This window comes from Nicotiana attenuata, unplaced genomic scaffold, assembly GCF_001879085.1.
Source record: "Nicotiana attenuata strain UT unplaced genomic scaffold, NIATTr2, whole genome shotgun sequence".
Taxonomy (NCBI): domain Eukaryota; kingdom Viridiplantae; phylum Streptophyta; class Magnoliopsida; order Solanales; family Solanaceae; genus Nicotiana; species Nicotiana attenuata.
In genome coordinates this window covers 360,245-432,333 of record NW_017670731.1, presented here as the reverse complement: position 1 = coordinate 432,333, position 72,089 = coordinate 360,245, and the positions used below count along the sequence as shown (strand labels likewise).

The 72,089-nt window shown below is 37.3% G+C and overlaps 4 protein-coding genes and 1 long non-coding RNA gene across 10 annotated transcripts; 3 read left to right on the top strand and 2 right to left on the bottom strand.

Moving 5' to 3' along the window:
* The first annotated feature begins 12,375 nt into the window (after nucleotides 1-12,375).
* LOC109242760 (transcription factor MYB1R1-like) lies at nucleotides 12,376-12,822 on the top strand. Its single transcript, XM_019409605.1, has one exon. The coding sequence runs from the start codon at nucleotides 12,376-12,378 to the stop codon at nucleotides 12,820-12,822; it is 447 nt and encodes a 148-aa protein (XP_019265150.1).
* A 3,335-nt stretch (nucleotides 12,823-16,157) lies between these two features.
* Nucleotides 16,158-17,069, top strand: LOC109242770. Its single transcript, XM_019409623.1, has one exon. The coding sequence runs from the start codon at nucleotides 16,242-16,244 to the stop codon at nucleotides 16,923-16,925; it is 684 nt and encodes a 227-aa protein (XP_019265168.1). The 5' UTR covers nucleotides 16,158-16,241; the 3' UTR covers nucleotides 16,926-17,069.
* A 97-nt stretch (nucleotides 17,070-17,166) lies between these two features.
* Nucleotides 17,167-23,293, bottom strand: LOC109242768 (pentatricopeptide repeat-containing protein At1g79540). 6 transcript variants are annotated; one of them, XM_019409619.1, is made up of 5 exons: nucleotides 20,554-23,293; nucleotides 18,204-18,356; nucleotides 17,883-18,000; nucleotides 17,513-17,701; nucleotides 17,167-17,408 (listed from the first exon to the last, which is right to left on the bottom strand). In XM_019409619.1, exon 1 carries the CDS (start codon nucleotides 23,148-23,150, stop codon nucleotides 20,781-20,783), a length of 2,370 nt encoding a protein of 789 aa, XP_019265164.1. In that variant the 5' UTR covers nucleotides 23,151-23,293; the 3' UTR covers nucleotides 17,167-17,408; nucleotides 17,513-17,701; nucleotides 17,883-18,000; nucleotides 18,204-18,356; nucleotides 20,554-20,780. The 6 variants fall into 6 exon arrangements, with proteins under 6 accessions (XP_019265164.1, XP_019265166.1, XP_019265162.1 ...); XM_019409621.1 differs by having other exon boundaries at nucleotides 17,513-17,603; XM_019409617.1 differs by having other exon boundaries at nucleotides 17,513-18,000; nucleotides 18,100-18,356.
* Nucleotides 23,294-31,434: 8,141 nt separating this feature from the next.
* Nucleotides 31,435-48,826, bottom strand: LOC109242767 (transmembrane protein 50 homolog). The gene is made up of 4 exons (XM_019409615.1): nucleotides 48,521-48,826; nucleotides 48,168-48,255; nucleotides 32,308-32,460; nucleotides 31,435-31,773 (listed from the first exon to the last, which is right to left on the bottom strand). The coding sequence occupies exons 1-4, from the start codon at nucleotides 48,651-48,653 to the stop codon at nucleotides 31,737-31,739; spliced, it is 411 nt and encodes a 136-aa protein (XP_019265160.1). The 5' UTR covers nucleotides 48,654-48,826; the 3' UTR covers nucleotides 31,435-31,736.
* Nucleotides 48,827-51,081: 2,255 nt separating this feature from the next.
* LOC109242766 lies at nucleotides 51,082-56,230 on the top strand. Its single transcript, XR_002070435.1, has 3 exons — nucleotides 51,082-51,524; nucleotides 55,501-55,621; nucleotides 55,699-56,230. It is a non-coding gene; the product is annotated as an uncharacterized LOC109242766 (long non-coding RNA).
* The last annotated feature ends 15,859 nt before the right edge of the window (nucleotides 56,231-72,089 follow it).

Genomic DNA, 72,089 nt, shown 5'->3' with positions numbered 1-72,089 from the left:
TCCTTCTAAAGGCCTAAGCTTAATGGTCTTAGGCAAGCCTGCAAAAAGACAACAACAACAACAACAACAACGACCCAATGTAGTCCTACAAGTGGGGTCCGGAGAGGGTAGTGTGTACGCAGACCCTTAACTCTACCCCGATGGGATAGAGAGGCTGTTTTCGAAAGACCCGTGACTCAAGAAGATGAAAAGACGTAAAGACAAAAAATGAGACAATATATCAGTACCATCATGAAAATAATAACAACAACACAAGAACCAGCGAATAGATGAAAGGCAGATATAATGACCAGTAAATAAGGCCCGACACTATGAAGATGGAAGAGTAGTGTAAACACAACACTGACCACTAGCAGTCTAAGACGAAATCATATCAGCCTAGCCTCACCCTAGTAGACTAAATATGCTCAACTACCTCCTAACCCAAAACCCTAATGCTCGACCTCCACAGCTTCCTATCGAGTGCCATGTCCTCGAAGATCTAAAGTCTCGCCATATCCCGCCTGATCACCTCTCTCAATACATCTTAGGTCGCCCTCTACCTCTCCTTGTACCCACCAACACCAACCGCTCGCACCTCCTTATCGGGGCATCCAATCTCCTCCTCTAAACGTGCCCGAACCATCTGAGTCTCGCTTCCCGCATCTTGTCATCAATAGGAGCCACGCCCACCTTTTCCCAAATATCTTCATTCCTAATCTTATCCATCCTAGTGTGCCCGCACATCCATCTCAACATCCATATTTCTACTACTTTCATCTTCTGGGTATGTAAATTCTTAACTGGCCAACACTCAGCCCCATACAACATGGCCGGCCTAACCACCGCCTGATAAAACTTACCTTTGAGTAGCAGAGGCATTTTCTTATCACACAGGACTCCAGATGCTAACCTCCATTGCATCCACCCCACCCTTATACGGTGTGTGACATCCCGTCGATCTCCCCATCCACATGGATAACTGACCCAAGGTACTTGAAACTGCCTCTCTTGGAAATGACTGCGATCCAAGCCTCACGTTCATGTAGGAGTGTGCATTCGATTTATCGATTCGATTTTGATCCTTATCGATAATTACTTATCGATTATCGATTTGTACATATGCTTATCGTTATCGTTTCAATAAGGTTTCAATTTTTTCGATTTTGATTTATCAATTCTTGGGACTTATCGATTCGATTATCGATTACACAATAAGAAAATTTGCGGGATTCCACGGAAAGTATATCGCTATAAACACGCCTAACTAATATGGACAAAAAGAAGCTAAAATAAGATGAACACCGTTTATAACATAAAAATTATGTCAACACGCACATGCAACGGAACTAAAGTAAAGGATCAAATGTATAACACCAACACTTCAACGGTATAAAAAAAACAAAACAAAATACATCATCACGGCTAATTTTGTTTTCCATTAATTTGAACTTCATTCCCTTGAGCTTTAAATATGATCATTCCTTTAATGTGGTAGAGGAAATAATAGGGTTAGGGACTTAGGGTAAAGGAAAGGGTATTATAGAATAAGGGTAAAAAAAATTAAAATATTTTTTTTTTAGTATATCTTATCGGTTTATCGATAAACCGATAACCGAACAGGACAAAATCAAAATCAAAATCGATAACTCGATAAGGAAAATTTTGAAACCGAAATCGAAATCGAAATTGATAAATCAATAAACTGATTTCGATAAACTGATAAAAAATAATCGATTCAATTTATCATAAATCGATTCGAGTGCACACCCCTACGTTCATGCCCACTTCCCTCGGCTCGGCACTGAACTTGCACTCAAGATACTCCGTCTTCGTCCTGCTCAACTTGAAACCCTTTGACTCAAGGGCCTGTCTCCAAACATCCAGCCTCTCGTTAACGCCAAAAGAGAGGAAATTAGAATATGATGCAAAAAAAAGAAGAGGAGTCTAATATTACCTATTCGGGAGGAAGATCTTACCATGAGAACGGGCCTCCCATCGGCCCTTCGAGAAATGCCATGTGCATTCAGAATGAAGCATCTACGAACGAATGCCCTCGATCCACTCCTTGAACCGAGGGATGGTGTTTAGGACTCGAGCAACAGGTGCACCATCACCAACATTAGTAAGGAAAAAGGGGATGAACATAGATTAACATTTAAAGGGAGGCTGTACTTACGAGATGCATTCCACTTCTCAGGGAATTGCATGAACTCGGGGGGGATCAAGTCTTCGGTCTTCAACCAAATGAACCGTCCCTGCCATCCCCAGTCCTGGTCTTCATCGATACTCGAGATTGGGGCTTTGCTGGCCCGGCGTAGGAGCTTTGTTAGTCCTTCTTGGAAGATTCAGGGAATGTATAGGCAGAGTAGGTGATTGATGGTAAACCGACGGGATTCGATCGTATTCACGAAGTATCGAAGGAGGATCACGATCCTCCACAGCGATGGATGGATCTGACCGAGGCACACTTTGTACCTCTTACAAAAGTCCAGGATAACCGGGTCCACCGGGCCCAGTGTGAAGGAATAAGTGTAAATACTTAGATACCACTCCATATGGGTAGTAATGGCGTCCTCGGGCCCAGGGACTACGAAGTCCTTGCCTACCCAGTTGCAGTCCTTTCAGACTGCGGGAAGGACATCTTCGATAATAGAGCATATATAACTTGATACTCCCTTACCCCGACCCTGCACCGATGAGGGATTTTTTACCTTAAAGTCATCTGCGATCGAGCACCCCCGGGGGATAAACATTTTCAAGGGAGGCTTGGCAGTTGGTTCATCGAGAGGAGCAGATCTCTCGAGGACGACCGCATCGGGAGTGGTCTTCTCGATTTCAGCGGTCGATTGGGAAGAAGAAGAGGCAAATTTTTGGGTAACAAATTTGGAAGTTTTAGCCATTGTTATCTAGAAAAAGCTTGAAAAATATGAAGAAAGATTGAGAGATGAAATGTCAAGTGCGCTGATTTGGGTAGAAAATAAGTACTTGCAACTTACTAAGAATTCTTGAAGAACAAAGGTAAAAATATGAGAGTAAGAGGAAAGGTAGTGATAGCCTGAAAACTCGAAGGTAGAAGCTTGGTCAAAAGTAAAAAAAATGAACGAAGGATGAAGGTATTTATAGAGGGTTCACGTCGCTTCGCTTTCAAGGATGATCTGTCGGTGGCTGACACATGTTCGAAGTCGCAACGACGCGACTGACCGGACGTTTCATATTGTTTGACATTTCTATCACGACGTATTGAAGAAGGAATCGAAGTTCATATGTCGTTTCTCTTTGCTTCGGTAAACCTACTCTCTTAGAAACGAGGGGACTATCTATATACGGGTGAAATTGAGCCTGTTGGACACCTCGGTTCTTGATAAAACAAATGGAGCGGATCGTGGTCGTAAGGAATCAGAATCGAGGCAAGGAGCCCAAGTATCAAAATTCGGGCGAAACACCTGCCCTCGGAAGCATCGGGGCCACGTCCCCCAGGATCGATTCGAATCCCAAAGTTTCGGAGGGTTCTACCAGACAATCACACACGGCTATCAAAGGGCCGTGATATCCGTGCCCAACTGGATGTCACGGCGTAGTTCTCGGCTCGTATCAGCAAGGATCAGTGATTAGCAAGAAGAAGGATATTTACCCTTTTTAGAATTGTACTTAGGGTAAAACTCCTCTACTATATAAAGGGGAGTCTAACTATTTATAAAGTACATTGTAACATGCATATCAAGGCAATATACTCTTATTTTTACTATTATTCAAAGTTCTTACTTATGTTCATCAGTTCTTCATTAGTGTGAGCCCGGGATCGGAGACAGGCATTTCATTCAGCTGTTACTGAGTCTAGGGTTACTCCCCTTAACTAGTTTGGCAATTTATTACGTCCTTTATCTGTTAACGTTATTTATCATTTGTATCGAACTAATCCGCGTATCCTTAAAACCACCTATAAATTTAATTGTTATCCGTTTTTTAGGGAAAACAACATATAAATTAATAACTATGAAAAAGGCAAAATACATAAGTTGGCACCTGAACTATACACCAAATCCATGTTACACACTTTCTAAGGACATATATCATATTACAGACACAACCTTTAAAAATTGTGCCTGATACACACTACTTTTGCCAGATGCCAGGCGCCACAAAAAAATGAGCGCGTCAAACAATGCATTATCTGTCCAAATCCTTATATAAGCACACGTGTCTAAATCTTATTTATCCCCTTATTTTTGTTAATTTAATAATTAAATGAAAAGAAAAATATATCCAGGCCCTTCTTCCCCATTTGGAGCCCCTGTCGTTCTCGGAATCCAACGACAACCGCAGCCTCCTCCCTTTTGCATCTCCTTTAAGAAGATGCCAGCCATAACTCGTAATACCGGCAACGACCTCAAGCAACGAGCTCAGATCTTCTCCGCGTGGGTGGAGCTGTCAGATCTTTCCGGCAAGCTGGTGTTCTTCGTTCAAATCTGGTCTCGTTTGGTTGAAAAAAGACAAACGACGGCGGCATCCATTTTTCGGCCAATATTACAGTGGCAAACCCATTGGTAACAATGGTGATTCCACGGGAAACAAAACAAACAAAACCTAGAAACTAAAAAATGGTAAAAATTTTATAGAGTTAGGAGAAATAGTTTAGTAAAGGAACGAAGATGATGAAGAAAGTGGGTCTTTAAAGAAAAAAGAATTTAAGTATGGTGGCTTTCTTCTGAGGGAGAAAGAGACGAGGAAAGAGAAATTGGTTTAAGTGTTTAATCTTTTTTAAAAAAAATTATTTACACGTATCATGACATTATTGGTGCGTGACACTACGCTTATTCTCAAAAATTGGTCAAGAAAAAAGTGGTGTATACTAGACACAAATTTAAAAGATTACGTGTGTAATATAATATATGTTCTCAAAAAGTGTGTAACAGAGATTTGGAATATAGTTTAGGTGCCAACTTATGTAATTTGCGTATGAAAAAAGATAGAATCTAACAAGTAGAATAAAATTTGTCAAAAACAAAAGGAAACTATTGTTCGTACCATTAACTTCATTAATAACAATCAAAACTCAAAAACATATTTGCAAAAATCAAAAATAAAAGTGGGGGAGGGGGAACTCAAATATTCAATGCACTTAATATTAAAATATTTTTTTAAATAGCGGTAAACTTTATACAAATTTATGAAACAACTTTTCTATATTATACTATTAATGGGTCTACCATAATTTAGAATAAAGTATATTAGAAATATAGATAAAGCACTTACGGTGAAGAAAAAGAATTGAGAGGTCATAATTAAAAAATTACGTAGAGCGGGTATTGACAATTAAAAGGGACAAAATGGTATTGCTTGAAATAGGAAGGAGAAAATATCTACAATTTGAGGTTAGACTAAAAAAAAATTAATATTTATAAGTTGAAGGAGAAAATAATTCACCATATTATGCCCGATTAACACTCTAAACCGTTGGATTTTAAAAGAAGAAAATGGAGTACATACCGTCCTCTATATACCACGTTGGACAATTTTGCCATACAATATTCCACCTTATTAATGGAGTATTGGATTTTCTAGTGCTCGATTTTCTACTTTTAGCATGGTTTGTTAGCCTTTTCATGGGGCAATGTTATGTACATAGGTGGTCCACTGATATTCAATGTGTTGAGATTATTTATTATTTTTCATTCTTTTCCCCTTGTATTAGTATTGAGTAGTCATAGTTGATTCTTGAGCAATTGTACAGATACTATAAATACATTACCCCTGTATTTTCATTTCTTTTTTTTGTAAGTTGAAGAAATAAAACAAAATATGCTCCTTCTTTCTAGAAGGTTCATTTTCGTGTAACTGCTTCTCTCTCTCTCTCTCTCTCTAACAGTCCGCCATTAGAGCTCGAATTGAGCTCATCTTTCTCTGTCCTCGATTATATTCAAGTTTTCACATGGTATCAGAGCCGGATGATGATTTAAAGTCTCCTCCCGTTCCAATTTTCCATTTCTCTGCTCCTGGGTTCAGAGATTCACTCGTTTTTTTTGGAATTAGGGTGTCTGTGTGAAAATCAATCAATTAGTCAGTCATTCCTAGTAGTTCATCTTCCTCGATAGCCAACTCGAATCATGGCCGGAGAAAACGAAGCTACGGTGACCCCGGCGGCAAACAAAAATCTAGATTTGACAAGTCCATTATACATGCATCCATCGGAAAGCGCTGGATCCATGCTAGTTCCAATAGTTTTTGACGGAACTGGCAATAGATCATGGAGGCGAGGAATCCTCAGGGCACTCTCCGTGAAAATCAAATTAGGGTTCATTACCGGAAAATGTGAAAAGCCGGGCTCTGATTCGGCAGATCTAGATCAATGGGAGCGTTGCGACGATATGGTGACCTCATGGATCCTAAACTCACTGTCTAAGGATCTAGCGGACAGCTTGCAATACATCAATGATGCCAAAGAACTTTGGCAAGAACTAGAGGATAGATACGACCAAACTAATGGGGCAAAATTGTATCAACTACAAAAGGAGATCAACGATCTGAGCCAAGGAAGTCTGGATATCACTGGATACTATACAAAAATGAAGAAGCTTTGGGAAGAACTTAATACCCTGAATGTTCATGCCAAATGTGCTTGCAAATGCACCTGTGGAGCAAAAGAGAATATGCACAAAGCGGAACAAGATAGAAGACTAATTCAATTTCTCATGGGATTAATGAAGTGTATACTGTTGTGAGAGGAAGTATCCTGATGATGAACCCTCTCCCAACAATATCCCAGGCCTTCTCAATCCTCATTCAAGAGGAGAAACAGAGGGAAGTTAAGCCAAATAACAATTTCTCAATGGAATATGCTGCCTTAAACGTGAGTGGCTCAGGAAATGGCAATTTCAAAACTAGCTACAATCAACAGGGAAACAACAACACATTTAGTGGATATAAGGGAAACCAGCTTAACAACAGACCTAGGCCATTCTGTGACTACTGCTAAAGGCCAGGGCACATTAAGGACAAGTGCTACAAACTTCATGGATTCCCACAGAGCTCCAGGTTCAACAGGGGAAGAAGAGTTGCTGGAAATGTTTTTGGACCATCAAATGAAGCTAACACAGTAAGGGATGATGGCAATGGCTCTCAGGAACAGGAACAGAATCGACACATGCATAGCCTGACTAAAGAACAATATGGCCAACTGCTCAGCATTCTGGAAAATTTTCAAGGAGGAGCAGAGAAATCCACAAATAATTTCATCAATGGAGGAGCTATGAAATTTGCAGGTATATCAGCATGCTCTACTCATCTTGATACTAATGATCATTTATGTGATAGTTCTAGTTCAAATGCTGACACTTGGATCCTTGATTCTGGGGCCACAAATCACATGACACATAATAAATCAATTCTAACCAATGTTAAAACCTTAGTATATCCATACTTAGTCACACTACCAAATGGTTACAAGGTCAAGGTGACACTGATTGGTGATGTAATTCTAAGCCCAAAATTCATTCTCAAAAATGTCCTTTTTGTCCCCAGTTTTAAGTTCAATCTGATATCAGTCCACTCATTGACTGTTCAACTTGATTGTATTATAGTATTCACCAAGTACATCTGTATTCTTCTACAGGGCCCTTCACCGAAGAGGCCACCGGAGATTGGTAAAGCCAAGACTGGTCTATATCTTCACAGTTCAAGAAACTGCATTACTGGTTCAACTCTCTCTAATCCTTCTAGTGCTTCCTTTCCATGTGTTACTAATAATGAGAGTAACATAGATTCTGTAACTAAAACATCTAGTTCACTTCCTTCTACTCAACTAGTCAGTACTAATAAGGTAGTTCCTATTGCTCCTGTTAATTCCACCATGGCTATCCCACCTTACAGTAGTAGTACAACTAGTTCAACTGTAAACAGTTCCAAAAATAAAAGTGAGTCTTTCTTGTATGATAATACATCTACTACAGAATCTTTACTTGATCTTTTGTGGCATAACAGATTAGGACATATACCTTTTGTCAAAATGAAAGGGATTCCTTCTATACCTGTTACCTTTGCACCTAAACAGCCCTTTCTTTGTCCTATATGTCCAATGGCAAGGCAAACCAGATTGTCTTTTCCAGAAAGAACAACATTAACTAATAAACCTTTTGAACTACTACACATTGACTTATGGGGCCCATACCATATTCTAACACACAACAAATACAAATATTTTATCACCCTTGTGGATGACTACAGCAGGTCCACATGGACCCACTTGTTAAGTTGTAAGAGCAATGCTATACACACCATTAAGGCCTTCTTTGCCATGGTAGAGCAGCAATTCAATACTAGTGTCAAAACTATAAGAACAGACAATGGCCTTGAGTTCAATAATCAAGAGACCACTTTATTCTTACAATCAAAGGGAATTATACATCAAAGAACCTGTCCATACACACCACAACAAAATGGTGTAGTGGAAAGAAAATATAAATATTTGTTAGAAACAGCCAGGGCCCTACTCTACCAATCCAAGTTGCCCATGCAATATTGGGGAGAATGTATTCTGACCTCTACATATCTGATAGACAAACTGCCCTCTTCATCACTCAAATCAAAATGTCCTTTTGAACTTCCGTATCAGAAAAAGCCAAATTATTCCCATCTCAGAAGCTTTGGTTGTTTATGCTTCCCTACCACCCTCAAAACACACAAAGATAAGTTTGAACCAAGAGCTACTCCCCATATTATTGTGAGATATCCCTTTGGGACAAAAGGGTATAAGGTACTAATCTGGCCACTAAGAAGATAAGTATTTCAAGAGATGTAGTATTCCATGAGAATGTATTCCCATTTGCTTTGTCAACTGAGTCAAACAAGGTTTTTCCTTTATTTCCCCAAATGAAACCATACTTGTCAGATGACTTGTTCTCTCCCAGTAATGTAGGCGGTGTTCCCCATCCTGAAAATGATCATACTCAACATGAAGTGTCTCCTAGGAACCTGCCCAGGCATGAACCTTCTTCACCTACATTCAATCCTTATAATGAAAACTTCAGACCCTCTCATTCACCCTCAGGAAACCAAACATCAGGAAACTTCCCAAATGCTGAATCTCCAAATAACACTTCCTCTGATACACCTCACAGCCCTGCTGCTACAATCCAGGACCAAGGAGCTCCAATCCCAAATCAGAACAGACTATCTAGGACCTTGAAAGCACCTACCTATCTTAAGGACTATGAGTGTGCACTTCCCAGACTTCAACAAGCACATCAGAACCAACAAACTTCCCCAAATGATAGTCATAACACACAGTCTTTTTCTTTCAACATATCTGCTCCCAAACTTCCTGAAAATCAAGCTAATGAAACACAGTCCAGTTGTCAGCAATTGATATGAACTAGTCTACATGAATGTGAACCTAGCTCATATGAGGAAGATGCTGTAAAGCCTGCTTGGCAAGCAGCAATGACTCAAGAATTTCAAGCATTATATGGAAATAAAACCTGGGATTTAGTTCCTCTTCCAACTGGAAAAAGGGCAATTGGGTGTAAATGGGTATATAAGATTAAACATAAGGCTGATGGGAGTGTGGAGAGATTCAAAGCTAGATTAGTAGTCAAAGTCTATACACAACAAGATGGGATAGACTACACAGAAACTTTCTCACCTGTAGTAAAACTGACAACTGTTAGGACCTTAATAGCAATAGCAGTCAAAAAGGGGTGGCAAGTGTTACAATTAGATGTGAACAATGCTTTTCTTCATGGAGATCTCCATGAAGAGGTATATATGGAGATACCACCAGGTCTAGTGGTGGATTCACCAGGCTTAGTGTGCAAATTGAACAAGTCCTTGTATGGGCTTAAACAAGCAAGTAGGCAATGGTATGAGAAATTAACTGAAGCCTTGTGCTCAAGGGGGTACACCCATTCAATGCTTGATTATTCTCTATTCTATAAAAAGAGTGAAGGGTCAATAGTGTTTGTAGCTGTGTATGTAGATGATGTCCTTGTTACTGGTACCCATCTGCATGAGATTGAGTCCCTGAAAACCTTCCTACATGATACTTTTAAGATAAAGGACCTAGGAAGACTCCACTATTTCCTAGGACTAGAAGTTCAATATACAGAACAAGGGGTCCTCATGTCACAAAGGAAATTTACTGTTGATCTTCTGAGAGAGTTTGGTTGTATAGACTGTCCATCTATGACCTCTCCTATGGATCCCTCAGTGAAACTGAAAGCTGATGAGGGAGCTCCACTAGCTGATCCCTCCTACTACATGAAACTGATTGGCAAACTCAACTTTCTCACTAACACTAGATTGGATATTGCATATAGTGTACAACACCTCAGTCAGTTCATGCAAAGCCCCAGGGAACCTTACTTAAAGGCAGCATATCATGTCCTGAGATACTTAAAAGGTGTTCCATCTCTGGTATTTTCCTCAACAACACTGTAGATTACAGTGTGAGGGCATTCGTGACTCAGACTGGGTCACTTGCTCTCAATCAAGAAAATCAGTCAGTGGGTACATTGTACTGCTTGGCAACAGCCCCATCAGCTGGAAATCTAAGAAGCAATCCACTGTTTCATTGTCGTCTGCAGAGGCTGAATATAGGTCAGCCAGAATGGTAGTTGGTGAACTTGTGTGGTTGGCAAGACTTCTCAATGAACTTACTGCTCCATTGACCTTACCTATTCCCATCTTTTGTGATAGTCAAGCAGCCTTGCATATAGCAAAGAATCCTGTGTTCCATGAACGTACAAAACATATTGAGGTAGACTGCCACTTTGTGAGGGATCAACTATAGGAAGGACTCATTTCTCTCCATCATGTCTCTACTAATGAGCAGCTAGCTGATTTCTTGACCAAGTCGCTAACAGGAATCAAACATGCTGCACTTCTTAGCAAGTTGGATGTGAGGTCCTCCCTTCCAACTTGAGGGGGGGTGTTGAGATTATTTATTATTTTTGAGCAATTGTACAGATACTATAAATACACTACCCCTGTATTTTCATTTCTTTTTTTGTAAGTTGAAGAAATAAAACAAAATATGCTCCTTCTTTCTAGAAGGTTCATTTTCGTGTAACTGCTTCTCTCTCTCTAACAGTCCGCCATTAGAGCTCGAATTGAGCTCATCTTTCTCTGTCCTCGATTATATTCAAGTTTTCACACAATGAATTTATATTTTCCATATGTTATTTATCACTAGTATAGGAAGAATAATACAGAGGTGCTAATCTTTTGGTGAAATTTACAAAAAGGGAATATAAGGTCCACTAAGAAAATTAATAAGACGGTCTTTTAGGACATAGGTGGGTCTGCAATAGATAGGGTATAAATAGAGCAAAAAATTTATACACACTCAATTTTTACATGAATTTAAAACATGTAATTTACATGGATTATTATCACTTAATAATAATTAATTATTACACATTATGACCTCAATTTTATCATCTAACTATAGGTTAAAAAAATGTTTTGGTGTAATTAAACACATCGAATGTGAGTAAGTTTTTTTGTGGATACAAATATAATCTCGGAGAACTCTCATATGATGGTTAGATAGCTCTCACCTTACATAATATATAAATTATTGCAAACTTTATTTCTACTCTCCACAATTCCTACAAATTTCCAGATTTCAAAAGAATTCTTGATTCTATGGAAAAAAAGTATGCAAATTTATAAGTATTGAATATATGATTATGCTTTGGAGTACCCTGTCGACGTCATCGAGTTTTTCTCGTGTATTTTGATCAGATGTCCAATTTAATATATACTGAAAAATGTGTGTGTATATATATATATATATATCAACAATTGGATATAAAGAGATTTCTTTGAATTGAGGAAAAAGACTATAGTGTTGTCGATCTTTTTTGTATCTCAAATTTTCGGACCATATTATATAGAGTACAGGCATACAAGCATCCTCTTACAATTAAAAATTAACAATGTCTTGTATTTAACTATTTATTTATTTAGCGGTGAATATCTAATGCAAAATTTCGTCGCAGTCCAGGCAAATAAACATTCGTATCATGTTAATATCTAGTGGAACATAATTAATTGCAAGTTAATTGATTATTTGACTAAGTAAAAATTGTCTTAGAATTATAACCAATAATATATTATTTTTCAGCGTTTTATTTGATTACATGGCGTTAGGATTTGAAAAAAGAAAAGGTAAGTTGTTGGTAATATTAATCATGATCCTCGACCTCATTCCCATAAATAACTCGGAATATTTTCCTTAGTCCATCAAAGACTACTTTCCGTGTCTTTTTCACTCGGTTGTAATAAAGTTTTACATTGCATAAAAAGGAAAGTTACTACTACATATATATCTTTCTCTTTATTATAGGGAAGAAACCTCTTCTCAAGTGTTGTGTTGTTGAGGCTAATTAATTAGCAATGGGCAGGAATTGCACGTTGTGTGGTCGCAATGGGCATAACTACAGAACGTGCAGTGAGAAAAGCAAGACCATCAAATTGTTCGGTGTGAAGATCAGTACTAGTACGAAAAAAGATAATGGAAGAAAAATAAAGAAAGGAATTGCATGGACAGAGGATGAACAGAGATTATTATTGAAAGGATTGGAGATTCATGGGAAAGGTAAGTGGGCAAAGATTGGTAAAGATTTATTGCCAAGTAGAACACCAACACAAATTGCTAGTCATGCTCAAAAGTATTTTATGAGATTGGAATCTGCTTCCAATGACAGAAAAAGTCGTAAGAAGCCAAGTGTTTTCGACCTTCATCTTGAACAAGAGACTATTGTTTCTGAGCATGATATAAAAATTGTTCCGTTGGAAAATCAAGACCAAGAAACTGCAAACTCTCAAGTGGTTTGCAACTAGTCAATTCATTCCCAATTATTACAATGTATTGCCTATTACTTGGGGTTCATCATATGTATGATTATCCTGCTTTTTATACCAGTGGAATTGATTCTATTGCCTCTACGTCAGCCAGTGGTACAATGGACCAGCAGCAACATTCTGGGTTTTCATCGCTAATTCTTCTATGGATAATTTGGATCTAACATTAGCATAGTCAAGATAGAAAACTTACTCATGTTATTACTTTTAGCCCCATTTATTTTTGAATTTCTTGTATGGCCACACGTGTGTTAATTTCCGTAGACAGAACCATACTTATTTCGTATTATCCGTGTTTTATATTCTCCATATCTGTTGAATTTACCTCTATTCCATAGTTCAAAAGTTGCAATTAATTAACTAAAAATCAAAGGAAGCAAATTGCTTTTAATTAAGGTTTTCTAACATTTCTTTCTCCCCCAAACCCCAAAAAAAAGGTTTTCTAACATGCAGACTACGACAGGGTATAACTCAAACTGGGACTAGAAAGAGGAAATCCACAAGATAGATAATGCTACCACAGAATTCTCAATTATCTAGCTAGATAATGCTAGCCCTTAAAATTTCTTATAAATGCAATGTTATTAATCTATCTACTCTACCCTAATCCTGGTTTGTCCTGAGCTTGTCTAAGAACCAACCCTCTTTCCCTCTTTCTTTTTTTCCCAGACAAAAGGATTATTTCGCATTTGACTTCTTAACTATGGCAAGCAAATATAACATAATTTTATTCCTTATTTAGCAATGAAAGAATCAAAATTTACTGATTCAAAAACCCAAACCGGATGTCAAACCAAATTTTAAATCGAAATCCATGGAAGGAGAGGTGGGTTGAGAGGTAGGTATATCTGGAAGAAATATAAGGTAAGTCTCTATAATTATTTATTATTGTTGATACAATCTAGAACGAATTTGTTTGTGATAATTAAAGATGGACTTCATCTGGAAGAAATCTCAACTACTTAGGTTTAGTTTGGAGCTTTTGCCCTTCGTTTTTGGCTTTGATGAAGATAAATAGTCAAAAAAAAGCTCCCGGAAAACGCAAGCGTCTCAGTTCTCATTTAATTTTCATGTATACTAAAAATAGTTATTCTCAAATACTTATCAATTTAAAAGATCAAGAGAGAATTAATTATTTTTTACTAATTTTATTCTTAGCATTAATTATGCTAGAGTTAATATGCACCTAAAAAGATTAATTAAAGAATTAATAATGCGTAGATTAGTCAAATTCAATACCTAATTATTTTTTTCTTAAAGGTTGTTCAAAACTTTATAGGTAATTAAATAGGAACGGAAGTAGTAAAATTGTATAGCATGTACTGTATTGTACTTTAGAGCTTTTCTATATTTACAAAACAATAATAATTACTCCTACAAGTTTACAACCAAAAGAAGACACAACTATTGGAACATCCATATAAAGAAACATAGAGTCTTCGTTCTTTGAAAAGAATAAGTTGGATATTTTTGGAGCAAAATTTACTTCAATAAGGGTGTGTTTGGTATAACGGAAAATATTTTTCAAGAAAATATTTTTTTGAAAAATAAGTAGTAATCTTATTTATTTTCCGGTGTTTGGTACGCAAATTAAGGAAAATGACTTCTCAAGAGTATTCATAAATAATTTAGATATAATAAAAATGAAGTCATAAACTTTCAAACCAACAACCTTCCGAACCCACATTTTTCATAAACTTTTGAAGCCGCGGAATTTCTAATCCGTAAACTTTATAATTTCTAAACCCGTAAACCTCCAAACACATAAACCTCCGAACTCATAAATTTGGAACTTGTAAAATTTTGAACCTTTAAACCGGTATATAAAAAAACTAAAACTGAAAAATATATTAAAAAATATTTTTTCGGGGGAGGGGGGGGGGTTACAGAAAACGAAAAAATAGAAATTTGAAATTGCAATAAAAAAATAATAATTTTTTTGGCGGGAGGGGTAGGGGTGGGGTGGGGTGGGGTAGAGAGGTAGTAGGGTGGGTGGTAACGTAAAAACTGAAATTTGAAAAAAAAAAAAAAAAAAAAAAAAAAAAAATTTTTTGGAGTGAGGGGGCGGGGTGGGTTGGTGAGGGTAGGGAAGGTTGAGAAAGAGTTTTCGGAAATGTTTTCCTTTCTCTTGATAAATTGGAGGAAAATGAGTTGAAAAGGAAAATGTTTTCCAAAACATTTAAGCCAACCAAACATGGGAAAATTGGAAAATATTTTCCTTCATACCAAACACATCCTAAATGTTAATAACTTCTTACTAGTATTTTTTTATTCGGCAAAGGGCCAAATATACCCATATACTTTCGAAAATGGTCTAAGAATACCCCTCATTATACTATTAGGTTATATATGCTTCTGCCGTCATACTTTGGAATAAAAATACCCTTATTTTGGATGGAGTGCCGCGTGGCAGCACCAGATTAAAATGACCCGTTTATTTTTTTCCCAACCCGTTTAAAAGAAACCCACACCCGATCCAAATTTCAAATTAAGGGATTAGCTTTATCTTCTCTCAGATTCCTTCAAACTCTGAACCCAAAATCTGAAGTTATTCAAAATGATGTTACTTTCAGCAATTGTACCTTCTGATATGCGACGATAATAACTTTTTTTATATGTTGAATTTCTTTCGTATAATGAGTGTTACACTGAGTGTTGACAGAGACAACTAGTCTATTGCGATAATCTTCCCCCTCCTCCGCCACTTCCGAAAACTCAAAATAGATTAAAGTACCAAATAATTTGCCCTTAAACGTTATATTGCTTTATGAAGCCAAAGTTAAGAAAAGATGTTACAAAAACAAAACAGAAAAGAAGAAAGGAAAGACAATGAAGGAATTAAATGATTAAACTTCAATAGAATAAGTTCTCCAGCGATGTGAATAAATTAGATGATAATCAAAGGGAATAACAATTCAGAGCTGTAGAATGGGGTTCAACTTCATAAATTTCTCTTCTAATTTTTCGCTTCTTTCTGTTTCAACGGAGGGGTAAAGCAAAATGGGGTTCTTTTTTACGTTAGGTTGTATTTTACATAGGGGTGAAATTTGGGTTGGATGGTGGGTTCTTTTAAACGGATCCGGTAAAAAAAGAAATGGGTCATTATAATTTGGTGCTGACACGTGGCACTCCATCCAAAATAAGGGTATTTCGTTCCAAAGTATGACGGCAGGAGCATATATAACCCAATAATATAACGATATAACGAAGGGTAATCTTAGACCATTTTCGAAAGTACAGGGGTATATGTGGCCCTTTGCCGTTTTTTATTTTGCAATTCCTCCATATATAAGATGCCAAATCAACACAATCTGTCAACTGATCTCCCACCACACACAACATCGTATATCAGATGGATATTGGGAGCAAACTTTAATTTTTTCTTTAAAAAAAGGGGAATGATTTCTTACTTTTGTTATCACCAAACACTGGTTAAATGCTGCCGTCGCCGTCCTCCATCTCCGGCGATGATTTCTCTCAGTTTCACTTCAGCAGTACTTATTCCGACTCCTCCAAAATCCTTAGGATCCTCTGTTTTACCAATTCTCCAACCTCGCCTCCGCAAAAAGCTAAATCTGAGAAATGGAAGTAATTGCAAGTGCAGGGCAGAGTTTGCAAATAACGACGCTACTATTGCGGTGGCTATCGGTGTCTGCGTTCTCAGCTCGTTGGTTTTCCCGAGTCCGACTACTTACTCGGAGCCGGATGACGATGACGGTGAGTCCGTGATTGATTCTGGTGATGCGAGGTTTACTGTGATGGCAATTATCAGCTTAATTCCGTATTTTAATTGGTTGAGTTGGGTTTTCGCGTGGTTGGATACTGGGAAACTGCGTTATGCTATTTTTACTCTTGTGTATTTGGCTCCATATGTAAGATCCAATCTCTCTTTATCTCCTGAAGATAGCTGGCTACCAATTCTTAGCATCCTCTTGTGCATCTTCCACGTTCAGGCCGATACATATGATCAAAAAAACGTATTGCCTCCTCCACCACAAGAGGAAAAGATAAGCAGGTCCATAATTTCCACAAGGCCGCCGCCCGACTTGAATGAAGATGGAGATGATCATACTCCTCTTTGAGACTCAGTTTAAGTACTATGATATGATATTCATTTGCAAGTAAGATAACTAAATCTTGCAACCAATCTACAATGGTAATAGTGCACATCTTGATCTGAATCCTTTTAGTCAAAATTAAGAGAAATCGAGCACCTTTTGTTTCAACCACTTTTGCTAGTCATTCTTTGAATCGCACATTTCTCTAAAGCGCATGCCTTTACCTCACTTAAGATGGGAAAAATTTGCTAATTCTGGCAAACCATGAACACTAAAAACCAGAGATTTGGCCAGCAATTATATAAAGACAACTTTAGTTCCATGTAGCATGATCTTACAACATATTTTGGGTAAGAATATGTGGTATTCAGACATAAACGGTAATCTCCCCCTCCTTTTTTTCCAATACTGAAGCTCAAGTGAACTCTTTACGTTAATCACCACAAGTGAGGACTCAGCAAAAGAAAGGCTTGTGTTTTTTTTTTCACGTTTCCTCATATAAATTGCCTGCAAAAATCAACACATAGTTCAAATGCATATAGCGTACGTGCTTTTGTATATTGTTGAATGAATTGTTTGAAGGAACAGCGAAAGCAAAGTGGCAAATCTACCTCTGCTGCATTAATCAACAAGGTGTGGCAGATCAATTGCTAAGTGATTTAGCATCAGTGGGAGACTTCAAGCAATTAATAAATCCATCAGCTGCACATACTGTGAAGAGTGAGAACCAGGAGCAGCGGAAAGTGAGAAAAACAGCCTTGCTCTGTCGGGGCTTTAGACACAGCGCAAATAAATATGGGCTGTAATGAAGAAAGGCGTAAATGATGGAACAATATAATATATATATGTAATTCAAGAATAATAACTATTAACACAAACAACATATGGACGAAGGAATTGAAAAACTTGCAATTAAGTAAAATAGTTAATGTTCAGTGCCCGCAATATTCAAGACAAAGCCCATGGCAAGGACGTATACACCTTAGTGTCTTGGTGCCTGCATTGAAACGCTACCTAAGCGAGAATTCATCAACTTGTTTTGCACCTAGCTTCAGGGATAAAATGTGAACCTTTGACAGCACTGGCGAGGAGTCTTTTGCTAAAACAACATAAACACAAGGCATTCAGGAACCACAGGAAAAAAGAAGGAAAAATATCGAGCAACAACTAACAAAACAGAATGGGGAGTGTGATATACTTCAAACTGACCAATGCCACGACCAAAAGCATTAACTCATTATTAATGTGCAATAAAGCTTGTGACGGAAAGTACATCATCCACGGTCAATAAGCACCGCCTACCTCCAAAACACCCTGCCAATGGCAAAGAGGCTCGGAAGAAGATCCATGCTAGCTCCTTTAGTAAGCACCATCACCAACTCCACAATCTTGCACCTTCACAAGATTCATCAAAAGATTGAAAGTACGTATACATGCTGCAAATGCCACTTTCTGCTGAAAATGGAAGAGTGGCAGATTAATTTATACAGCCACAACAATTCAAATGCTTTCGCTGAAACGACATTTAGCAGTAGAAATGACAGCATGAGGTTAGAGGTGTTCAAACTGGCTACATACTAAGTATGCTAAGTAGAATGATGATACAACTACACAGGAAAAATGGTTCCACCAGTAAGAAGGATCAAAAGAATAAGATGCGAGAAGCAAAGTGTAAATAATCTTATCACGATCAAAATAAATCTAAAGATGAAGAAAGTCAATCTTAAGATCATCCACATAACCGAGTCACCAGCAAAATAATTTAACACAAAGCAATGATTTCATATCCAGCTGGGTAAGAGGGTTGCGCCTCTTGCATCAGAACAAAAACCACTTGAAATGCTAAGAAATGAGAAAACCATTTGAAAGTCCACCTAAAAGGTATCAGCTATATCAAACATCTCATTTGCGGTCTAGTTAAAGCCCTGAAGGACCACAGCCTCCTCCTGAAAGGATACAGGGCATAAAAAAGATGGGAACCTAAAAATGATCCACAAAAAAGAATCTTACTTAAAAAAATGAAACCTTGTTCATAACATTTATCAAGAAATATGACTATGCGTCATTAACAATGAGACCACTCATCTGATATACAGGTACATGATTTAGCATTATAGTATGAGCACTTGTATTTGAATTCCAAGACTACAATATGCTACATTCTGATGAGCTATATCTCCCAGGAAGGATAACAGAAGCAAGTAAGTACAGTTTAATTCTGATTTACCCATTCCTACAGGAAAAGAATTAGCCAATTACCTGAAAGCCTAAAGAAGGGCAGGCATGGAAATTCAGGAAAAGAATTGAAGACAAATAAAATTAAAATCTTCAAATAAGTCAGACAGAATCAGCAAAGCTATAGCAACAAGTATAAAGGACTCCTCCTCGAGAAAAGGAATCAAAGAATCAGCAAAGCTATAGCAACAAGTATAAAGGACTTCTCCTCGAGAAAAGGAAACATAGTGTAAATAAAGCTTGGAAATTCTTATGAATGTCAGGTGGGCAGTGAAAGAGGCCGGTAATAGCCCCAACAGCCATGACCCATGGACATAAGCCTGCAGTTCTTCTGGAGTTACTGACATTGTAACTGGCGAAAAGAACAATTTACTTTCCAGGTGTAGGGAAGGAACGAAAGTGCCAACTCTACAGTCTAAAACAAGAGAGCAACATGATATACAACCTCCACCGCACCAAAATTTTTCATAGTTTGGAACTTTAGTAAGTCCAATAGTATGTTTTTTTTGTAGTATATCAAATTGTAACAATTATTCAAAAATAAGGTGGTTCATACTGAAAATATACGAGCTAAAATACTGGGAAATATCAGAGAAAAAAGGAAACAAATCTAGATCAAATGGATAGGATAAACCAATTAAAGAAGTGACTGAGGAACACCTTACAAGAGGAAATCATGAGAAAACAAATTAATATGTACCAAGTAGCACCAGCACATATGAAGTTGACTATAGAGCAGTACTCGGTGCTCGAGAGGTACTAAGAAACTTTCTGCAATCATTTGTACCTGGAACACACCAATATGGTGTTGTCCCTTAAAACAGGAACAGTTGTTTCAGATTAGAATGCGTAAGATGGTCAAAAGCTAGAGGAGAAAAGCTGCAGCTTCAGAACTACTGATTCATGCCACTTATGCTTAGTGCAGTAAGAGGTGACGGATAATAGGGAACGCTTGTCATAATGCCATACCAAAAGACATAACAAGAAGTGAAAATAAATCCAAGTGTAACAATAACTAGACATGGGCAAAAATTGTGTGTCATTCCAACCACCACCACCACCCCTCGCCCCCCAAAAAAATAAAAATAGCACCACCATTCTTGTCCAGAAAATGGAGCTGGATAAAACTAGGAAAAGATAAACAAGGAAAAGAAGAAACAAAATAATCAAGCCTTTTCTGTTTCCCGTCAAATTGCCAACAATGGCCATACGTTATTATGTCAACAAAGTTTGAAAGCAAACTTTATGTAAGGAACAATAATAGCTCTCTTGAAAATTTTTAGAGATTACACAGGTATTTTTTTTCTAAATGAGCAAAATTATCAAATATTTATTGAGATTACACATATATTATCTTTACTACATGAACAAAATTATCAGAAATTACAAAAGAATGTTATGTATCATGCAAAATTACCATGAATCTGTCCGGTTCCTCCTCCCAAAAATGCTGGTTAGAGCAGCTTCGGTAAAATCTCTATGCTAATTCTCTAGTCCAAGTTACAAGGTCTGAAACAGGGTTAGTGAAGGTAAATGGTGGAGGCACCTGCAAACTTTACAACTTCAACACGGCCATGCAAATCAGGCTCAGAAAGTTCTGGAAGGAAAGCAAAAATCACTGCACCATGAAACTGACAAGCAACCTTATCCAGGTGATAGGCTCTCTGTTACCCTCCTGTTCCATCGCTGGAAAAGAGATCTCGTACCACTATGAAGATAGTCATTTAAGTTGTAGCCTGTAGACCTCATTCTTTCCAAAAGATCAACAGCATGATGTGCTTTATCTTGAGAACGGAGAAGGGTCTGAAGCAATTTGTTGCAAATTCGTGGCATCAACCGAACACCTCTCTCCACAGTATATAGGAAAACTTCGACTGCCTGATCCAAGTTTCCTTCCTCGCAAAGACTATGAATCAACATTACACAACTTGGGGCTGAAATTGAGACACCAAACTCCTTAAGTAAAGAAAATATCTTCAAACCATCACCTGGCTTGCGTGCCTGACACAACCCGATCAACCAAATGTTATAAGGTGATGAATTAAAGTCTTCCAGTTTTAGGTCCATCTCAAGTAATCCTCGAACTGCTTTTTCCAGATCACCTTTCTCTATATGTTTCTCAATTAACCTTATCACCTCACTCTCTCGAACAGCTTGGGTTTTCAAATACTTCAACCAAAGGCTAAACGCGATAGAGATCTTTCCCCTTCTACAGGACCAAGTCATAAGCGACTGGTAAACCTCTGCACTCGGCATGCACCCATTCTTGCTCATTTGATCAAGGAGTTTAAAAGCTTCCTCTTCCCTGTCAGCCCTTTGGAGACCGTCAATAAGTGTCCCATAAGTAATTGTATCGGGGAAATGCCCCTTGAGTTGAAGCTCTTCAAAAAGATTAAAAGCACCACTAATTTTTCCCGATTTGCATAATCCATTGATCAAAATATTATACGTAATTATATTTGGAACGACTCCACAATCAGCCAACTGCAGAAGAAGCTTGTAAGCTTTAAGAATCTTACCTGATTCGCACAATTTCTCTACCATTTTTTGCAGGCTTGCACTGTCAAGGACTCGATCAGCACCTTGAGAGAGACGAAGAAACAATGAAGGGTTTTTACCTATCTCCATTTTGTAAAACATTAGGTGAGCCTCCTTAAGCTCACCAGCCTTACAAAGTCCATCAATGAGAGTATTGAAAGTTACAACGGAAGGAAAACATCCTAGCTTCTCCATCTCATTGAAGATTAGCCTAGCCTCCTCCACGAGGCCGTTTCTGCACATACCACAAATAAGAATAGAGTAAGTACAAGTGTCTGGAAAGCAATCATTTTCCGATATTTCTAGCCGAAGTGACTGAGCTTGGTCTAATAAGCCCATATCACAAAATCCCTTGATTAGAGTATTATAACACTGAGTATCCGGTAGCACACCTCTCCCTGTCATATCTCTCAACAAATTCAATGCCTCTTTCACCCTACCGGCTCCAGATAAACCCCGAATCATAGTCGTGTACAATACAACATCCGGAACCACATTATTCTCAAACAATTTTTTAAAGACGGATTGTGCTTCATCAATTCTCTTAATTCTAACGAAACCATCAACCAAACATGTATACCCTTTTAGATCCACTAGATAACCTTCATTCTCGAAAGACTTAAGAAGTGCTTGTGCTTCATTAATCCTGCCTAGTTTACAAAATCCATTAAGCAAAGCATTGTATGTAACGAAATCTGGCCTACATCCTCTACTCTTCATCACATTAAGCAGCCTATAAGCATCATCCGTTCTCTTAGCTTGACACAACCCGGACAAAATAACTGTATATGTAATCTTACTAGGCAACACACCCCTCTCACTCATTTCATCAAACAGTTTAAGAGCATCATGAGTTTTCCCACTCTTACACAACCCATCAATCAAAATACTAAAAGTGGAACTATTGGGCCTCGAGTTCAACTTCAACATCACATTATACACAGCCAAAGCTAACAAGATCGCATCTTTTCGGACCGTAATATGAAGAATCATATTGTAAGTAAATAAATCAGGCTTACATTCATAATCCCTCATTTTACCAAAAGCCTCAACAGCTTTTTCTGCTTTATTTACCTTCCAATAACCCCAAATCAACGCCCCAAAAGCGTCAGAACTTATAGATACCCCATTAACCTTAAGTTCATCTAAAACATTCCAGTATAAACCGAATCCACCTTCTTTTACAAGCATGTCCACTATTAAATTCTGCGAAACCCAGCTGCGAAATCGCTTTCTTTTTGCGGCCCAGATGAAAAATCGAAAGCCCAGTTGAGGATTTTGATTTTGCCGTTGTTCTTCGAGAATTGACGATATAGTATTGGGACATAGGAAATGAACTATTTTGTCGAGTGCTGGCTCCATTGGGTTTACTCTTTCGATTATGTTGAGGACCTCGTTCGACACGGACATTTCCCGAGAGGAACTGAATGATTTGGAAGAGATTGAACGAAAGAGTGGAGAATGTAAGAGTTTCATGGCTTGGAGAAAATGTAATGTTGACTTTCTGATACGGGTTTCCGGTGGCTGCTCATCGTTGGGCCATCAGGAACGAGGTTTTAGTTGGTGTTTGTGGGGTTTATCAGGCGGTAAGCAGTAAGGTAGCGGCATGGTTTATTAGGATTCTCAGGCTTTGAGTAAAAAATAGCAACTGTGTCCCTCAGGTTTAGGAAATAGAATTTAAGCACCACTCCACTTTTGGAAATTCAAATGTAAAACTTTGTCCACACGTTGTCATGTGATTTTATTTTTTTTTCTGATTCTCAACCCGGTATTCTGTATCCACTTTGGAACCCGATTAATCCGTATTCATGCTAAGAAGCATAAGCTGATCCACTATGGGTTTGAATTCTACAACAACAATGCAGATCCAGTATTTGAACATTATGAGTTGTGAATTTTATTTAAATGCTAATAATTGGGTTCTAAATTTAAAATTTATATATATTTAGTTTTATAATACAAATACATGATTAAGGTCGAGCCTAGTACGTTTCACCGAACCCGTAAGTCGCCTTTTGGTTCCACCCCTGCCGAAAAGTCTCGCTTTAAGTGGTAAAACACTCACTATTAAAATGTCCCGATACTTAGAGATCAAACTCAAAACCTCTTATTAAGGACGAAAAATACGTACTATTTCACCACAACTTTTGATAATAAAATAGAAGTGCTCGTATGCAAGGTCTGACTAAAGTCGCTTTTTTTATAAAAAAGAAAAAAGTAAATTGTTGGAAAATTAATTCAAAGTTGTAGTTGGAAGCCTTAGTTATTTAGGATTTGATTTATTAATTCATGTCTAAATAGGATTAATAAATATAGGAATAGGCTTTTCTGTTTCTAGTTGAAATAGGTTTCATACTTTTATAAATAGGGGTATTGATAGTTTATTATATGAGTAGAGACTTATGAGAACTGTAGAGAGCTTCCAGAGATTTATAATAAAATATTTTTCTTCATATTGGTATCAGAGCCTCTACGATCTTGTGAGAGAATCAAATAGCTTCCGCTGCCGGCGGGGGGCGCTAGCCATAGTGTGCCGCCCGTCTGGCCAAAAATATATTGGCAAAATCATAGATAGTTGTCAACAAAACTAGATTATTTGATGAAAAGTAAAGAGAGATTCAAGAAAAAACAAGTTTAAAGATGTGCAAACAAATATGGCACAAGATGAAGAAACTCTTCTCTAAAAGTTGAAGAGGTTTAAAAAATGTTGGAAGTTGATTATGTGTTTCAACAAAACTGAGTGTTGGTGACAAAGTGCATCAACGGGTGTTGAAGAAAGGTGCTTCAACAAATTGGGTGTTGGTGACAAAGTGCATTAACGGTTGGTGACAAAGTACATCAACGTGAGTTGGAAAGCAGGTGCTTCAACAAAATTAAGTGTTGGTGACAAAGTGCATCAACGTGAGTTGTCAGGTGCTTCTACAAAATAGAGTGTTGGTGACAAAGTGCATCTACGTGAGTTGGAGACAGGTGCTTCAACAAAAATTGAGTGTTGGTGACAAAGTGCATCAACAGTTCGTGACAAAGTGCATCAACGTGAGTTGGAGACAGGTGCTTCAACAAATTGAGGGATGAAGACATCTGCTTCATCAAAAGTGAAAGTTGGAGAAGTGCTCCAACATAACTGCACAACGGACAAGTCACACGTATACAACTTTGAATTACGGGAGAATGTTGGAAAACTAATTCAAAGTTGTAGTTGGAAACCTTAGTTATTTAGAGATCTATTTAATTCATGTCTAAAGAGGATTTGCAGTTAGAATAAATATAGGAATAGGCTTTTCTGTTTCTAGTTGAAATAGGTTTCATACTTTTATAAATATGGACATTGATAGTTTATTTAATGTGTGGAGATTTGTTGAGAGTTATAATAAAATATTTTTCCTTTCATAAATCAACTCATATCTAGTTATTATTTTGATTTTTAGCTTTTTTGTTTTAATTTTATTTAAATTTTTACAATCTATTTTCAACTAACTATGCTCTTAGTTAAAATCAATATTTTAAAAAGCATGGGTGAGAGACGAGACATTTTGTCTGATACAGGGCGAGGCGAAAGCTCTGAGGCAGGACATAAGCCCCATAGGTTATGAATCAAACAAAAGAAATTTCTTTTTACTTGAAAAGTGGAAAACGTAAAGATACATTATACCTATAATTAACATGACTATGATAGAACATACTTAAGTTACAAAAATAATATTCTAGTTTCTAGTTATTCAAAGAATAAAAATAAAAGAAAGTTATTGTATAAAAATCCAAAAATTAGATAATATATCACAAATACTCATTGTATGATACTAATAGCCAGAATAAAGTCATCAAACAATATCTAAACTAGAGTGATACCAAAAGAAATGCTAAATTCGGACACTAACTTAAAAAGAATAAATTACAGAATGCAAAAAAAAAAAAAAAAATTAAAGAAATTGAAACTAAAGAAGGAAAACGGAAGCATGGAAGCTGAGTAAGAATTGGAGGATAAGACTCATCGCATTGTAGTTATTACTTTACAGATAAAGGTTTAAAATGTATTTAGGGATTTTTAATTTGAAAATTTACTATGACTTAATTTTAGATGTTTAAGTTAGATAAGAAGAATTTATTAAGGGCGTGTCTGGAAAGCCACCATGTAATTGGATTTGGATGTAATTGAATGTAATTATATAGTTTAAGCATGTTTGTCTGGCCAAGTAATTACTTGGTCGGCATGTTTGTCTGGCCAAGTATTTACTTGGTCAGCATGTAATTGACTGTAGAGCCTGTTTGGAAAGCCACCTAGGAATTGGATTTGGGTGTAATTGAGTGTAATTAGACAATTTGGCATGTTTGTTTAGCCACGTAATTACTTGGTCAGCATGAAATTGGGTGTAATTGGAGGGGTGTAATTACACTCTCCAATTCTCAAAGAGCCTATTTGGAAAGCATCCTTAGAAATGGATTTGGGTGCAATTGGGTGTAATTACACAATTTGGCATGTTTGTTTGGCCAAGTAATTACTTGGTCAGCATGGAATTGGGTGTAATTGGAGGGGTGTAATTACACTCTCCAATTCTCAAGGGGAGGTGAGAATTGGTGGTAATTACACTGTGTACTTACAAGGTTGCTTTTTAGTTTCTTTCCTTTTTATTTTTATTTTATTTTATTTTTTTATAACTTTTTATTTCTATTATTTTAATTTTTTAATTTTATTTTTACTTCTAAATTTCTTTTAAAATTTTAAAATATATTTTTCTTTGTACATTATTTATCTTTTATTTCTCTATCTTTACTTCTTGTGATTCTATGTAATTGCTTATATTTTTTTTTTTCTTATTCTATTTTTGAAACTACACCTCCTAATATTAGAAATAATGGGTCATAAATAAACTTGGCATATAATGATGCACTTAAAGCGAAATTTCGTTGTTGAATGTGGTTATAAACTTACCATGTTTCCTAATCTTAAGTTGCAGTGGAACTTACTATTATTATGTTGGAATTTGACATATGTAAAACTATTTTTTTTTTTTGAATATTGAAATTGTGTTATATTCATGGTTCCAATTTACTTGTTTTAGTAGTTTTGGCTCATATTCCATGTTGTTCATTTTTTAGTTAGAATTGATAGATTAGTTTTGTCAAANACACTATGTCAAACAAACATGTCATCGTAATTACACAACTGTGTAATTACTAGGCTGTGTAATTACTACCCTAGTAATTACACCAATTCCAATTACATGGTGGCTTTTCACTGTGTAATTACAAGATTATTTTTTAATTTCTTTCCCTTTTATTTTAGTTTATTTTCTTTATAACTTTTTATTTCTATTATTTTACTTTTTAAATTTTATTTTTACTTTTTAATTTCTTTTGAAAGTTTAAAATATATTTTTTTTTGTACATTATTTATCTTTTATTTCTCTACCCTTACTTCTTGCGATTCCATGTAATTGCTTAGATTTTATTTTTTATTTATTTTATTATTCTATTTTTTGAAACCACACCTCCTAATATTAGAAATAATGAGTCATTAACAAACTTGGCATATAATGAGTGATGCAATTAAAGTGGAATTTCATTGTTCAATGTGGTTATAAATCTATCATGTTTCCTATTCTTAAGTTGCAGTGGAACTTACTATTATTATGTTGGAATTTGATATATGTTAAACTATTTTATTTTTTTTTAAATNCCCCCGGCCGCCTTCTACCGATCCAGACCGGTTCCGATTTTAACCAGTCTGGGCCGGTCCGGAACCGGGCTGACCCGGCCCGTTAGACACCCTCAGTGTAATTACACTCTCATGTTCTCAAAGGGGAGGTAAGAATTGGCTAATTACACTGTGTAATTACAAGGTTGCCTTTTAGTTTCTTTCCTTTTTATTTTTATTTTAGTTTATTTTCTTTATAACTTTTTATTTCTATTATTTTATTTTTTTTAATTTCATTTTTACTTTTTAATTTCTTTTTAAATTTAAATATATTTTTCTGTGTACATTATTTATCTTTTATTTCTCTACCTTTACTTCTTGTGATTCCATGTAATTGCTTGTATTTTATTTTTTATTTATTTTATTATTTTATTTTTTGAAACTACACCTCCTAATATTAGAAATAATGAGTCATTAACAAACTTGGCATATAATGAGTGATGCAATTAAAGTGGAATTTCATTGTTCAATGTGGTTATAAACTTATTATGTTTCCTAATCTTAAGTTGTAGTGGAACTTACAATTATTATGAATTTAACATATGTTAAAACTGTTTTTTTTTTTTTTTGGATTTTGAAATTGTGTTATATTCATGGTTCTAATTTACTTATTTTAGTAGTGTTGACTCACATTGCATGTTGTTCATTTATATATTAGTTTTGTCAAACATTTGAATAATGTTATGGCATTATATTTATAAATATTAATTTATTTTATCAAATATGAATTTCATGATGTTCTTACAATACGTATGTTTTTAGTTTTTGCAGGTATCTAAATTAAATATTATTAATTTGGAATATATATAAATTATTTTTACAATATTAGTTATAAATATATGATTACTAATTAATGTATATTCACGAAAAAAATATATATCTTTAAATTATAAAATATCATTTATACTTATAAAATTTTATAGGCATATATTTATTATGTTAACTCTTAAGTTTTGATAATTACTTCATTTAATCTAACTGTGTAATTACATTTGTGCAACCAAACAGTAAACCTGTAATTACATTGTAATTATACTATGACAAACAAACAGGTCGGCGTAATTATACAATTGTGTAATTAGTAGGATGTGTAATTACTACCCTAGTAATTACACCGACTCCAATTACCTGGTGGCTTTCCAAACATACCCGTAATTGAGGAGGTGTAATTACACTCTGCAATTCTCAAGGGGAAGCTGAGAATTGTTGGTAAGTACATGGTGTAATTACAAGGTTATTTTTTGAATCTCTTTTCTTTTCCTTTTAATTACTTTTATTTTCTTCTTCTTTTTTTTTTCAATTTTTATTTTTTTTTTCAAATACTTTTTTGACATTATTAATTTTTTATTTTCTTATTTCTCACTTCCCAACCTTTACTTCATGTGTTTCTACATAATTTCTCATATTTATTTCTTTCTTAATTATTTTTTTATTTTTTAATACACTTAGCTATGTTATTATTCTATTTTTTCTGAAATTATACCTCGTAGTCTTAGAAAGAATAGGTCATACACAAACTTGACTTATAATGAGTGATGTCATTATTGGATGAGGTTATATGCAAACTTTACTATGTTAAAATAATAAATTACTTTTTAATATTGGCAGAATAGCCCGGTAGACACTTGTACTTATACCGCTTTGACATCCCGGTCCCAGTACATTGCAAAGTTTCATCTGAGCACTTGTACGTGTCCAAATAGAATATTTTAAACACCTCTGACCATTGACTGAGCTTATGTGGCATTTATATGGATGAGTTGGACAAAGCGCGTGTTTTGTACGCACATATGGTACGTGAATTCACGGAATTGGAATTTTACTTCAAGGGAAATAAGAAAACGACAAAACCAAAAATAAACAAAAAATAAAAGAAAGAAAAATATAATCCCCTCCCTTATCGTCCTTCTCTGTTTCTTCCCCTCCCTTTCTCTTTTCTTTATCAGATCCCACCCCTTCCCCTTTCCCTTTCTCTTTCTTTATTCTTTTCTTCATAAGATTTTCTGCTTTGTGCGTCCCTTCTTCCATCAATTCGTCTCCAACGGTCTTCTTCCCCTTTTCCCCTTTATATTGTTCCACCATTTTTTTCGGTGGTTAAAGTTTCTAAATCAAATTTTTCTTCCACCAATACTCTCCAAAAATAAAAATATATTAAAATAAATAAATTTTGTTTGAATTTCAATACTTCTTAAATACTAAGCTTGTTGGGTGTATTTTCTGGCGAGTGAAGCATTTCAAAATTTTGAGCTTGATGGTTATCTTCTATGGCTACTATTTCTTGTCGCTGGCGGAAGAAGTGGTGTCGCGATGGTCACTAGTGGTTCTAAAAATGGGTAAGACTGAAAGTTGACGGTGAGGGATGGAGTGATTGTGAATTTGTGTGTGATTGTCAATTAAAATTTTGTAAATTCTGTCCGTTTGGAGAAAATATGTATATGAGCCATTGTTCCGGTGGGTTGACTGAAACATGATTTAAAGGACCCGAAAATGGGTGAGAAAACGTGAAACAGAGGGTTTTAACTTTAGTTTTTCAAATGGAATTTTTAATTGACAAAGATAAAAAATGACATGGCAAGTGATGTGGATCTGATGTGTCATTCCTGTCAAGCAAGTGAGAAACACGTATCATAGTCAATGGTCAGAGGTGTTTAAAATACTCTTTTTGGACACGTACAAGTGCTTAGATGAAACTAGGCAAAGTAGTGGGATCGGGATGTCAAAGCGGTAAGTACAAGTGTCTACCAGACTATTCGGCCTTTAATACTTAAATAATAGTCTCGTTTTTCAACTTTCATTTTTTGTGATTCCATGTAGTTGTTCATATTCTTTTTTACTATTTTATTCATTTAGCATAATTAGGTTATTATTCTAGTTTTGAAACTACTCTACCTAATATTAGAAATAATGAAACGTTAATAAACTTAGCATATAATGAGTGATGTCATTAAAGTAAAATCTCATTGTTAAATAAGGTTATAAATTTATATTTTCTTTTTCTTTTGAATTATATTTGCTTAAATTATGTTGAAACTTAGTTTATGTTATGTTACAATTTTACATAAGAGTATTTGTTAATTATTTTGGATTTTGAATTTATGTTATATTTTAGCTTCCATTTTATTTGCTTTAATAGTATTCATTTATTAATTCAGATTGCATGCCACTCATTTTTAAATAAGAATTGATAGATTATTTTTCGTAAAATATTTGATTAAAGTTATGACATTATGTTTATAAATATTAATTATTTTATCAAGTATGCATTCCATGATGTTCTTACAAAATATGTACTTCTAGTTTTTATAATTGATTAAGTAAAATATTATTAATTTGAAAAATATATCTCAATTATTTTTATAATATTAGTTACAAATATATGACTAGCAATTAATATATTTCAAGAAACAATATCTATCTTTAATGTGTGGGATAAAATGGGTATGTTGTTGTTATTTTTGTAATATCTATCTTTAATGTCAAATGTAATATTATTTATAAAAACATATATTTGTTAAATCTTAACTTTTAACTTTTGATAATTAGTTTTATATTTAAAATTTAATCTTACTATGTAATTACTCTTGTGCAACCAAACAGTACACTTGAAATTAAATTGTAATTACATTATGACAAACAAATAGGTCGTCGTAATTAAAATGCTTTCGTTTAGACAAATGGGATGATGAAGAACCTTGTACTTCCGTTAAAATGCTTTCGTTAAATTTAAAAGTAAAAAGGAACAAGAATGTATTTGACAGCAAGTTAACAAGAAAGATTCAACAAATTTAGTGTGCCAAAGCTTCTGTTTAGACAAATGGGATGATGAAGAACCTTGTACTTTTTAGGTTATTTTTAGCCTAGGCACAAAAATGAAATGATCACATTTCTTATGTCTTTATCAAATTTGTTTTCTTTTAGATTTACAATTAGGGTTTTTCAACTGATCATACACACATGTAACTGCAAAGTGGTATATCAATGTCTTGGTTTCAACTAGTAACTTTTTTGTTAATATCACAAGAATAATTCTTTGTTGCTATTTCAAGTTGGACAACAGTAGCAATGGTAGGGCTTAACGTAAAAACTATAATCAAAAGTGTCTTTCGAAACAAAACATTTCATCATCAGTTCAGTAACCACAAAGACATATATTTCCTGAAGCTTTCCACTGAAATTTCAAATTAGTCATTATAACAATATGTAGAAAGAAGATACGAGCGTTTAACACTTAGTGCTTAGCCTCACTGCACAACCAACACACATTTATACAAGCATCAATTGTATCTCTTACTCGAGGGGGTGGATCGAGCAAGACAAGTGTGGATGAACCCATCCAATGACTTATGTTCCTCTACCGTCGTACATCTTCAAGATTCTGAATGTGATGTCCAATAGATCAGCCCGCTGCAATACGTGGGGAAAAAAGGAGGAGAAATTAAAGTTTGGCATCCAAACCACAGCTAGCTTAGAAGGAGTAGCAGCATGATCTGTTTTTTCTTGTGGTGTCTTTGAAGATGCGCTAGCAAACAGGTTTACCAGCAGAGCTACATGACACAACTGAACATAACATATATATGATGTATTCTTTTCATGTACATGGCGGAGATACATCGTTTGTTAGTCTTATATGGGGTAAGAAAAAGAAGTTGAAAGATATTGGGTAAGAGAAGAAAAACTAGACAGCCTACTTTATTCTGATATTCTTGGTAAGACACAGGTCCAAAACCATTTGTTTCTATTTCTGTATCATTATGGCAGAAAAGAAATGTAAACAAAGAGGGAAGGGAGTGTGCGCAAGTCAGAGGGGACAGGTGGAGGAGTGGGTGAACAACTAAAAAAATAGTGCATACAAAATAACCTTTGAGGTACTACGCAATCACCATTTTCCCCATGCCATCTGAAGTTCTAAAATCTAATGTATATATTAAACAAAGTTACCTGATTAAAACAAGCACACATTGCAGAACACCTGCAACTCCTGTCCAAGCTGAAGGACCAGATTTTCCGAGTGCGTCTTGTATCAATAGCCCAACTGATGCTGCCAGAGACACAAAGGATACGACATATGCAATAAAAAGCCACAGCTTCAACCTGCATTGTCAACATTGAAACAGTTGAGCCATCCAATGTGACGTGGGGAAGCAAATAGAATCACAAATCTACATAAAAGAAATAACATGTGCACGTGATAGATCAAAGATAAATGACTATACCTAACAGTAATAACTATCGGGAAAAAGGTTTCTACCAAAATCATGATTCATGCCCAAAAAATTATAGGAGTAACTTCTCTAGGTATACATGCCAAGTTCAAGCTTCATCTACTCCATGAACAAAAGTACATAAACAAATGACATATGATGTCAAAACTGCGGAATTAGATCATTCTTTCTCATAAATGGAACATAAAACCAATTCCCAAGTAAACCTTCAATTTCTTTTTAAAAATTGGCTCATATTACCAGGCAATGCATCTTAAAGTCCACCATGAAAAGGTCCGGCCAGGTAATAAAGAAGAATTCAACTAGAGGGCAAAACTGTTTTTTTGGCGTGAAGGCATAATACTTATTTGTCCCATCACTTTCACAGTTGCATTGACAAAATTGCAATGTACTGAATCCAAACAATGTTCAGACATTAGTAATATCCTTCATTAAGAATATGATAGTTAGACAGTTATGTACCACTAGTAAGGGGCTGAGCCTCAGTCCATATAATTTAGTTTCTTGAAAACTTCGGTTCAATTTTTCATTTCAGTTTTGGTGGTGTAGAGTTGTAAACCAAAATCAAATAGAAATAACAGCAGTGTTGTCAAAGGCGAAAAGCTCTAAACGCGCTCCAGGTCTATTGGGGCTTCAAGCGCAAAGCGCAATTAACTACTTGTTTGTAGGGTTTCAAACTAACATTTTTCGAATTTTGCTCATTATCTCCCAATTATACATGGAAATTGAGGCACTTAAGTTGGAGCTCACCAGGGTTGAGCTAGTACAGGACAGCATTCCAACTTAAGTAGGTCGAGCCAACTCAATTAGACTTCAAGACCAGAGGCACAAACACTTATTCAACCGACCCTCCACCCCCCCCCCCCCCCCGAATAGAAACCAGAAGGCTTCCAGACTAACTTTTTTTGAATTTGCTCATTATCTCCCAAAAATACATGGAAACGGAGTCCCACCCACTTAAGTCTGAGCTCACTAGGGTTGAACTGGTAATCCGGATCGAGGAATATGGATAAGGGGCCTCCTCTCTCACCAACATGCTCTGGTAGAAGGACTATACGGCAAACAAACCATCTCCACTCAACCCCCATCTCCAAGAATCACAAGATGGTTGGGCCTGTCTTTGCCCATATAGCAGTACCAACAAACTTTGGAGCTCCGTAATCTCCCAATCTTGCATGTTCCTTCTAAATGAGAGGTCCCATACTACCCCTCCCCCCCTTCATGCTCCTCGCGAATCTGTTGAACCATCAATTCCTTATGATTTGAAACTCTGAAGACGTGGGGAAAAGAGACCCTCAGAGTATCCTCTCCACACCACTTATGATTCCAAAAGCTAATTCTCCTTCCATCTCCCACCCTGTAAGTGATGTTTCCACTGAAGGCTTCCCAATTCTTCATGACGCTCCTCCACATGCCACACCCGAAAGGTGCTGTGATTGCCTTGGTCCTCCAACCCCCGCCCATGGAATCATACTTTTCTACTATGACCTCCCTCCATAAAGCATGCTCCTCTACCCCGAATCTCCACAGCCACTTCCCCAACAAAGCTCTATTGAATACCCTAAGATCTTTTAATCCAAGTCCACCCCACTTCTTTGGGGAAGCGATTGTTTGACAATTCACTAAATGAAGCTTTCTAGTTCCATCCGCAGCATCCCAAAGAAAATTCCTTTGAAGCCGCTCCAGTTATTCTGTGATGCTCACAACTGCTTGCAACAGGGGCAAGTAATAGGTGGGCATACTCGATAAAGTGCTTTTAATAAGCACCTCCTTACTGCCTTTTGACAAGTACTGTTTCTGCCAGCCTACTAATCTTTTTTCAACCATTTCGATCACTAGATTCCAAACCGTACTATCCTTATGCAAAGCACCCAATGTAAGTCTCCGGTAAGTAGTGGGAAAGGAGCCCACCTTACATCTAAGAACATAAGACAAAGCACCAATATTAGCAACCTCACCCATCGGAAAAATCTCACACTTGTTGAGATTGATTTGAGTCCTGATACTATCTGAAACCACAACAAGACCTGCTTCAGGTAGGTCAACTGATCCATATCAGCATCATAAAAAACCAGGGCATCATCTGCAAAAAGCAAATGAGAGACTCTTCGGGCACTGTGCACCCCAATCGGAGCTGAGAAGCCTCTCAAAAAACCTCCGCCCGCCGCACGATCCATCATTTTACTCAAAGCATCCATCACTAGAATGAATAGCATGGGGGATAGGAGATCACCTTCCCTAAGACCCCCGGAGCTGCCAAAGAAATCACACGGGCTACCATTTACCAGGACAGAGAATCTGACTAAGAAAATGCAGAACTTGATCCATCCCCTCCATCTTTCCCCAAACCCCAAAGTTCAGCATGGTCTTGGTACTATTTTGGGAGATTTGAGTTATGACAGATTATTCTGACCTTAGATCCTTGACCCTTAGCCCTTCATAGGGCTGAAAGTTAGTGCTTTTGTACATAAGTGACAGCCTTCGCAAATTACTCTTCAAAACTCAACCCAGACTCTAATAGTTTTGCACTACGCATAGTGTTGTATGATGAAACTAAGATACGAGGGAGGGCAACGGAAGGATACTCAGAACACTTCCCGGTTGTGATGGAATTGCATCAGGGATCAGCCTTAACCTATTCTTATTTACTGTGGCGATGGACGCATTGATGCGAGATATTCAGAGGGAGGTGCCATGGTGTATGTTATTTGCAGATGATATAGTTTTGATTGATGAGACGAGGTTTGGTCTTAACGAGAGGCTGGAGGTTTGGAGACAGACTCTTGAGTCTAAAAGCTTCAAGTTGAGCAGGACCAAGACAGAGTACTTGGAATGCATGTTCGGCGACATTACCCAGGAAGCGGACATGGATGTGAGGCTAGATACACAAGTCATCCCCAGGAGAAAGAGTTTCAAGTATCTTGGGTCTATAATACAAGGTGATAGGGAGATTGACATGGATGTCACGCATCGGATGAGAGCAGGGTTGATGAAGTGGCGGCTCGCTTCTGATGTCTTGTGTGATAAGAATGTGCCACTGAGACTAAGGGTAAGTTATACAAAGTAGTGGTTAGGCCGACCATGTTATATGGGATAGAGTACTGGCCGGTTAAGAACTCGCATGTACAGAAAATGAAAGTAGCTAAATGAGGATGTTGAGATGGATGTATCGGCATACCAAATTGGATAAGATTAGAAATGAAGTTATTCGGGATAAGGTAGGAGTGGCCCCCTTGGAGGATAAGATGCGAGAGGCGAGGTTGGGATGGTTCGGGCATGTTAAGAGGAGAAACATAGAAGCCCCAGTGAGGAGGTGTGAGAGGTTAACTTGGTGGGTATTGTGAAAATGCACGAGAGAAAAATATATTATTGATATATTTTGTTAAGTGTTTTCCAATAGCCCTATTTATAACTATACACAATACATATTCTACTCCTATTCCATGTGGGACTAGGGTTATTTACATAACTATCTAACACTCCCCCCTCAAGCCGGTGCATACAAATCATATGTACCGAGCTTGTTACATATGTAACTAATACGAGGACCAGTGAGGGACTTGGTGTAAATATCTGCAAGCTGATCATTCGACTTCACAAATTTTGTAGCAATCCTAGGTCAAGGCAGTAGCATGGTACGAGATCAGTCCATTGTTCTCAGTGCAACGTGTGAAATGACTTAGTCAAGAGATCGATTATCTCCTGAGAATATCTTTTCTCTGATGAAGTGATAGTCAATCTCAATGTGTTTAGTTCTCTCATGGAACACTGGATTTTATGCAATATGAAAGGCAACTTGATTATCACACACAAGTTTCATATTGCTGATCTCACCAAATTTCAACTCTTTGAGTAAATGTATGATCCAAACTAGCTCACATGTTGCCACAACCATTGTTCGATATTCTGCTTTTGCACTAGACCTAGCAACTACATTCTGTTTCTTACTCTTCCAAGACACCAAATTACCTCCTACTAAAACACAATATCCATACATAGAATGTCTATCAGAAGATGATCTTGCCCAGTCAGCATCTGAGTATCCAACAATTTGCTCATGGCCTCGATTTTCAAACAATAACCCTTTGCCTAGAGCTGATTTTATATATCGAAGAATGCGGACAACTGCATCCCAGTGACTATCACCGGGAGAATCCATAAACTGACTCACCTCACTCACAGGAAAGGAAATGTCAGGTCTAGTCATTGTGAGTTAATTTAATTTACCAACCAACCGTTTATATCTTGCAGCATCGCTAAGCAGTTCCCCCTGCCCTGGCAGAAGTTTAGAATTCGGATCCATAGGAGTGTCAAAAGGTCTACAGCCTGTCATTCCTGTCTCCTCAAGAATGTTTAAGCCATACTTCGTTGTGAGATCACAATACCTAAGCTAGACCGAGCGACCTCAATACCCAGAAAATACTTTAATCTGCCCAGATCCCTAGTCTGGAAGTGCTGAAAGAGATGTTGCTTCAAATTAGTAATACCATCCTAATCATTGTCGGTAATAACAATATCATCAACACAAACCACCAGATAAATACAGAGATTTGAAGCAGAATGCCGATAAAACACAGAGTGATCAACTTCACTACAAGTCATGCCAAACTCCTGAATAACTGTGCTGAACTTACCAAACTAGGCTCGAGGAGACTGCTTTAGACCATAGAGGGACCGGCACAACCGACATACAATGCCACTAGACTCCCTTTGAGCAACAAAACCAGGTGGTTGCTCTATATAGACCTCATCCTCAAAGTCATCGTGAAGAAAAGCATTCTTAATGTCCAACTGATAGAGAGGCCACTAGCGAATAACAGCCATAGATAGAAAAAGGTGGACTGATGCTATTTTAGTCATGGGAGAGAAAGTATCACTGTAATCGAGCCCAAATATCTGATTATACCCTTTGGCAACAAGATGAGCCATAAGTCGATCAACCTGGCCATCTGGACCAACTTTGACTGTATACACCAAACAGCAACCAACATTCTATTTACACGAAGGAAGAGGAACAAACTCCCAAGTACCACTCGTATGTAAAGCAGATATCTCGTCAATCATAGCCTGTTGGATGAGACAGTGTTTCACCTGTAGACTAAGGGATGGAAACAGAGGACAAAGATGATACAAATGCACAATGGGGTGATGACAGACAATGGTAACTTAAACCAACATAATGGGAATTAGGATTAAGTGTGGACCGTATACCTTTCCGTAGTGCAATCGGTTGACTAAGAGGAGACAAGTCCGCAGTATTAGCAGGGTCAGGTGCAACACGTGAATCAGTTTGGGCTTGATGCTGAGCGTGGACGACGATGATAAGTCAGGAGTGGTGGAACAGTAGAAGGTTGAACTGGACTAGGTGGTGGAACTGGAGTTATAGGTGGTGGAGCTGCAACTGGAGTTGTAGGTGGTAGAGCTGGAGTTGTAAAGGAAGATGAATGGGAGATACTAACTGAATCTCCAAAAGATGGAACTGGTAGCACCTCGGAAATATCTAAGTGATTACCTGGACCTGTGAAGTATAATTGGGTTTCAAAGAAGGTAACATCAGCACACCTAAGGTACCGCTGGAGGTCAGGAAAATAGCATCGATATCCCCTTTGCGTTCTCGAGTAACCTAGAAATACGTACTTAAGAGCACGAGGAGCTAACTTATCTTTTCCTGGAGTAAGATTATGAACAAAACACGTGCTCCCAAAGACACGGGGTGGAAGAGAAAACAAAAGGTAAGTGAGGAAACATGACAGAGAATGGAACTTGATTCTGGATAGCTGAAGATGGCATACGATTAATAAGATAGCAAGATGTAAGAATTGCACCTCCTCCCAAAAAAAAACGCAACGGAACATGAGATTGTACGAGTAGGGTACGGGCAGTTTCAATAAGATGTCTATTCTTTCTTTCATCTACCCCATTTTGCTGAGATGTATACGAACAAGATGTTTGATGAATAATCCCATAAGACTTCATAAACTGCTGAAATGGGATCGACAAAAATCCAAGTGCACCTGGAATAATCATTAATGAAACTGACAAAGTAGCGGAATCCTAAGGTAGAACTGACCCGACTAGGACCCCAAACATCCGAATGGACTAAAGTAAAAGATTACTCTGCTCGATTATCAAGACGTCAAGAGAAATGGGAGCGAGTAAGCTTACCGAGCTGACACGACTCACACTCTAGAGTGGACAAGTGAGATAGACCCGGTACCATTTTCTGAAGTTTTGACAAACTGGGATGTCCCAACCGTTTAAGTAATACATCTGGTGAGTCAGTAACATGATAAGTTGTTGAAGGAAGACAAGATGTGGTTCCATGTGATTTTGCAAGGATAAGGTAATAAAGTCCATTTGATTGACGCCCGATACTAATGATCCGCCATGTACTGCGTTCCGGTATACAAACAAGGTCATCAAAAATAAAACAAAGCACTTATGTGATTTGGCTAAGCGGCTAACAACTATGAGATTAAAAGGACTACCGGGAACATAAAGAACTGAATCTAGAGGTAAGGAAGGAAGTGGACTTGCTTGACCTATTCTAGCTGCCATGGTTTGAGACTCGTTGGCCATTGTGACTGTTGGAAGTAGTGTTATAAATAGCGGTCGACTCAGCGCTAATAGCGTGAGGCGAGGCAGTGTCGCTACAGACCCTCTGTTGCATTGCGTTTCAAAATAGCGCTCGCCTCTGCCTGTGTAGCAAGAGGCGACAGTGTCGCGAGAAGCGGGTGTAGCGTCGCTTTTTTTTATAAAAAAAAGAAAAAGAAAAAGGGCAAAGACTTAACAAAAAGGGTCGCGATTAGGGCTTGACAATAGAGCTTCTTCAACTTCGAACAAAACAACAGAGCTTCATCTGAACTCGCGATTAGGGCTCGCATTTACTGTGGGATCGTCCTCTTCATCTGAAAGCTTGAGGTTTCTGCCAAGTGCCATCTTCTTTTTCATCAAGTTTCTGTCATTGAAAGACCATGTATGCTTCTCTGAGTTTCCTTTCTTTCTTCTTCTTTCTTCTTTCTTCTTTCTCCTTCTCTTCTTCTTTCTATTTTTTTCCTCTGTTTTTTGTCGAAATTTACAGAAACAGAGGTCTGCTTTTGTGCTCTATTTTTCGAGCAAAATAGAGAGGCTCTTCCCTTCCTCTTTCTTCTTCTTTTGGCAAAATAACAGAGGCTGCTTCTTCTCCTAACAAACGCTCTGTTTTTTTTCGGGCCCTGTTTTGTTTGCCCTTTTTTCAATTATTGACTTAAAGTCTTATAGAGTAGAATTAATTGCATATTGACTTGGTAATTTTTTCTATAAAACAGCGTTGAAATGGCGTCATCTGATAGTAATAAACGAAATGATATAGCTTGGAATTATGCTATACAAGGCTCATCAAGATCCGCAACTAAATGTGTGTTTTGTGAAAAAACATATCATGGTGGGATAACTCGTCACAAGCAACATTTGATAGGTGGATTTAAAAATGTAGTACAATGTCCCGTTTGTCCGTCCGAGGTTAGGGAAGAAGTAAAAGCATTTGTTGATAAGAAAAATGTGACAAGAACTCAAATGAATTTTGAAGCATCGGTGAATCTAATTGATGAAGATGATGAAATGGATGAAGAAGGTGAAATGGGACCTTCCCCCCCCCCCCCTCCAAAAACTCATAAGATATCTTCAAATAGTTCTAGTGGGTTATCCACGGCATGTACGGTGACAAAAGGTCCTCTCAATCTTTATTTCTCGGCAAAACAACAAGAAAAGAAAAAAGGTGATGAAGGTTCAGGTTTAGAAGCCAAGAAGATATTGAGGGATCGCGCAGTAAGTGCCTTTGCAGCATGGATGTACGATGCGGGGCTTCCTTTCAACTGTGTTAACTACAAAACTTTTGATAAATTCATTGAAGCCGTAGGACAATATGGCCTAGGATGAAGCCTCCTAGCTATCTGAAGTTAGAGTAACTCATCTTAAAAAAGAGGTGAAGAAGATGGACCAAATTATATAGGAGCATAAAGTGGAATGGAACAAGTTTGGACGTTCCATTATGATGGATAAATGGACAACACGGAATGGAAAAATAATCATAAATGTGTTGGTGAACTCTCCAAGAGGGAGTATTTTTCTTGAATCTTACGATGCTAGCAACTCTTCTACGGATGGAAGCAAAATGTTCAGCTTGTTTAGAAAGACAATTGATAAAATTGGAAAGAAAAATGTTGTACAAGTTGTTACCGATAATGCTAGTTAGAATGTTAGTGCGGGTAAGATGATGGAAGCTATGTATCCACACATTTATCGGACTCCATGTGCTGCCCACTGTATCAACTTGATGTTTGGTGACATATTCAAGGAAAACCCATATGCTTCAGGTAACTTTAATATAGTTATCTTCAAAGCTTTAACTTTATTTATACTTATGTCCTATTAAGTATTAACTATAAAATTGTTATTTTTACTTTACAGTTTTCACTAAGGCGGTCAAGGGTATATTCTTACATCAGTCAGAGGCCGTTGTTGTTGAATTTGATGAGGAAATTCACAAATGAAAGAAATTTGGTGAGACCGACCAAGACTAGATTTGCAACGGCTTTCTTAACTTTGCATAGTTTTTACTTGCAAAAGAAAAACTTGAGAAGCTAGTTCTTTCAAATGAATGGAAAGATAATAGATATGCAAAGGAAGCTGCGGGGAAAGAAACTGCCAAAGTTCTTATTTCTCCATCATTCTGGAACAATGATAAAAAAAAAAAAGCGAGCGCTTCCTCGCTTTAAGCGAGAAGGGAAGCGGAGCGGAAGGGTCAGCACTTCTGCCATTAAAAGCGACTCTGGTACGAAAAAGCGACCGTTTCTCTGTAAAAAGCGAGCGAAGCGGACACTTTTTTAATTAAAATACCCAAAGCCCTATTTAATTAAAAACTTGTATTCTGTTTTAGTCTGGACTCTGGACTTCTTCAGCAGCGAGAAACTAGGGTTCTTCAAACAACAACAGCGATTTCTTCCTCTCTTCTTCATTAACTTCAAGCAGCGATTTTTCTTCTTCAAACTAGGGTTCTTCTTCTTCTTCTTCAACAGTACAAAAGCACTTTCAGCAGGTATGTTCTGCACTTTTTATTTTCATTCTTCTTCTTCTTCTTCTTCTTTTCTTTTTCCTTTTCTTTCTAAACATCCAAAAAGCGCCGAAATGCTAGCAAATTTTTTTCAGAAGAATTCTGCCCAGTTTTTCCAGTTTCTGCCCAATTATTATATCTTTTATTCTTAGTTCTTATTGCCTTTCTTATGTGTTATGTAGTTGTTCTTTTAATGGCGCCAAAAGAAGATAGAAAAGACCCGGCTTGGGCTTACTCTGCAAGAGTTAACGAGACCAACAAGATGGCCATTAGATGTCTTTTTTGTGATAAGATTACAAATGGAGGAATCTATCGTCAAAAAGCGCATCTAATCGGTGGTGATCCAAATGTCGCATCTTGTCCTAAAGTTCCGGGGCATGTGAAGGAAGAATTGAAAGCATACCTTCAAAAAAAGAAAGAGTTAAAGACTCAAATGATTCATGAACAAGAACTTTATAATCTTGATGATGATGATGAAACAAAAGAAGGTGACGATGCTTCGTCGCTTCCACCAAAATCACAAAAACGGGGAAGGATGCTTCCACCAATGTCTTCTAGTTGTGGATCTACTGGCAAGACCAAAGGTCCTATGGATTGTTACTTCCCGCAAAAATCTGGAGATAAGGGAGGAAAAAGTGGTGATCCTCAAGTTAATGCCAAAGCGATTTTGAGGGACCGTGCAGTTACCTGCTTTGCCCGGTGGATGTATGATGCAGGTCTTCCTTTTAATTGTGTTAATTATACTAACACTTTTGCTGCTTTTATTGAGGCCGTAGGCCAATATGGTCCAGGAATGAAGCCTCCAACTTATTATGAAGTTAGAGGGCCATATCTAAAAAAAAAGGTGGCAGAGGTGAACAAAATCGTGGAGGAGCACAAAGTAGAATGGAACAAGTTTGGTTGTTCCATTATGATGGATAAGTGGACGGCGAGAAATGGAAAAATGATCATCAATATCTTAGTGAATTCTCCTAAGGGAAGCCTGTTTCTTGAGTCCGTTGATGCAAGCGACTCTTCGACTGATTCAACCAAAATGTACTCCTTGTTCAAGAGTACAATAGACTCTATTGGAGCAGAAAATGTTGTTCAAGTTGTCACGGACAACGCCAGTGAAAATGTTAAAGCTGGTGATTTGATGTCTGTTGGGTACCCGCATATCTATTGGACTCCGTGTGCAGCACATTCCATTAATTTGATCTTCGGTGATATTTTCAAGGAAAGACCCTTTAGTACTGTCTTTAATCAGGCAATTAGAGTGCATTCCTATATTGTTCAAAGGCCTTTGTTATTGAACATGATGAAGAGATTCACTAAACAAAGAAGTTTGGTGAAACCTGAAAGACAAGATTTGGTACTGCTTTCTTGACTTTGCATAGGATGTATGAGCAAAAACGCAATTTGAAGAAGTTGTTTGTTTTAGATGAGTACACTAGCAGTGCCTATGGAAGGGAAGCTCAAGGGAGAGAATCTGCAGATATTATACTTTCTCCTTCATTCTGGAACAATGTGGTTCATGCATTGAAGATTGGTGGTCCTTTAGTTAAAGTGCTTCGTTTGGTGGATGGGGAGCAAAGGCCACCAATGGACTACCTGTACGAAGCAATTGATAGGGCAAAGGAGGCTATTCAAGCCTCTTTTAGTGATCAAAGAACATACAAATGAGTCTTTGAGATCATAGATAAAAGGTGGGATAGTAAGCTTCATAGTCCTTTGCATGCAGCTGGACTTGTTTTGAACCCGGAACTGTTTTATGACAATGAAGAGAGGATTCTAGGAGATGAACCTTTGTCGAATGGATACTATGAATGTATTGAGAAGTCGATACCTGAAGAATCCGTGCAAGATAAAATCACAGAGCAATTTAGTATTTATAGGAATGCTGAGCAACTTTTTGGAAAAAACATGGCCATTAGACAAAGAAAGACGAAGTCACCAGGTGAGCGAGTGCTTATATGTTGTTTTATAGTTAATAAGTTATTTCTTTATCAATATTATGTTTTGAAAATTTGTTCTACTTCTACAGTTGAATGGTGGAAGCAATATGGTCATTCCACTCCAGATTTACAAAAGTTTGCCATCAAGGTTCTAAGTCTAACATTAGCTCATCCGGGTGTGAAAGGAATTGAAGCGTGTTTGAGCATGTAAGAACTAATAAGAAAGATTTAGTATATTGAGATAATAAAATTATATCTCTATTGTGCTTATCTTACTAATGACTTATTATTTGCAGATTCATACCAAAAAGAGGAACAAACTAACCTTGAAGCGTCTCAATGATCTAGTCTTCATTAAGTACAATTGAACATTGAGGCGTCGTTACAACGCTCGCAGTGTAATTTATCCAATTAGTTTGGACAACATCGATGATGCTAATGAATGGCTAACTGGAGTCTCGGAAGATCATGGAGATGAAGAAGTATTTGAGGATACTTCTGATTTCACTTGGGGTGATGTTGCGGAGGCGCGTGGAATTGGGGAGAGGATTTATGGTTTGAGGGGGAGTACCTCAACTTCAAGTTCACAGAGGAAGGAAAACAGGCAGCTACTTTGTCCCTAGTTGATGAAGAAGATGAAGTTGAAGAAGATGACGAGCAATATAATAATGATAGTGGAATACAAGAATTTGACAATCTTGTAGAAGAATAGGATGCTCATTTTGTGCTTTAATTGATGGTACTCTTTAGTTTTTTAATTGAAGTATTGAACATTTGCTTACAATTACATGTGTTGTCTATGCAGTATTTATTTTAATTTTTTTTTAAATTCTGCTTCACTTAAAAAAAGTGAGCGCTTCGCTTCTCGCTTGTCGCTTTTCGTGAAATGGGATTGTCGTTTTTCCTCGCTTCACGCTCTTCACAACACTGTTCTGGGATTGCGTCGTTCGGGCTCTTAAAGTTGGTGTATGGTGGATGGGGAGAGAAAACCACCAATGGGCTATCTTTATGAAGCTATGGATAGAGCCAAAGAGAGTACTGCAGCGCCATTTGAAGGAGATGTTAGGAAATATGAGAAAGTTTTTTAGATAATTGATACCAGGTGGGGGAATCAACTCCATCGACCTTTGCATGCAGCAGGCCATCTTCTGAACCCGGGATTATTTTACAAGAACACTAGAGATGAAACTTTGGCTTCAGAGGTGTGGATTCGATACCATGCATGTCTTGAGAAGTTGGTCCCTAATTCAGCGACGATAGATCAAATAGGGGAGGAGTTTGGTAGGTACTCACAAGCATAGGGCCTATTTGGTTTATAGGCGGCCATTAGAGCCAGAGACATAAGGTCGCCAGGTAACTAACTTTAATATATATATATATCCTTATAACTTAATTTAATTTATTTGATTTATACTTATTAACGTTCAAAATATTTTTCTATAGTTGAATGGTGGAAGCAATTTGGACATCGAACTCCAAACTTGCAAAAGTTTGCCATCAAAGTACTAAGCCTAACTTGTAGTGCATTTGGATACGAGAGAAATTGGAGCGTATTTGAGCATGTAAGAAGTAGATTTATTATATCAATGTATTCGATATTGTATTATTATTAGTATCTATTAATCTAAATAACTTATGCGCATATTCACTCCAAGAAAAGGAATAGACTTGAGCTATCGCGTCTCAATGATCTAGTGTATATTAAATACAATAGAACATTGAGGCGACGTTATGAAGCTCGCGATACCATTGATCCAATTTTGTTGGACAACATTGACAGGCAAATGAATGGTTAACTGGAGCCCCCCAAAATCATGAAGATGAACAAGTGTATGAAGGAGATGATCTTGATTGGGGTACTGTTTCTATGGCGGGTGGAGTTGAGGAGAATATCTATGGTCTTAGAGGGAGTTCTTCAAGTTACAAGGGAAAGGGAGTAGCAAGTTCAAGCCGGTCCCTAATTGATGAAGACTCCGAGGATGAAGAAGATGATAGCCAATATAATGCTAACATTCATGAAGTTGTAGAATTTGAAAATCTTGAAGAAGAATAGATGTTGCTTGTTTTAGATTATTAGCCTTTAGTTTATGAATCTACTATGAGTCTATGACTATCTATTGAGTCTTTAATTTTTGAATGATATATATATATTAATATATTATTGTTATTGAGTTTTTAGTTATATGTATATAATATTTTATGTTTTTGTATAAATTGTCGCTTCACATCAAAAAGGCGAGCGCTTCGCTGCGCGCCTCTCACCTCAATAAAGCGGGCCCTCGTCGCTATTTGTCACCGCACGCTATCCAAAACACTGGTTGGAAGAGATTGAGAATATGAAATAGTAGTGAAAAGATATTTGTACCATAAATATGATCATCTGCACCTGAATCAATGACCCAAGACTCGAAAGATGAAGATTGGGAGACACAAGTCACACGGTTACCTGTTTGAACAACGGAAGCTATCTCTAAAGATCTATGTTTACATGCTTTGTACTGAAGGAACTCAATATAATCCGATAGAGAAACCATCCAACTATTCATAGTATAGGACCCCATTTTGCTACAACCGATTTCTCAAATTCTTGACTACAAGCTGTATGGTTAACCTTGGAATGCCAAATCAGAACACCTTTTTTTTTTGGGGGGGGGGGGGGCTAGGGGGGCACTGTTCACTCGCCAAAAAATAAAAAGGTTGCCGGAATTTGGTGAAACTTGAATGGACAAATCCAAAATAACCTCCTGAGTAATCTGTCCAAAAGAAGCTTAGTCGGAAAAATCACTATAGCTGCCAAAAGGTCAGTATAGTTGCCGGAAAATCCTCAAAGTGATCGGAATAAAAAGAAAAAGGTACGGGTAGGCTCGGAATTAGTGGACGACCAAACTTTCCTGAAGGAGCTGTGTCAAAAAATGGCCGAAAAAGGCTGCTCTCGACGACCCGTGAACTCACGCGCACGCCAGGACCCTGGCTTTTTCCGACGTGTGAAGGGGCTTCTGTCGGAGAGGCCGACTGGGGTTTGGTCTCCAGACTATGGTGGACCTTGTGGTGGTGTTGGTTTTCGCACAACACCGTCAGATATGAAGGTTGACGCGGACAGCCACTTAGGTCACCGAATAATTGCACGGTGACTGAGTTCTTTCTTCCCGGATGTCGCTGGAATAACGCACAACGATCTTTTCCCACCGATGCTCTGATAACATGTGAGAATGCACGGAAGAAAATAAATTATTGACATTTTCTGTTAAGAATTTTACAATAGCCCTATTTATAACTATACACAATACATATTCTACTCTTATTCCATGTGGAAATAGAACTATTTACATAACTATCTAACGGGTATGAGGAGGTGTCGAGGTAGGCCAAAGAAGTCTTGGAGAAAGGTGATTAGGCGGGATACGGTGCAACTGGAGCTTACTGAAGACATGACTCTTGATAGGAGGTTGTGGAGGTCCAGGATTAGATAGGAGGTTAGTAGGTAGTCAGTGTCTCCATTTGTCTTCCTCAGTTCGTTAGCATTGGTGTTAGTTTGTTATCCATTTATTCTTAGACTGCTACTAATACCGTTTATTTGCTACCTTGGTTTCAATCCTCTTTATCTTATTGTTGTTTATACTTGTTCCCATTGCTTCTTTGTACCTTTTCTTTAGCCGAGGGTCTTCCGGAAACAGTCTCTCTACCTTCTAGGGTAGGGGTAGGCTGCGTACATCTCAACCTCCCAATACCTCACTTGTGGGAATTCTCTGAGTTTGTTATTGTTGTTGTATAGTCTTGAAATTTTGCTAGAAACTTGAGCTTGAAGGCTCAACTTGACTCCTTTGCTACTTTACATATCAAAAATCAAGCTTACTTAGCTTTAACACTAACTTGGGCGCTCTAGTGCTAGTGAAGAAACTCTCTAATAACGACACTCAAAGGTGTGGTCCAGTTGGTCAATGAAGTGGGCTGAGAAGTCTCACGTTCAAATCCTAGCAGCAGGAAGAAAACACTAGGTGATTTCCTCGCATCTGTTCAAAACTTAGTGGATAGGTGCTGGTGGGAGCTATAACATACCCCGTGGAATCAGTCGATGTGCAAGCAAGCTGGTCCGAACACCAAGGTTATCAAAATGAACTCTCCAATAACGCTGCCTAATGCACTTTCCAACTCCTCAACATGTTCAACACACCACCCGTCGAGCTCAATTTGGACAAAACATTTTCTTAAATTTGGGGCTCAGCCTTTGGCGAGCCCCACTTTATACACATGGACTACGATTTCATATTGCACTTGATTGAGTTCATTAGACCGTTGTTGTGTAATTAAACTATTGGGGATTCACATTTAGTAATCTTGAATAGTGAATTACTTTTTGTTTCTATCTCAGGCAAAACGAATCAAAACAAGGCATACATATCATTGTCAAGGAAGCTAGATGGTTCCATATCCAAGCTAATGAAAGGTCAATTCACAAAAAAGGGTTGATCTTTGAACAAAATTTAGGCCAATCCCCAACAGATAAAACTGAATATATTCACATAAAGAGAACATAGAGTGTATTATTCATACCTCCACTCGCCTTCATCATAAGGAGAGTAGTCAATGTCCTCTTTCCTTACGCAATTAAACATCAAAGCAGCCAAAGACGCGAATATACCTACAAATATCCCAAATAACAAAGAAATTGAAGAGCACAAGAAGAACCTTAAGCAAAACCCCTATATCCAGAACCAAGAAAAATCAAGAATCACATGCAAGAAACTTAGATATCAAGAACCCAGAAAAATTCAACAATCTTACGCCAAAACCCATATCTTAAGAACCCAGAAAAATCAAGAATCTTAGGAAAACCCCATATAACAAGAATCAAGAAAATCAAGAATTGTAGGGAAAATATGATATGAGAGATAGGGGTGAAATACCTGGGAGATAATGAAGGAAAGAGACTTTGACGGAGCTACAAACGACGGCATCAACCCAGAACCACCAACCGGCGCCGAAGACAGCGCCGGACACCCCAGGTCCAAATATTGCCCATAGCTCTGGAAAATCCATTTGGATCACCTTTTCTTTACCCAAAAACCTGATGAAAAAGTAAAAATCCTTCAAAATTGATGAGAGTTCTCAGTGCAAAGAGAAAAGTTTCTTCAGAATTGTGGGGGTGTGATTGTGTGCTGTCTTCGTCAGTTGGTCTACAATGTCACTCTTCGAGTTGTATCTTTTCTTAAAAAAAAAAATAGATATTCTTTCCAGTAGTTGTCAATTTAAAAAACAAATATTCAATGTTAAGAAGTTAATCAAAAAGATGAGGAAAATAAAAATTTAAGCATTAAGCTCTACATAAAATCATACAATGTTTATTAGAGGAGTTAAATTAAATAATCCTTGCGAAACTAATATTTGTTGAACCCTGGAGAAGGGCGAAGGGCCTAAATTATCCTCAAGTATGCGATCTAGTATAATATTGGCCTCCGTTCACCAATCGGACTAAAAATATCCGCACATTAATTTATTGGCTCAAGTTTGCCTTTATTTCTAACGGTCCCCTTATGGTCGAGTGAATTTTTAGCACGATAGATAGATAGAAGGAAATATTGTACCAAATTTCATAGTTCAAAGGTATTTAGAGGTATTTTAGGCCCTTCTCTGTTCTATATTTGATCACATTATCGTTGCATTCCAATATATATTCCAATTTAATTGTTGATTGGTTTATGGACCTTAATTGGAGAAAAGTTGGTATAACAAAAATAAGAAAGAAACTTACATATATATATACTCTTCAACATCATTATTTCCTCTATAAGAAGTTTAGTGGAGCATTGTAAATACGGATATCAAGGGGAATACATATTTAGTTAAAATTTATTTATTTAAAAAAGGAAAAGGTCCAACTTTACGCGTATACTTTCGAATATTGTCTACATATAATCACCGTTATACTATTCGACAAATTTACCCTATCGTTATACTATCCAACCAAATTTACCTCTACCAACAGCAAACTTTAAAAATCACCCCCCAGTCCGTCATGTGACCTAGAATACTCTTTTTTTTTATCCATTATTTTTAAAATAGTTGGCATTTAAATGCTTTCTTAATTGGAGAAAAGAAATAAGTCAAAGAAATATTAAAATAATGTAGTGATTAGTAATAAAGTATAGTAAATTGAAGAATCTAAATTAGGTAACTTGTCTAAACTCCAAAAGTATTTACAACACCCCAGCTATAATGAATTCGTTGCACCAAAGGTTTGGAGACTTTGCAAGTATTAGTGATTAAAGTTAATGACCTTGAAGATTTTGCATTGTCGAATTCAATTTTGCTTTAGTCAAATGCCTACGCATTGTGAACTCTTCAGTTAGTTGACCGAACTCTATACTAACCAGATAATTATAAAATATATTCGAATACACATGTACATACATGATGAGTAGCAACATATAATACACAATAAATAGACCTACTGAATTCTGCGGTGTGTATATGATTGAAAAATTATAAAAAAATTTAAACTAATTTCAAACCCATTATCACAAAAAGAGAAGTGGCTGCAATGCTAACTAAAAATATCCATAAATAATTTGTGTAGTTTAGTACCTTTAGCATTCACGTCAATAGTATTTTCTAAAAATAGTGGATCAAGAAGAAGAATAAGTGATTTATTAACTAAAAGAGATTTGGGAGATTTTGAGTTACCTAACGGACTGAGGGGTAATTTTTAAAAGTTCGCTGATGGTAGGGATAAATTTGATCGGATAGTATGACGGTAGGGATAAACTTGACCAAATAATATAACACAGGTTAAATGTATACAATATCCAAAATTAAAAGGGAAATTTGGTCCTTTTCCCTTTAAAAAATACAAAAAAGGGCCTAAAAATAACCCTAAACTGTAAAATTTGGTACAAAATTTCCCTCCTCTATCTATTGGGCTAAAATTGCCAGCGGCTATAAGGAGACCATTGAAAATAAGGGCAAACTTGAGCCGAAAAATTAACGTCAAGGGTATTTTTAGCCTGATTGGTGGACGGAGGATAATATCGTACCAAATCCCATAGTTCAGGGGTATTTTAGGCCCTTCTCCGAAGAAAAAATGATCCCTACACAACTAATGGTTGGTAATTGGTGGTATTGAAGAAGTTAAAAGAAAAAGGTATATCCCTCTATTGCTTAAATATACCCCCTGATATACTTTTGGTCCACATTTACCTTGACCGTCCAGCAAATTTTTAAATATACCCCTTTTTTAACAGATGCGGCACGTGGCAGCCTCTAATAAAATTCTTCAACCTTGAAACTAAAAGTCTAAAACGAATAGAACTAAGACCCGATCCGTACTCATTTTTTCTTTTAAAACAAAACCCCTCTTTACCTAAAAGAATCTGTCGCCACCTAGAAAATTAGAAAGAGAACAAACTATGGTCTCGAACTAGGGTTATTTCTTTCTTTAAAAAAATCCTGATTGAAAGCTCTACAACTACAGAGGTTCTTTCTTTCTTCCAAAAATTACTTCTTTTATTTGCGACTAACCTAGGGTTTTCTATCATCTATAATCTTCGAAAAGAGCACACTATGTCGGGGAATTGATGCAAGATAGAATTTGAGGACAAATCTAGCTAAAAACTAAGCTAAGCTAAAGCTAAACTAAAGGATAATTTTCATTGATTATCTCTAAAATTGGTTACAAGGCAGTATATAAAGAAAAGCCTAGCTAATGGGTAGGGGTCAAACTGAAACTATTACAAGGGTAATAGGGTGAATTTATAAATAAAGAAACTAAACTAAAGGGATCAAAGTGTAGAGGATGGAACTTATGTCTAGCTTCTTCAAAACAACTCTTCCACAACAAAGAACAACTCAGCATGCTTCCTGTACAACCCCATAAGCTAATCACAATCTTTCTCATGGTCTCCTCCAATTTAGGTTGCAACATTACCCTCTCCTTCAGATCACCCTTGTCCTCAAGAGTGATAATGTCACCAGGATCAAATGGGAAGAGTAAAACGCCAACATTCACCGGTATATGCAAACACCCAACAGTAATTATGCCATCAAGTATAACATCTCCTCTAGAAACTAGAAGAATTTGAAATTTAGTGACATTCGACAAGTGCCCTTTAGAATGTAATTGCAGCAAGATTTGGTCAAAAGTCACACATGGACTAAATTGTGTGCCATCACCCTGCATATATGCAAATAATTTGACACTTGAAATTTCTGGTTTATCACTTCCCTTTCTCTGCATATAAGTGCCAATTGGGGGGACAAAGTTCCCCAAAATATTGGCGTGCTAATTTCCATAATGAAAGAAACAAGCTTCACCCTTTGATATTAACACCAGCAACTTTTGTAAAAGCTTGCATACATTTGGAGTAGCTCTCTGGAATTTTCAGACAGTGAGGCACTCAAATTGATGGCAATCATCACCATTGTGTAGACTAAAAATTCCACCTCTAAGGGAAAAAGCCTTACATTCACCCCAAGTCAACAATTCAATCTCTCTGTCTGTACACATAATATTCTGCCTTGTATCTTTTATTTTGTCAGACATCATATCCTGAACTCGAAAATTAGAGTGTAAACTCTCAAGACCTTTAACTATCTTGAAATAATTTTGTTCACGATGCTCTTCAGTCAATGCAACAGCCTGGGCTGCAGCTCCCGGAGCAACAACTTCATCAAGATTAACTGTAGCATTGGGATCTTTTCCACTAATTTTCTTAGCAATTTCCTGAACAGTTGGAAATCGAGTAGAACCACCAACAAAAATAACCCCATGAAGATTACTGGAAGAAAGTTTAGCCTTTCTCAAGGTATCCGTGATAGAAGTTCTAAATTTGTCAAGCACATCTAAGCAGAGTCCTTCAAACTTAGCCCATGTAATAATGGTTTCAACGTGTTTAGGACCATCTGCTGTGGCTTCATTCCACTTGAAGTATGCAGAGAGAATACCACCATCATGGAACCCATGTGACTGCAGCCCATCATTTTCTGTTGCTAAAAAGTCTAATACAACCTCTTTGAAGAAGTGATCTTGAGTTGGAACCAACCCGAGATTCTCTTTCCATTGCAGAAACAAGAGTGATGTATAAAGAGCTTCTCTAACTGCTATCACGGCCTTCTGACTTTCCTCATTTGAGAGTTCATCTTGTGAAAATTCTGCGATCTCTAGCTCAACCATCAGCCGTTTGTGTTGAGTTGCATCACATGAATAGAACTTACTACAGTTCTGAAACTCCTTCAAGATCTTTAAGAACTCCTTGCTGTGCATAAATATCCATAGAAGAAGTTTCATAATAACAGAGCTAGAACCATCGACTGCTGAAGAAAGTGTATAACAACGCCACTGAATAACAACAGCTTTCTGAAAGCTTTGCAGTCTGTGCAACTCAGCAACTTTTTCTTTGAAATCATAGTTACCATCTCTAGTTTCTTGAGAGCTTGAATTTATCCTTTTCATTGTTCCATTTGCAATTGAAATAGAACCAATTGAACTAGAGCCAATCACCAAGTGTATCAGTTTATTTGTATGATATGGTATAGCCTTAGCAACACGGATACTCGGACTGCTTCCTGGATCCCACATATGTAGTGATGTACCACCGAACTTACTTCTCATTGCATTCAAAATGGAACAAGCACTTCCAATTCTTGTCAATGTTATGTTATCTGGTTTAAGTCCCAAGTTCCTTAACCTAACAAATAGGAGAAGTGTCTTTCCTGATAAAACCTCTCTTAGCAGCAGGTTAACAAGCCCATCGTTCACCAATTCAACTTCTGATATCTCTTTTGTCTCTGATTTATCCAACTTCTTAAACAGAGTAAGGAGGTGCAGGTGACTATAATAGAAAGTTCTGGTGCTGCTATAATATGTGGACTCACTCTCTAAATCAAAGTCATAGTTGGAGGATGGACTCCCATCACCATCTGGCTCATTGTCACCGCATGATCTATAAACCTTCCATAAGGGTTTCAGAATTGCATCACAACTCTCAATACAATACCGTGCAACAGCTTTAGCAAGAACTTGTTACAATAACGTATTATCATCTTCCATTAGATCAGTTGTCTTGTTTTCAAGCTCAGAAGTAGCCACATTCACATTGTCAGTCATAGCAATTGATTCTTGCCTCGCCCATTCCTCCTCCAATCTGTACCTTTGATCATGCCCAATTTTGAAGCCCCTAGCATCAGTAATTACATTCTCTAGCAGCTGGCTACGAGTTTGAGAAGGGCTTCCATCTGCAAATACAACAGGTTTGGCGCTATCTAGCAAGCTATTGTTAGCTCTCCTTCTGAAGATATCACCACCCAGTGCATAAGCTATGAAACTACTAGATAAAAGTAGTCTCTCTTCCCTTACTAACTTAACAAGAGAATATACCTTTTTGGACTTGATGATTGAGTCAGCTACTTTGTCAGTAACACCCTTAATTGCATGAGTGTTTTGGACTTGCAGATATTCATGTGATGCTAATAAAGAGACAGGCTCGTCGACATCAATATTATGACTATAAGAATTATCAATGCTCGCACTCTGCCAATCAAGGTCATCACTATTAGGTGCACCACTAGCTCCAGCTGATTCTCAAGAACAGGACACTCTACCCCTTTTGGGAATTTGACTCCTTCCCAGCTCTCTTCCTCCAATGAACTTCCAGTATTCCAACAGCCTTTGAATTTAGTTCATCGTTTGCCATTCTCGTCATCTCCAATTGGCCAGTGTCTATCAGATTTTCAGAGACAGAAGCCAATTTATAAAAAGAGCCCTTTAATTCATAAGTTGGCATTTCATCAAACACCTTGTGTGCAAGAGAAGAATGCTTTTCCTTTTCCAATTGTTAATGACCAGCTACTTCTCTGCCTGGCATTTCATAGACCACCTTGTGCTCATATCCAACCTCTTCCTTTTTGATTCTATTCTTGTCTAGCCCATTCTCAGTAAGTCTCACCTGTAAATTATTCCCTTGAAACTCAAAGTCTTTATCATCCGATGTTAAACCCTCCAGCGATGCCTTTGGAATTCTAAATAAAGACCCAACAACAATGGATTTCAGTCTACCGATGTTATCTTCTTCGCTGGAGCTTCAGTAATAATGGAGGATGACGATTCAAGCTTCCCTACAGGAGCTGCCAATATAGGTCCACTCGATGTCGCATAAACCTCCTGCTCCCCATTCACTTCAGATGAATATGGGTTATTATCCGCCCAGTTTTTGTTACGTCGTTGACCCTGTGAAGCTGGAGAACAAGTAGTATCTATAGGCCACATTAGGATCAGAATTGTAGCCTAAATCCCCAGGCGGTGTGTAACCCCCATATGCCCCATAGTCTCCGGAATGGTAATAGGTGCTTGAGTGTGTTGCAAGTCCAGCATAAGGTCCAGTGCTAATAAACGAGGAAGCCGCAAACTCCAAACCACCGTAATTGTACACATTTACTCCATGAGCATACTATGCAGCATAAGAACTTCCACGACCATATGGGTAATGTTGGCTTGCCAAGAAAATTTCCATATGGGTCAGAGGATCGATGCTCTGATACCAAATGATGCAAGATAGAATTTGAGGACAAATCTAGCTAAAAACTAAGCTAAGCTAAAGCTAAACTAAAGGATAATTTTCATTGATTATCTCTAAAATTGGTTACAAGGCAGTATATAAAGAAAAGCCTAGCTAATGGGTAGGGGGTCAAACTGAAACTATTACAAGGGTAATAGGGTAAATGTATAAATAAAGAAACTAAACTAAAGGGATCAAAGTGTAGAGGATGGAACTTATCTGTAGCTTATGTCTAGCTTCTTCAAAACAACTCTTCCACAACAAAGAACAACTCAGCATGCTTCCTGTACAACCCCATAAGCTAATCACAATCTTTCTCATGGTCTCCTCCAATTTAGATTGCAACAGGAATAGTTGCTCGTCAAAGAGAAAGCGTCATTGCTGGGAAATTACAAACTATTTCACTTCAAAACTCGTTTTAATCCTGGAAGGAGATTCTATAAGTGTCCAAAACCCGAGGTTAGTTCTAATATCTAATTTGTGTAGCTGTTAATTTTTGTTTTAACTATTGATAATTTTAAAGTTATTTTGGTTAGAAACAAGGATGTGATTATGGGGAACGACATGATACAGAGCATTTTGGATGGTGTGTTAATTGCAATAAACCAATTACAATTACACTTGGAAGCATCAAAAAGAAAGATCGATATCTTGAATATGTCGTTAGATGAGGCTAAGAAAAGGGACGAGTTGAAGGAATAAGTGGAAGTCTTGGAGGTTATCAAGAATTTTTAAGTCAATAAGACTATGGAGATGTTGAAGATGAAGATGTTCATTATGATGTTATGTAAACTAATCGTTGGATTTGTTGCTGCTGTTATGTTGAAGTGAAACAATCTATAATAGTTGAATATTAGGATGTTTATTTAGTGTGAGTAGTGATTTTCTTTCGGATGTGATTAATTGTTGGATGTGAACCAGATATGTTCATTACGCTTTTGTTGAAGTGAATGTTATATCTGTACTATTTAAGGATGTTCATTAATATTGTATTGTCTAGTCTTTCCAAGTATTTGTAATGACTAAGTTAAGTGAATTTTCAATTGTATAATTCACTACTGCATCTTATTGTCAGACTCAGAGGTATCTTAAATGCTGATAGTAACGAGAATCATAGAACAATTTGACATGGGTTAATTTTGTTGGTTTACCTTTTATATATGTTAAGCTCATGATATTTGTTCGAGTTGATACGTTGTAAGTTTTCTCTTTGGCTGTATTTGGGTTGGTATATATCTAAATTATTTTTCTAAATTAATAGTAGTTTTTTCACATAACTTTGTTGCTTTCCAATTTTGGTTTGACTTGCTCAAGACTAGTCATATATATCAAATGTTAAAATAAAATATGTAAATGGCTTATGATCAAAGTTTCTGGCCTAGCTTGTTGGCCATAAGCTTATGAACAAATTTATCCTAGCATGTCATAACACTATCTAGCTCCAAAACTTGCATATATGTATGAAACTGCAAAACTTTGGTGGCAAAAAATACAGCTGAACAATTAAGTAACACAACTTCACTGTAATGAGCCGATCGGTTTTTTTGAACTCTAGCTTGTTATTCAGCAGTTTGAGATCATGAGCAGCTTCATTTCAGGTATGATGACTCGCACGCGTGGTCGTAATTGAATTCCGGGAAGTTCGGAGTTGATTTGGAAAGAGAATTCTCATTTCGGAAGCCTAAAGCTGGAAGAATCTGACTAAGAGTTGATTTTGAGTAAACGACCTCGAAATCGGGATTTGAAGGTTTTAACAGGTTTGTATGATGATTTCGGACTTGGGCGTATGTCCGGATCGGGTTTTGGATGGCCCGGGAGCGTTTCGGCACCTATTGTGGAAGTTAGCATTTTGAAAGAATTTCATGAATTTGGGTTGAAGTGCATTTCAGTGTTATCGATACCCGTTCGGGATTCCGAGTCTGGGAATAGATCCGTATGGTGATTCTGTTATTGGAGCGTGATCGGAAGTGATTTGGAGGTCTGTAGATCATTTTGGAGTCATTTGGCGAAAGTAGAAATTTGAAGGTTTTTGAGAAGTTTGACCGGAAGTGGACTTTTTGATATCGGGGTCGGATTTCGATTACGGAAGTTAGAGTAGGTCCGTAATGTCAAATATGACTTGTGTGCAAAATTTGAGTTCAATCGGACGAGATTTGATAGGTTTCGGCATCGAATGCTGAAGTTGAAGTTGTAAAGTTCATAAAGCTCGAATTGGGGTGTGATTCCTGATTTTGATGTTGTTTGATGTGATTTGAGGCCTCGAGCAGGTCCGTGTTATGTTGTGGGACTGGTTTGTGTAATTGGACGGGGTCCCGGGGCCTCGAGTGTATTTCGGGATGGTGCCGGATCATTTCGGGCTGTTTTAGACTGGTGTTGCTGGTATCTGGTTTCCTTCATCACGAACGCGAAGGGTGTCCCGCGTTCGCGAAGAGGAAAGTTTGAGGTTGCTGAGTTCTGGTCTTCGTGAATGCGACATGGAGGTCGCGAACGCGAAGGGGTTTCCTGAGGGACCTACGCGAACGCGTAGAAGGAAAGGAGGAGCTGGGCCTGGAGTCATTTAGCCTTCGCGAACGCGGAGCTCCCACCGCGAACGCGAAGCAGTGGATCCTGGTGCCTTCGCGAACGTGAAGAGAAAAATTGAAGGCAGTGCAAGTTTGGCCTTCGCGAATGCGAGGGTATTTGCGCATTCGCGAAGGAGGGTCACCTAGGCAGTGTTCTTTTAAAAACGGGAATTTGGCTCATTTTCACTTCATTTCTTCCATGGGAGGCGATTTTGGAGTGTCATTTCCAGCATCTTCTATGGGGTAAGTGATTTCTTCTCATAGTGAGTTAAATACATGGTCTCTATATGGATTTAGACATGAAAATTTGTAGAAATTGTGGGATTTGGAAGAAAACCTAGAAATCTATATTTTTGGATTTTGACCACGAATTTGGGCATGAAATTGAGAGTAAATTATATATTTGAGTTCGAGAGGTTCTGGGTAAAGTTTATCTTCGAAAAATTTCGAAATCCGGGCACGTGGGCCCGAGGGTGATTTGTTTCGACTTTTCGATCGGGGTTAGAAATTGTTATAAATTGGATTGTAATGAGTAATTGAGCATATATTAATGGGTTTGCATAATTATTGGCTAGTTTTGGAGCATTGTGCTTCGATTTGAGACATCGGAAGGGCGTGGAATATCGGTTATGGAACTTCGGAGTGAGGTAAGTCTCCTTTCTAACCTTGTACAGGGAATTAACCCAATAGGTGTAATAAGTAAATATGTGCTCTTGTGGGCGCTACGTACGTATGAGGTGACGAGAGTCCGTGCGTAGCTACAATTATGCTTATGCCCGGGTAGTCTAGGACCCAAAAGTATATTTTGCTTGCCGTACTTGTAACTTTATTGACAATTTAAAAGGCTTACATCATATCGAACTTGGTAAATAAATTTCTCAAGGGCTAAACATCACTTTCTTGATTGTTAGAAGAGAAGTTGTCATTTCCTAGGGTAATTTTCCTGATGAAGTCTTGATTGACTGTTTGAATGTGCGTATCTATGTGTACCCGCGTCGCACGTATGATTCGCGAGCGGGGAAATTCTTTCATTTATATTTGATCGCGTCGCATGCATGATTCACGAGCGGGATAATAAATTCATCTATGGTTTGCGCCATTCGACCCTCTGGCAGTGCACAGTTTATATATTATGTTGGATTGGGCTGTACGACCTCGGCATGATTTGCGCATGACTTGATTGATTGTCTTTGAATTTTAGGTAATTGATATGGCCTCATCGGTCGGAGATGTAAATTGTTAAAAGATGAAAACAAGTTTGAAGATTTCTATCAATAAAAGAATTGTTTACTTGCTTCATGATTATTGAGTTTGTAGTCGCCTTATAAAATCCATGATTTTTCACATTATTGGTATCATATTATTGGACCACTAGTAAGTGTCGAAGTCGACCTCTCGTCACTACTTCTTCGAGATTAGACTGAAAACTTACTGGGTACGCGTTGTTTCCATACTCATACTAGACTTGCTGTGCATTTTTATTACGCAGGCACATGTATGTCTAGTGGCCTCGTTGGGCGCATCGGCATGGTCGATACGGAAACTTAGGTGAGCTGCATCTCTCGAGATGACCCGCAGCCAGCAGAGTCTCTTTTAAAGTATTGTATTTTTCTTTTCTGTCCAACTTGTATTTCGAACAGTTATTGTATTACATTTTATTTCCTGAATATTATTCATGCACTTGTGACACCGGGTTCTGGGATGTATAGGGGATTATTCAGTATTGAAAATTTATTAATGACATCATTATTTACTCGGTGAAGTTCATTATTTATTATTTAATGTAAGGAAAAGAAATGATTTCAAAAAAAAAATACTAAAATGAGAATTTAATTAACTTCTTGGTGTTGGCTTGCCTGATAGTGGTATCCGGCGCCATCACGACCCTTAATGGATTTTGGTCGTGACATTCAGCTGCATAAATCAACTATATGTATACTATATAAATTAAGTATCATTTTGTCACAATTAAACCTGGTAATTAACAAAACAAAAAAAAATATAAAATATCAAAAACTCATAATTTATGATAGTCATAAGCTTGGCAAGTACATCTAACTGGAGAAGTGGATGCCTTGTTACAACCCCGAGAACTTATACAACCTAAGTCATAATATGACATCTAACTCCATGTGGCACCAACACAACCAAAAACCAAAAAAATGTAAATTGTCATATAGCAGTAACATTCAAATTTTTCACTGCCCAACAAAACAAAATAGGATTATCCTTCTATTTCCTTCCATGCTAAGCAGAATATCAAATCCCCCTTCTTGGTTGTAACTTCCCAATTCTCTGTCTAGCTTGTATCTCCAACTGATTTCCAGTCAATGCAGACTTTTCCTTTCCTTGTCAAGTTTCTAGGTGAGTATGGAAGATCAACTGGTTCACTTACACCTGTGAATTTGATTTTCTTTGTCCCTAAGGTCATCTTTACGTGTTGTCTTTCTAGAAGTCTAGTTTGTGATTCTGATATAATATTGGGTCTTATTACAGGTTCAGGATCATCCTCAAAAGTTGAAAACTCAAAATCTGAATAAGAATACACATTTGGAGTAGGCATAAACATAAAGGATTAACTGCTGACAGTGCATTGGGATGTTGATAAGCTAATATTCAGTTCTAATTGTTTCTAAGTTCTCTATCTCTTAGCTGGCTTTTTAGCCTTGGATGTCTGCCCCTCATCTGATGGCTGCTTACCCTTTGTTAGTTTCTTTTCTTTTATTGGCTATCACACAAAAATATAATGCAATTAGAGTTGAATAGTTATGTAATAATGTTACGACCCAAAACTCAATCCGTTGTGATGGCGCCTGTCGTGGAACTAGGCCAGCCTCAACTCAACAAACCAATACAACAACAATAAGTTTGAAAACCAGGGTGTCACTGAGTGCATGAGCGTCTAGGGAAAAACATAGTCTATTACTAAAGAAGCAACTGAAATAGAACTGGAGAATAAGAAGGAGAGCCAAGGCCTGCAAACGTCGTGCAGATACCTCAATAATCTCCTAAGCCTGAAGCCTCGATCAACATTCGCCATTAGGCCCAAAAGTGCCTGAATCTGCACACAAGGTGCAGGGGGTAACGTGAGTACACCAACTCAATAAGTAACGAGTCCAAACTATGGACTGAATGGTAGTGACGAACTCAAACTCAACAGATATAATAGAAACAACGTACAGAAAACGTAGGCATGCTTTCAGTTAAATAGACAGCTCAAAGTAATAAGGTAAATACAAGTCTGAATAGTTTAAAATATGTTACACCCCATAAGTTTAACAATCTTGATATATACATATATATATATATATATATATATATATGTCATTATATACATGCCATCCATGCTTAGTGTAAACCTTATATATTATTGATATTGACCTTAGTAAGTGTAAGTCGACCCCTCGTCACTACTTCTTCGAGGTTAGACTGGATACTTGCTGAGTACATGTTGTTTATGTACTCATACTACGCTTCTGTACTTGACTGTACAGGATCTGAGGCAGGTGCATCTAGTTACCCCTCCGGCGCGCGTTTCTGATTCCTGGTCGAGATCTCACCGTGAGCTGCCCCTTCTGAGCCGTTCAGCAGCATACTTGAGTTTCTCTTCTTTTTGTTTTATTATGTACTGTCTATTCTGTTCAGGAAGTAGGATAGTGGTATTCTTTTGTACATTCTACTAGTTGCCATAGTACTTGTAACACTAGTTCCTGGTACACACATTAGTAGACTATCATTTTTGGGTTGTATTTATATTGTTATGAAATTGTTAATTATCGACTGTTTTAAATATAAGTTAAGGAAAATGTTGGGAATGTTTAATACGATAATTGAAAACTCGCTAGTTGTTAGGATTGGCTTGCCTAACCACGGTGTTGGGTGCCATCACGACCTAAAGTGGAATTTGGGTCGTGACAAAGAAATTCTTGCATGAAAAATTTGAATATTCATGCATGAGTGAAAGTTGATTAAATCAAAAAATGTGATGAGTGCATCTATCATAAGTCTTGGAATAATTCACAGGTAATTATTTGCCTCTATATTGATGATTAATTAATATTTGGCTTTAATATAAATGTTATTGGTGAAACTAAAAGCATGCTTAGTAGCCATTTTGACATGAAAGATTTGGGTGAGGCAAATTTCATTCTTGGAATGAAAATTACTAGATGTGATGGAATTTTCCTTGACCAATCACATTATGTTGAGATAATTTTGAAAAAATAAAATAATGCACATGTTGTAACTCCTTTTGATTCAAGTGTTATTTCCTGTACAAAGTGATAATGATGTGATAAATCAAAAGGAATTTGCAAGCTTAATTGGAAGCTTGAGAATATATGATTGATTACACTTGATTTGAGATTGCATACGCAACATGAGTATTTAGCAGGTTTACAATCAAGCCAGATAATGAATATTGGTAAGCCATAATAAGAGTTATGAGGTATTTACTTAGTAAAAAAACATATGGCTTATTTTATAAAAATATCTTGCTGTACTTGAAGACTTTTCTGATGCAGATTGGAACAGTTTATCTGGTGATTTCTGTCCTACTACAAGTTATATTTGTGGAAATAAAAAAAGCAAACAATAATTGCTAACTCTATCATGGAGGCTGAACTAATTGTTTTACCTTCAGCTAGTGAAGAATCGAATTTGGTTGAGAGATTTATTATTTCAAATTTCTTATTTTGAAAAACCAATTCCTCATATTTTAATTCATTGTGATAGCACTGATGCTATTGGTAGAGTACAAAACCATTATTAGAATGGTAAATCCAGACCTGTAAGGAAAAAAATATAATATTGTGAGATATTTGACAAGTGGTACTACTAATGTTGATCATGTGATAATCTTGCAGATCCACTGACTAAGGCCATAGCAACATAAAGGGCCTGGAGCACATCAACGGGGATGTGATCGAAGCCCATAAACTCATAAGTCATATACGAGGAAACCCAACCTGGGACTAGAGATCCTATAACCAGGTTCAACGGGAAGAACGAATCATATGATGGCTTGGTTTGAAATGCATTATTACATTTATTATTGTTCATCCCTATGGTGTGAGTGCATTTATCCTGTAATGATTTGCGAGGTTGAGTTTTTTATTAACTCTTAATGAAAATCTGTAGCTAGTATGAGTGGGGTGTTAGAGTTACAGGAGCACCCTTGACAGATTTAACCTATGTGAGTGTCCGCTTCCTATGAGAATTGGGCTTATTCTCAACAACACACATGAAAACCGGGTAGCACAAGGTCGTAATGTTCTGGCTAATAAAGCTCATGTCAACACCTTGATTATTATGTGTAAGCAGTGATACTTTATTTTTCTAAAGCAGTCATAATTCAAGTCTGAGACCACTACTGACTCTGGAGTAGAGATTGTTGTTTTACTAAATGGAGATTCAATGCAGATCACACCTTCATTATGCATAATATTCAACTGGTAAACTCTCTTATTTTAATATTAAAATAAGTGGGGGATATTGGTGCATTTTAATATTAAAATTATAATATTAAAGTGCATTATTTCTTGTGAGATAGTGGTTATAAGTTCGCAAGAAAGTGGTCATTATTTTGGTGTAACTCTTGAAACCACTAATGCCATGATCTACCACTAATTACCCACTAAAGATTATATTTTTTAACCACCAACCCATGTTCTACTATTTTATTATCCCACTATCTTATTATTTATTTTATGGAAGAGATTCTACACCTATAAATAGTGGTGTTTCTTCCTTGTGTTGTAGATAGAAAAAATATGGTAGTGAGAATGAGAAAAGTATTATGGTGTACACGAAAAAGGTGTGGTTGGTATTTTGAAAAGAGACTTAAGAAAAGGAGAATATCTAAATCTCCAACGTATTCTCTACAAAAGAGAATATTATATTTTGTTGAAGGAAGGTGTTCATATTTGGTGGAGCTTTGGACTCAACAACTTGTCCAGAGTTTGTTCGAGTCATACAATGTTGTCGGGCTGTTGTATCCTGGAGGGGACAAGTCAAGAGTATTACTGCTGGACCGGTGAAGATGCTACAGCAGTGGGCTTGAATCTCCCTAAAGAGAGCGAGATATCCGTGCCTCAGCCTGAAGAATATTTATTTATTTTTCTTCATCTTATTTTTCAACTGTAATTACTTGTAATTTCACCAACATAAACATATGCAAAAAGGAACAAAATGTAATATACAATAAGAATATGCTTATTTTAAATCCATTGACTCTAGATCCTGAATTAAAGATATACTTTTTTTGTTGGTAAAAACAGGAAATATTCATTAATAACTAAGGCGTTACAGGGACATGAGACATCACATTACAGCTATTTTGAATAGCCAGTACACATGAGTTTTCAAAACTAGCTAACTTATAACATATAGATATAGGGATTGTTTAAGTAGACGACAAGCCTTCTTTGTTTGCTTGAAGTGTGAAAACACAAACATAGAGGGATAAGTTCTAATATATATTTGATCACTTGGATGTTGCTTGGACCCTATATTTGCCAAACCGTGAGCTGTTTTGTTTCCTTCCTGAAAACTATGTTGGATCACTGGATTCCCCAACCTCTTCAACTTGGACCTGCAAGAATCAATAATATTCTGAAAAATAGGGAATTTGTGGTTTAATAGTTCAAATATCAATAGAGTTCGTTTCAATTTCAACGGGAGTTAATTGATGATTAAACACTAATGCAGCCCATGTTCTAAAGCACTCAGTTCAGCATGAGTGTGGTTGAACGCATGAATCTTTTTTGATAGCCTAAGACCCAGTCACCACTCGAATTTTTGATAACACCTCCAATACCGCCACTTTGATCCTTGTCAGAAAAATAACCATTAGTATTAAGTTGAAAGGATCCTGGGGGTGGGGGAAGCCACCTGACTTGGATGTTTTTGGTAAGAGCAGGTGGGGTTGTAGTCCCCGCACAGAACATGAATTCCATAGCCCACATACACACTGTCTTAACATCAATAAACAGGTTAGTATCGTTAAAAACATTGTGGTTTTTGTTCTTCCAAATGTGCCATAAGGCAAACGGGAAGAAGATATCCCATGTTAAAGGATAGTTAAGGATGGGGAGATTAATGTCTTTTATTAATTGAAGCAGTGAATGTGGTGATAGGGTAGTGCAGTGACATTTAAACCAAGGTCTGTAACGACCCGATCGGTCGTTTTGATCCCCAGCGCGTCGTTCAGCAGTTTGAGGCCATGAGCAACTTCATTTCAGGTATTACGACTTGTACGTATGGTCGGAATTGAATTTCGGAAAATTCGGAGTTGATTTGGGAAGAGAATTCTCATTTCGGAAGCTTAAAGTTGAAAGAATTAACTAGGACGGGATTTTTGAGTGAACGACCTCGGAATCGGGAACTGAAGGTTCCAGCAGGTTCGTATGATGATTTCGGACTTGGGCGTATGCCCGGTTCGGGTTTTGGATAACCCGGGAACGTTTTGGCGCCTATTGTGGAAGTTAGTATTTTGAAATTTTGGCTTGAAGTGCATTTTAGTGTTATCGATGTCCGTTTGGGATTCCGAGTCTGGGAGAAGCTCCGTATGGTGATTCTGGAGTTGGGAGCGCGATCGGAAGTGAATTCGGAGGTCCATAGGTCATTTTGGAGCCATTTAGCTAAAGATAGAAATTTGAAGGTTTTTGAGAAGTTTGACCGGAAGTGGACTTTTTGATATCGGGGTCGGAATCCGATTCTGGAAGTTGGAGTAGGTCCGTGATGTCGAATATGACTTGTGCGCAAAATTTGAAGTCAATTGGACGTGATTTGATAGGTTTAAACATCGGAAATAGAAGTTTAAAATTTTAAAGTTCATAAAGCTTGGATTGGAGGTCGATTCGTGGTTTTAGCGTTGTTTGATATTATTTGAGGCCTCGAGCAAGTCCGTAATGTGCTTTGGGGCTGGTTGGTATGATTGGTTGGGGTCCCGGGGGACTCGGGTGGATTCCGGGTGGTTAACGGATCGAAAATGGGATTTTTGGAAGGCTGAGGTTGCTGGTTGCTGTCATAACCGCATCTGCGGTTTTTGGACCGCAGATGCGCAGATGCGGTCATTTTTTCGCAGATGCGGGACCGCAGATGCGGTCACTTTTCCGCAGATGCGGTCATTTTTCCGCAGATGCGAAAATTGCTGGAGGCAGAAGGGTGTTTTATAATCGGGGTTTGAGTTCATTTCACCCATTTTTCTCTTGGTATGGGCGATTTTGGAGAGCTTCAAGTGGGGTGTTTTATCATCGATAAGGTAAGCTAACCCCACCTATCTTGAGTTATATATATTGATTTTGTATGGATTTTTAGCATGTAAATTGGTAGAAAACTTGGGGTTTGAGGGAAAACCTAGAAAATTTATATTCTCGGAATTAGACCACGATTTTGTGTATGGAATTTAGAGAAAATTATATATTTTGGAAATCCGATCGAAAAGCCATGGGTAAACTTATTCTTCGAAAATTTTGGAAATCCGGGCACGTGGGCCCGAGGGCGTTTTCATCAACTTTTCGATCGGGGTTAGGAATTGTTATAAATTGGGTTGTAATAAATAATCGAGTATATATTAATGGATTGGTATCATTATTGGCTAGCTTTGGAGCTTTGTTCATCGGTTTGAGTCTTCGGAAGGGCGTGGAATGCCGGTTATGGATCTTCAGAGCGAGGTGAGTCTCCTTTCTAACCTTGTAAGAGGGAATTGTCCCCATAGGTGAATTAATTGGTTATGTGCTCCTATTTGTGGGGGCTACGTACGCACGAGGTGACGAGAGTCCGTGCGTAGCTACTATTATGCTATTGTCCGGGTAGTCTAGGACCCAAAAGCATGCTACACTTGGATTAATTGTAAACTTATTGACAGCTCGAATTGCTTAAACCACATCGAATTAATAAATATTTTCAAAAAGGATTAAACTTCTTCTCTTAAATTGTTAAAAGAGAAAGTGGCTTTTATTTGAATAAATATTCCCCGATAAATTCCTAATTGGCTATCTGAGCATGTATTTCTATGTGTACCTGCGTCGCACGTATGATTCGCGAGCAGGGGGATTGTTTATTTCATGTTGACCGCGTCGCATGGATAGTTCGCGAGCGGGGTAATAGATGCATCTATGGTTCGTGCCGTTCGACCCTCGGCAGTGCACAATTTATTTTCTGTTGGAGCGGGCGGTATGCCTCAGCATGATTTGCGCATGCTTGTATTGCTGCCTTGAACTTATTAAAGTTGTTATTGCCTCTTCCTGGCTTGAGAATGTTTGGATAAATAATGAAAAGGAATTTTGGAAATTTCCTATAAAAGAAATAATTGTTTACTTGTTTCCTTCTATTGGATTAAAATCATGTTTATAGAAATCCACAATTTCATATATTATTGACATCACATTATTGGATCCTTAGTAAGTGTCGAAGTCGACCTCTCGTCTCTACTTCTTCGAGATTAGACGGGATACTCATTGGATACACGTTGTTTTCGTACTCATACTACACTTCTGTGCATTTTTGTTGCACAGGCACATGCATCTCTAGAGGCCTACTGGGCGTAGCAGCATAGTTGATACGGAGACTTAGGTGAGTTGCACTTCTTGAGGCGCCCCGCAGCCAGCAGAGTCTTCTTCAGTTTTCTGTAATTATTTTCTGTCCAATATTATATTCCGGACAGTTGTTGTATTTTTATTTCCTTCTTAGTAAATGCTCATGCACTTGTGACACCGGGTTCTGGGATGGTTTTGAAATGTTTTGTATTAATTGCTTATTATTTAATTTGAATTGAAGCAATTATCTTTTTATTTATGAAAAATTGAAGGAAAATCTTAGTTTTCAAGATTTTTAAAAATGAGAACTTCATCAAGTAATTTGGTTGGCTTGCCTGACAGCAGTGTCCGGCGCCATCGCGACCCTTAGTGGATTTTGAGTCGTGACAAGGTCCATCCAGAATTTTCGTGCAATAATGCATTCTAGGAAAATATGGTGGATAGATTCTGATGGATGGTTGAAAATGGCACAATTGGAGACTACATTAACCTATATGATGCAAGTAGTTATTTGTAGGTAGCCTATTATAGGAATAAAGCCAGAGAAAGAATTGAATCTTTGGAAGTGTATTTTGGGACCATATCCAATTGAACTCAAAGCTACTGTAGAGCATGGAGTGTAGGAGTTTGTGAACAGACTTAGGGTGTGTTTGGTATGAAGGAAAATGTTTTCCATGAAAAATGTTTTCCTAGAAAATGTTTTCATGGAAAATGAGTGGTTTTATCACTTATTTTCCCTTGTTTGGTTGGTGAGTGGAAAATATTTTCCGAAAAATATTTTCTATTGTTTGGTTAGAGAGTAGAAAATATTTTTTTTAGGAAAATATTTTTTATGCAACTCTCCTCACCCCACCCCAGCCCCCCACCCCACGCCCCCCACCCCTCCCCTCCCTCCCCCCACCCCTCCCCCCTCCTCCACCTCCACCACTCACACTACACACACACACTACACTACACACTACTACTACGTACTAACCGTACGTACTAACGTACTAACGTACTACTAACTACTAACTACGTAACTATAACCGTAGTTACTACGTACGTAACGTACGTAACACGTACTACGTAAACTAAACTTAAGTAAATTATAACTAAATTAAGTACCTTAACAGTACGACGTTAAGACGTACTAGGGGGGGGGGGGGGGGGGGGACGTACGTACGTACGTACGTACGTACGTAACGTAACGTACGTACGTACGTACGTACGTACGTACGTACGTACGTACGTACGTACGTACGTACGTACGACGTAGTACGTACGTACGTACGTACGACGTACGTACGTACGTACGACGTACGTACGACGACGTACGTACGTACGTACGTACGTACGACGTACGTACGTACGTACGTACGTACGTACGTACGTAGTACGTACGTACGTACGTACGTACGACGTACGAGTACGTACGTACGTACGTAGAGTACGAGTACGGGGGGGGGGGGGGACGACGACGTACGACGACGAGTACGTACGTAGTACGTACGACGTACGACGTACGTACGTACGAGTAGTAGTACGAGTAGTAGGTAGAGTAGAGAGTACGAGAAGTAGACGTAGAGTAACGAGAGAGGTAGAGAGTAGTAGGTAGTAGAGTAGAGTAGAGAGAGTAGAGAGAGAGTAGAGTAGAGTAGTAGTAGAGTAGTAAGTAGTAAGTAGTAAGTAAGTAGAAGTAGAGTAGTAGTAGGTGGAGGGGGGGAAGTGGAGGGTGGGGTTTAGGCGGGAAATAGCGAGGGTAGGGTGGTAGAAAGGTAAAAAAAAACTTGAAAGTTTTTTTTAAAAAAATCCGTTTTTGGAGGAGAGGAGGTGGGGTGGGGTTTGGGTGGGTGGGTGTGGGGGTGGGTTGGGGGATAGGATGGGGAAGGTTGAGAAGGAGTTTTGGAAAATGTTTTCCCTTCTCTTGATAAGGAAAACATTTTCCTTCAATTGAAGGAAAATGAGTTGATTAGAAAAATATTTTCCAAAATATTTAAGCCAACCAAATATGGGAAAATTGGAAAACATTTTCCGAAAAATATTTTCCTTCGTACCAAACACACCCTTAGTGGAAAAGATACCATTTTTATTGATGGACCAATAAGCAGTATCTATTCTGTCATGACTCAGAGAGATTACACTTGAATTAAAGATATGACGATATAATAGTTAGGATATTTCACTGTTCTAAGATGATTTGCTTGCTAGGATATAGGTCATTTTTACCTTCAAATTCTTGGCAAAATTCTCCATATTTTTTTAACCTTTGCATTCTTTTGAATCAAATCAGGAAATATTGGATATGACGTTACATTAGGGAAAAATATGGTATATGCAAAAAAAATCAAACTTCAATTATTCTTATTGAGCTTCCTTCTAAATCTCATCAACATATAGTTCTTCTCATTACAAATGAATTGAAACTTTATTCTGTTAAGTAATATTGCTCAATTGCACTTTGTGTATATATAAGAAAGAAGACTTTTGATGAACTGCATAAGCGATTATCTTTATATATTTAGGATAAATTTTACAAATGGTCATATAACTATGTCTCGTTTTTATTAAAATATGTATCTTTGTTTTCTTACACAATAATCATCAAACTTTTTCTAACTTACACAAAACTCATAGTGACCAGAAAACATAATTTTCCGATAGTATATAATATACATATTTTATATATTTTTTGGCTAGCGATTGCAATTAGTTTCGGCCGAACAGTCAATTTTATATTTTTTCCTTAAAATGAGAATGACCCAACCCAACCTAATTCAATTCCTATTTACATAGATTAAAATTATACTAAACTTGAATTCTTCTCTCGCAAAAAACTTAGCTTGGAATGAATGTGATTCTAACAAAAAAAAGGAAGAAATAAGATAATTAGAGAGCACTTAAAAAAATGCTATCAATTTGAATGAATATCTCGAAAAGAAAAATAAAAGATAGAAGTATTGTATTTTGAAGGATTCACTTTTAGTATTATTTTAATTTATATATATGGCTATTGGGTCGGGCGAGTCAGGTCGGGTTGTGTCATTCCTATTTTAATTGGATTATAGTATTTATTAGACTGAAAATAAAAAATAAAAAGTCATCGAATAAGAATATACTATTGAAAAGTTATATTTTTAGATCACTATAATTTTTATGTGTGTTAGTAAAAGTTTTATGATTTTTGTGTGAGAAAACATAGTTATATGACTTTAGTAAAAAAAAATCATAATTATATGACCATTTGTGAAATTTACCCCATATTTTCGCCCAATATATGTGTCTTCAAGATCTATTGAGCCTAATTCAGTAGTAAAACAACACAAAGTTAATATTTGGTTGTGGAGATTTCTGAAATGCTGATGATATTGGGGGTATACTTACCTTGTTGACTGTTGAGGAGTTTTGATTCATACTGTCATTAGTCTTTGTTGAAACTGAAACTCTCTTTTTTAATGCTGCTTCTCTTGGACTCAACTTCTATGACTTTCTTCAGCATCTCAATTTTCTTCATAAGAATCTAGCAACATAAAAAAGAAAAGATAAAACAGTTTAACTTCTATACGCTACAGTGTCAGGTCACCTAAAATATACCTTACAAGCAGAGGCGGAGATAGGTAGAAGGGGGAGAACCCCCTTCATCCGAAAAGTACACTATGTATATAATGTCAAGTATTTTTTCATGTAAATATATTAGATATTGAATTCCTTTAGTTTCTTTGCGTGTTTATTTTTTTAATTTTTTGAATCCCCTTGGTGCAAAATTCTACTTCCGCCACCACTGCTTACAGGTATTCATCATAATCGACATTAGTATCCTAGAAAATGAGGTAGCCAACTTGCTATAACCGGTTAAAATATATTATTCTTTACACTGTTAGTGTATGGGCAGGACAGCCCGGTGCACAAAGCATCTCGCATTCATGCAGGATCCGGGGAAGGGCTCGCATCCCAAGGAACGCGGTGTAGACAGTCTATTCTAATGAAAAGAACATGCTGATTGATGACAAAACAAAAGCTCACCTTGAGTTGTGCGTCTGCATTAGCTGTTCTCTCTGATATAGCTAGAAATTGTCTCTTTGTCTTTGCATCTCTGCCTACAATGCATATATTTTTTTCAAGAAATCTAATTGATTTGGGTACAAAATCTTGTTATGCAAACTATTGTACTTTGCTTTAATAAACTGCAACAGTCTTTTCTCTTCTAGCCATTGCTTTACAGGTATAACTTTGTCATTCCAATCTTCCACTCATTTGCCACGATTGCTGCTACTCGGGTATCTGAAACCTTGAGTCTGGCTAGTCCCTTTCCTGCAGTGTCCTTTTCTCCTCCTATAAGTTTTTGAAAATTAAGCTCCGGGCAGTTGATCAAGAGTACAATTAAGTCCGGAAAACATGATTTTAGGTATGTTTCCTTACTTGTAATGCAGTAATTTGTCGTTGGTAATCAAGTTCTTGTTAGAGTTTTTAAAGCTAAAATAAGCTTAAAAGAGGGTGAATAAAAAATAGAGGAAAAATAAAAATTTTAAGTTTTCCTTCTTGACAATGGGACATTGTCCCATATTGGAAGAGGAAAAGGTTTTCGATGGGTATATGTACAATTGCTCTTCTATTAACTCTTAAAGAGTTAAGAAGAAGGCAAGCCTCACGTCGTCGTCGTCGTCGTGACTTTGCTTCGGCTTCGGTCAAACGATTGATCGATTAATTTTTTGAACCAAATTTATTTTGTAAATTATCCGTTTCATTGACTCTGCCCGTTCGTTTTTTGTAACGGAAAATGTTTCCTCTGCCCGTTTTAATTTGCGCAAATGGCCATTTATGTTATGGTCGTTTTACGTAACAGGGTTC

Coding starts and splice junctions, on each gene's coding strand:
- LOC109242768 (XM_019409617.1), bottom strand. CDS start 23,150: ATGAAACTCTTACATTCTCCACTCTTTCGTTCAATCTCTTCCAAATCA.
- LOC109242760 (XM_019409605.1), top strand. CDS start 12,376: ATGGGCAGGAATTGCACGTTGTGTGGTCGCAATGGGCATAACTACAGA.
- LOC109242767 (XM_019409615.1), bottom strand. CDS start 48,653: ATGGATTTTCCAGAGCTATGGGCAATATTTGGACCTGGGGTGTCCGGC. Junction 48,256..48,520: donor TTTCCTTCATTATCTCCCAG/GTATTTCACCCC, acceptor GGATATTTGTAG/GTATATTCGCGTCTTTGGCT. Junction 31,774..32,307: donor TGTGTGCTTGTTTTAATCAG/GTAACTTTGTTT, acceptor CACGTATTGCAG/CGGGCTGATCTATTGGACAT.
- LOC109242770 (XM_019409623.1), top strand. CDS start 16,242: ATGATTTCTTACTTTTGTTATCACCAAACACTGGTTAAATGCTGCCGT.